General features: G+C 37.1%; 2 protein-coding genes across 2 annotated transcripts; one reads left to right on the forward strand and one right to left on the reverse strand.

The window, feature by feature from the left end:
* Positions 1 to 5,404: 5,404 nt before the first annotated feature.
* Positions 5,405 to 48,514, forward strand: LOC110563788 (arylacetamide deacetylase-like 2). The gene is made up of 5 exons (XM_021660985.1): positions 5,405 to 5,542; positions 34,607 to 34,829; positions 38,099 to 38,168; positions 39,761 to 39,932; positions 47,912 to 48,514. Exons 1-5 carry the CDS (start codon positions 5,405 to 5,407, stop codon positions 48,512 to 48,514), a joined length of 1,206 nt encoding a protein of 401 aa, XP_021516660.1.
* Positions 26,394 to 27,181, reverse strand: LOC110563789 (selection and upkeep of intraepithelial T-cells protein 2-like). Its single transcript, XM_021660986.2, has one exon. The coding sequence runs from the start codon at positions 27,165 to 27,167 to the stop codon at positions 26,394 to 26,396; it is 774 nt and encodes a 257-aa protein (XP_021516661.1). The 5' UTR covers positions 27,168 to 27,181.
* Positions 48,515 to 54,198: the final 5,684 nt, after the last annotated feature.

Genomic DNA, 54,198 nt, shown 5'->3' on the forward strand with positions numbered 1-54,198 from the left:
CTCCTATCCTTTCCCCATCATACTAACTCTCCTTCTTTCATATGATTCCCTGTACTCTGCCGAAGGTTTGGTCATGAGTCTTTGTATCTGCTTTGAAAACACTGCTAGTTAGAGTCTTTCAGATGCGCTCAGTAAACTCCCATCATACGTCATCTTACTTTTTCATACAGCCCAAGACTACCTGCTAACGGATAGCATGGCCCATAGTAGTCCCTCCCCAGCCCCCCCCCAGCCACCATCCTTAATTAAGATAATGTCTCATAGATATGGTGAGTAAGTATCTACGGATCTCAGGTCAGTGCGATGGAAATATTTCCTCAATTCAGGTTTCAACTTCCCAGAAGTTTCTATTTTGTATCTGCGTGGCAAAAACTAGGTAGCTTACTGGTGTTGTCCTGATAGCAAATAAAATTAAAGATTCTAGGAAAAATGAAAATTACAAACTGACATGAAAATAAAATATTAACAAATTTCTTGTAAACAAAATTCAAGAACAAATAAAAAATTTGCTTTCCATTAATATGCTCCATTGCAGATGTGCAGGCATGGTTCAAAAAATGCACATAAAACTTTGTAAGTTACATAAATGAATTCAATAAGAAAAATCATACAATTGTCCTGATCAGTGTAGAAAAACCTTTTGACAAACAACAGTCTTCACAGTAATAATCAGTTGGGCAGGAACATATCTGAACAAAACAAAGGTATGTGTGTGAAAACTGTTGCTAACGTCAGTTGAGTAGAAATGACAAGCATGAGCAAGTAATTGAAATTATTTGACATCGTCCTCAAAGCCTTTGATAAACAAATAAGCCTCAATAAGCAAATCAAAATATAAATAGCAATGAGAAGTCAGTCATTCTTATTTGCAAGTGACAGGGGTCTCTTCTACATGTGACTGAGCCTAATGCTCTATTAGAAGACCTGAGAACTGATAAGGGCATATAAACAATTTACAGGAGACAAAGTTAAAATGCGGAAGTCGGTATCCCCTCTCTATAAAATGGACAAACAGATTGATTAATAAATTAGGGAAATAGCCCTATAATCAACAACTTGAAAAATTCTAACATGTAAATCATATAAAAGTGAAAGTGAAAGAATTCTACAATGAACGACTAAAACCTTAAAGACAGAAATTGAGGAAGATATTTGAAAATGAGAAAAAGAAAACAATAACCAAAGTATGGATATCAATAATTAATATTAAGAAAATGGTCATTATACAAACCCTAATATAGATTCAATTAAATCTAATAAAAATTTCACACTGAAATAGGTAAATGCACAGTTAAATTTTTTGGGAAGCACAGAAGACCCTGCAGAGCCAAAGTCATTCTAGGGAAAAGAATACTGCTTGATGAATCTGCCTTCTAGATTTTTTATAGTGCAGAGCCATAGGAATGAAATGACCCCAATATAGAATTAAAAAGACACACGGAAGAAGCATTAGAATATAAGACACAAATAGTTCATGTGACTACGTCCACCTGACTGCTGAGACTTGCTGTCTAGCATGGGCGTTGCTCCTGGAGTCCTGTGGAAGTGCTGGGAAAGTCAGAAGGGTCTGGATGGGACAGGAACCTATAAGAAGACTAACAGAGACAACTAACCCAGACCCACGGGGGCTTTCAGAGACTGAGACATCAACTAAGGGGCATGCATGGTCTGGACCTAGGTCCCCTAAACATATGTGGCCTGTTGTAGGCAGTTATTAATATTTACTACTGGTTTATCTTCTAGTAATGCTGCTGTTAATCCTCAGCAGCTGTATAGCCAAATCACCACACAGAGACTGGGTTTTTAGTTAACCTAGAACACAATGCTGGACAATATTTACTCCCTCCTAAACCTCCAAGCCCTCAGTTTCCTAACATTTAGATTTCCCACATTATACTTGCTTTTTGTGAAATCTTAGGTCTGCTTCATGTCCTCCAGGCTCTCTCCTCCAGCTCTCCCCTCACTCTTTCTTCTCTCTCCTCCCACTCCTTTCCTGCCTTCTGGCTTCTCCCCTCTTTCCTGTCCTCTGGCTCCTCCCATTGCACAACATTGTATCTAGTTGCTTTATTTTGTCCTGTTTACACAGAGTTGAGACAGGATGCTTATAGTGAGTATCACAATGCAATATCCAGATTGAAACCAGAGAGTTGGGGGTGAGGAAATCAGCATTTGAATTAACAAGGGTAAGGCATATACATTTTAAAAGAACGTTATACCATCAGTGGCCTATGGGCAGCTTGGAGGGATGGGCTGTTTCTAACATGGATTTTTTTCTTTCTTTCTGTTATCTTTCTTTTCTTTTTCTTTCTTTCTTTCTTTCTTTCTTTCTTTCTTTCTTTCTTTCTTTCCTCCCTCCCTCCCTCCCTCCCTCCCTCCCTCTCTCCGTCTCTTTCTTTCTTTCTTTCTTTCTTTCTTTCTTTCTTTCTTTCTTTCTTTCTTTCTTTCTTTCTTTCTTTCTTTCTTTCTTTCTTTCTTTTGCTTGTCCTTAGATCACTTCCCACTGGCAGGGATGCCTTGCCTGTCCTCAGTGGATGAGGAAATGCTAAGTCCTGATGTGACTTGATGTGCTGGGGAGGGTTGATGCTGAGGGAGGGGCTCCCTTTTCTGGGAGGAAAGGGAGAAGAAAAGGGGCAAGGAGCGGGAAACCTGAGAGGAGAGGATAGTAGGGTCACCCTTGGGATATAAAGTAAATAAACTGAAATAAAAATAAATATACATTAGAGAAAAGACAGTGATAGAGGTTGGAGATCTGAGCCCCACCCTCTATTTTACTTGGTATTGGAAGGAAATGTCTGCCTTCTGATAGTCTTGTGTCCACTTCACATTGTTTATCAAAAAGATGGCAAGGGAAACAGCTTGCAAATGCCTGGCATTAACCAGAGATTTGCATTAGCAGTTCTGATGCCCTCTCAACTTCCACTGAAAAAATCAGAGCCCCTCAGCTTTGCCTTGGCCTTAAAATGCTCAAATTCACATGACTATCACTCTGGTATTGCTAGTAGCAGTGAAAGCCAGGAACATATAGGAAGTAAAAAACAACTGTCAGAAATGCCACTGGCTAGGTGAACTTTCTATGCTATACTGGGCCTCACAGTTTTCTATGGATATAGAGCTAAGGCCTCATGCTGTCCGGAATATTCCCTATTTCCCTCTCCAATCTTTCTTCTCCTTCCCTATTCCTCTCCTCTCTTGTCTCCTTCTCCATCTCCTCTCTTTCTCCGTCCTGCTCCTTCTACTCCTTCTCCATCTGTCTCAGCCTGTTCCTATTATATTTTGGGAAAATGTTTTACCCCATAGTAAGACTAACCTGGAGCATGCTATGCTGTCAAGGTTCATGATTCTTCCCAGTGAACCCCCTCTTTCTGGGACTTCAACTGTGCCCTACTCCCTACCTGGTGAAGTTTTTTCTTCCATTCTGATTGGAAAAAACCTCCCTCCTTAAAGGCTGCTTTGTGATAATCTCTACTTCAAGAGGCAAGTGAGAGATTCTCACATGGACTCCATTTTCCCCCTCTTGTCTTTCATGTCTAAGGAGAAAAAGTTCCTTGGTTTAAGAGATCACATTATTGGTTAGACTAACTAACCTACTCACTTTGTCTGAAAGTCCCTTGTCTGAAAATTTCATTCCATCTACAGAATTTCCCGAGTACTAAGATTATTCTTTGACTGACCATGTCAGATAACATCTAAATCCCAATCTTGAGGGTCACCTCATAATTCTACTTGCTACAAGGTTTGCACTTTGTTTTGTGAGCAGTTGTGCATCTGTTGTGGACTCCTCTGTATTTATACTGCTTGTAGGCCACTGAGATAGTAGAGTGTGGGCTTGTTTCTGCTGTCAGCCTGGACCTAACTCATCCTTAATCTCTTCCAGCCCAGCTCCTGCTCACTTGGTCTCGCTCTTGTGAGAGCCAACCAGACTTACATTAGATCAATGAGCAAAAGTGTCTCTTGGGTTTTGTTACCTTCTACATTTATTTTTCCTCTCTGATCCTGCTGAGGTAAATTTTATTTGTATTCCCTTCATGCCTGCATGTTTATGTTTTTCACTAAAACCATAACACAAATTAATAGTATGGTTTTTTGACATTCTTTTCTATTAAATAGTATGATTTCAGAAGCTGGTGATTTGAATGCCTTTTTTATATTTTCTTTCTTACTTATTACAATTCTGATTAGGAAACCTTGAGCGTAAACAGAGTTTATTTGACTGGATGGGAGGGAGGATAAAGTGCACTGAATTACACGTGAGTTCTATGCAGTTCAGAGGAGAGAGAGAGGAAAAAACATGGAAAAATAACCTTTTAATATTTAATATTAAAATATTTAATATTTTAAACAGTGGTAGAAGTTTTCTGGTTGCACATGTGGGGTTTTTCCATTCAGCTTGTTCATAGCCCCCTTAACCTTCTTCCATCCGTGATCCATGTAGTTTCAGTTCCCCACATTTGAGACTGACTTTTTAATCCTAGTATTCTGGTGTTCAGAGCAATATCAAAGCAGAGTTAACATTACAACATGAAACAAATAAGAGTGCCAGGAACACCTTTGGTCTACAAATTAGTGAAGAAGGTGGGAAAGCCTCCATCAGCAGAATGTATTTTATGGAAGAACTGACAGAAGGCAGCTAAGAGAGAAGAAAATTTTCGTTACAAAAAAAGCACACAAATGTCAAGTTATACTGAATTTAAAAATCTTTAGTTAATCTGAATATATGGAATAACAGGATGTAACAAGTATTTGTTTAATCAATATGGAGTTTTTCATGATTATACAAAAAAAGTATATGAATCTGCAAAATTTTTGTTTAACATATGGTGAGGTGCATACAAATTTAATCATTGAATAATTTAGTTCATAATTTGGAAAAAATAGGAATTTCATTCCTATTTCATTCCTATTTTTCTCTAAAATTCACTGACAGAGAGGACTGGAATTTTCTAAATGACCTGTTCTGTGGATGTTAGTTATCCTCAAGGTTAATTAAATATTACCTCACATTTTTATTGCTTTTAAACTATTGTCACTACTCTTTACACAATAGCAATAGAACAAAGGTATGTTTTGCTTTTGTGTGTGTGTGTGTGTGTGTGTGTGTGCGCACACTCTAATTAGAATTCTAGATGTGTCTGCTCTTTCAATGTTATGTGATGAGTGGGAAACTCCCTGCCCTCACACAGCTTTTGCTATTGCTGTACATTTTATTACCCATTTTGCTGTATCCATAATGCAATGCAGTTGCATAATTAGTTTCAACTTTGGCTTCATCTTAGAACTGAATGCCAAGTCCCTGTTGCTAACCAGTGTTTTACGGGTTACAGTTCATCTACCTTTGTTTACTGCTCCATAGTCTATATATGGGATGCTGTTTAATATCACAACACAGGTTTGCAGAAGATTCATCATGGAGTACAAAACTCTCTGCTTCGGAATCTCTTGCATTTTATTTGCTCACTGGCTTTATTCACCTATTCCAGAAAATGTGGAAGAACCCTGGAAAGTGAGATTCGCAGATGCTCTTATAAAAATGACTTCACTTGTGGTAATATATATATTTTTTTTTCCTGGGGAACTGGGGTATTATTTTGTAAGTATATTTGAAAATTCTTCCATTACAAAATGATTGAAAGAGATTTTAGCCTTCTTTCTTTGTTTTGTTGTTGTTTGGTTGGTTGGTTGGTTTTTTTGTTTGTTTGTTCCTTCTTTTTTTTCTTTCTTTTTTTTTTTTTTTCATTTTTCAAGACTGAGTTTCTCTGTGTAAACCTGTGTCCTGGAACTTGCTCTATAGACTAGGCTGTACTCATACTCAGAGTTCTGCCTCTCAGGTGTTTGAATCAAAGGCGTATGTCAACACCACCAGTCTTTCTTTATAATAATCATGATATATTTTTTAATCACTAACATTTAACTGTTTTTCTACTATCAGGGGGACATACAGTGTTTGCTATAATACTAAATGCAGTTACCTTATATCAAGACCATAATAAAAGAAATAGTATTATCTGAAAGAAATACTTGGGAATCACTAGGAACCTTGGGTATATTTGATGCTTTCAGCAATATCTAGGCTCATATAATCTTTGAAAACCCATAAGTTTATGTCCGTTAAGTACAAAATTTTGATGTATTTAATCATTTGTTGTTCTAGTGATTTGGTTAAGTGGATATTAGCCATATAACATAGGATAAACATACTAAAATCTATAGTCCTAAAGAAACTAAACAACAAGGAGGACCCTAGGGAAGTTGCTCAATCCTTATTCAGAAGGACAAACAGGATAGACATAGGAAGTAGGAGAAGACAAATAACAGGAAAGGAGCTTAACCACAGAGGACCTCTGAAAGACTCTACCCACCAGGGTATCAAAGAAGATACTTTCTTTCTCTACAAACTTATAGTTCACTCTACCTAGAGTTACTGAACCAGTAACTTTCAGTAGAGAAACTTCTACATCTTCTTTGAGTCCCTCATGATTATCCGGACTTCAAAGAGACTGATGCTTATCTCCTCGTCAATATGAATATATTTTGAAGACAGACAGTGAACTTTTATTTCTTGGATTTCAAAGTTAATAATGATACATGTAAATGTATATTGATTTTACTTATAAATGCAAATTTATGAACAATCTATGAGATATTTAATTATTCAACATAGTGACTAATGAACTTCCACCTGCACTTCAATTGATACATAATTTGTTTTTATTCTAACTGAAGTATATCAGCTCAGACCATTTCCAGAAGAAGTAAAATTTGGAAATACATTCTGTGAAATAAAACTTCAAATATTTAGTGTGAAATATTTATTACTCAGTGTTACTAAACTGCACACAGTAGAAATTAGGCAAAAGCACATCAGCTTAAATCCAGTTAGATCTTAATATTTAATGTCCCTTATTTCTCTTTTTTGCAGGATTAAAATGAATAAATACATTGTAGCATTGGCATTAGGAGAATAGGGAAGTATATATTACCAAACATCATTCAGTAATGTCTAGATAAGATCAGGTGTCAGGGTAGTATGGACACAGACTCAACAATGTCTAGAATCTCAACTACTGGAGTAATATGGAGACAGCCAATACTAATACCATGATTGGAGTGAAGAAAAACATGGAAGTTAATTATATGATGACATATTTATTTGATTAAGAGTATCTTTAGTACTAATTGTATGACAGAAAATTATATTTAAGGATTAAGCTATAATTTATTGTGCTAGTCCTATACCTACAGAATATTATAGCATATACTATACTATATTATATTGCCTTATTTTGATTTTGATAAAATATCTAAATTCTATAATTTTATTTTGAAAAGTCACTGTTATTTCTATTATACATTTGAATATAAGGAGTCAATTTATGAAATTAATTCATAATTTGAGATCAGTTTAGTTTTAACTTGTTTTGTATTTTTTTTTTCCAAATAATTTTTTTTTTTTATTTCAATTACTTAAGTTTCTACAATAGAATACCTCAACCCCACAAACTGGTATCAGAAATATAGAGCAAAATTAGGATTTGGCATTAGCATACACGGGTCTACCAACTTTGACACTATGTGCGAGTCAAAACTAACTGCTTTTATTTACTTCTGTTAATTTCTTTTTTTTTATTTATTTTATTTTTTTTATCAGTTACATTTTATTAACTCTGTATCCCAGCCGTGTCCCGATCCCTCATTCCCTCCCAGTCCCTCCCTCCCTCCCTTCCTCATCTCCACCGTGCCCCTTTCCAAGTCCACTGATGGGGGGGACCTCCTCCCCATTCATCTGATCTTGTTTTATCAGGTATCTTCAGGACTGGCTGCAAAACCCTCCTCTGTGGCCTAACAGGACTGCTCCTCCCTTCGGGGGTGGGGAGACCAAAGAGCCAGTCATTGAGTTCCTGTTAGAAATAGTCCTTGTTCCCCTCACTTTGGGAAATCAATTGGTTACTGAGCTACCACAGGCTACATCTGAGTGGAGGTTCTAGGTTATATCCATACATGGTCCTTGGTTGAATGTCAGTCTCAGAAAAGACCCTGTGCCCAGATGGGATATACTCACTTATATAGACCTATAAGATATGATAAACATAATGAAATCTATATACCTAAAAAAGATAATCAATTGAGCAGACATGGGGCAAGATGATCAATCCTCGTTTAGAAAGACAGATGGGATGTGCATTGAACGTATGACAGGAGTCTACTGAGCGCATCTGAAAGACTCTAACTAGCAGTGTTTTCAAAGCAAAGACTCATGACCAAACCTTTGGCAGAGTACAGGGAATCATAAGAAAGAAGGGGAGTTAGTCTGATGGGGAAAGGATAGGAGCTCCACAAGGACCAACCATATTTTTATTGAAAATTCATACATTATATTCTGCTCATGATTAACCTCTCCCATATCATCACAGACAATCCACACCTTCCTATCCATCCAACTCCACTACTTCTGTCTATATTTCACTAGAGAACAAACAAGAAAAACAAAACAAAATACCAGACAAACAGAAAAGAAGAGTACACAACTATAAAAAACACAAAATTGGAAGGCAAAAATTACAAGGAAAAGACCACTAAGATATTCTAAATGCCTTAAAAAGCAATATTAGTCAAAAACTATAAGGTACTATAGGGTTCATTTGGTGCTGGCCATTTACTGCTGGACATGGGGCCTAATCTCATGTGGTTTATAGACCCAGTGAGAAACCACTGAAGAACACTAATTTGCATTAAAAGTTGTGATTGGTTGGAGATAGCTTCTTGGTTAGTTATAGGATCTTAGTCTGCAGTCCCCATTTCCCTCTCAGCACTGGGACCCCATCTAGCTTGAACATGTGAAGGCCAGACCATGCCGCCACAGTCTTTCTGAATTTCTATATGTGTCAGTCTTGCTACATATGGAAAACTATGTTTCCATGGTGCCATCACTTTCCTCTGGCTCTTACAATCTTTGCACCTCCTCTTCTACATAGCATGAAGTGAGGGAGCTGATGAGGACATCCCATTCAGAAGTGAATATGGTAATTTTCTCACTTTCTACATATTGTCCAGTTGAGAGTCTCTATTTTTTTTTACATCTACTACAGGAGGAAGCTTCTCTGATGATGAAAGACACTAGTCTATTTATATAACAGAATTGTATTAGCACTCATTTAGTGTCCTTTAGCAGGACAAAGGTATTTGCTTTCCCCTAGGCTCATGACCTAGCCTCAGGTTTTTAGCCACCTGAGCAGAATTAAGCCTTGGTTCCATCTCAAAGAGTAGACCTTACATTCAGTCAGAGAATGGTTGGTTACTCCCACAATATTTGTACAACTGTTGCACAAGAGTATAATGCAGGCAGGTCACCATTGTAAATCACGGGGTTCATAGCTGTGTTGGCCTTTACCCCTATCACTTGGTAGTGTTCAGAGCACCTTACAGTACCATGGACCATAGTCAGTAGAGGAGAAGGCTCCAGTTAGGCAGCAGCTCAACTTTGCCATGTAGAATGAAATGTGTAGATGTTGTCTTCTTACCGTCACTTTGCAGTGTGCAATTGTTATTCTTGACAACAGCTTGAGTTTTTGGGCTGTTTTCTTGGGGCCCATTTGGCCACTGATCAATTAAATGTAACTTCTGAATTTTCACTTAGTGGTGAATAACATCTAGTTTAGGCATCATTTACTTTGTTATGTGGTAACACCATCTATAATTTTTCATGTATGTGTAAATTTTAAGAGGCTTCTACAATGGTAGCTTTTCACACACACACACACACACACATATATATATATATACATATATAAATAATTGTATATATGTATACAATAAATGTATAAATATATTTATCTGCTGGTGGACATCTAGATTGTTTTCCAATTTCTGGCTATTATAAAGAGAGAAGTAATGAAACTGATTAAGCAAGTGTCTCTGTAGTAAAGGGTAGAGTCCTTCAGGTATATGCCCAGGAATGGTATAGCCAAGTCTTAAGGCAGGTAATTTCCAACTTCCTGGGAAACTGCTACACTGAGCTCCATAGTGACTACTCATATATGCACTCCCATGATCAATGCATAAATGTTCTTCATTCCTCACATTTTCACCAGCATGAGCTGTCATTTGTTTTATTGAGCTCAAAATATGAAACTAAAATGGCTAAAAAGAAACATTTAGAGAAATGTTCCTTTGTTTAGTCATCAAGGAAATGAAAAACAAAACTAAGTTGAGAGTTCATCTTTCACCGGCAGGAAATAATTTTGTTTTCCATTTCATATTTTGAGAATTCGTTTTAGTTCTATACCTCATTTTCAGTTGGTTGTTTTCTTGATGTCTAGAATTTTTAGTTCTTTATATGTCAAAAGGCAGATGTCCACAGGTATGTGGATTTATGTCTGGGTCTTCAATTTAATTCCATTGATCTCCATTTCTTCTTTTGTGCCAATACCATTCTCTTTTCCTGTGGTGGAATTTAAGATTAAGGGTGGTGATACTTCCAGTAGTTCGTTTATTATTTAGGATTGTTATCAGCTATCATGACTATTTTGTGTTTTCATGTGAAGCTGAAAATTATCATTCCACTATGAAGATCTGTGTTGGAAAATGATGATGTTTTTTTTCCCTCAAACTCGTTGCATTTGTATATAGAAAGGCTACTGAGTTTTGTGAATAATTTTTTAAATAATTTATTTATTTACTTATTATTTATACAGTATTCTGACTGTATGTGTGCCTGCATGCTAGAACATGGCACTAGCTCTCATTATGGTTTGAGCCACCCTGTGGTTGCTGGGAATTGAACTTAGGACCCTTAGAAAGTACAGTCAGTGCTCCTAACCTCTAAGCCATCTCCCTAGCTCCTGTGAATCAATTGTTTATCCTGTTATGTTGCTGAAACCATTTGTTCACTGTAGAAACTCCCTGTTTGAGTTTTTAGGATAATTTATGCCTATAATACCATTCACAAATAAAGATACTTAGATTTATTTCTTTCCTTCTTGTATCGACTTGATCTCCTTCAGTTGTCTTATTCCTCTAGCTTATACTTCAAGTATAATTGTGGATGATTTTTTATGTGTTTTTCTTCTTAGTTTGGAAATATTTTATTGAGAATTTTTGTATTATATTCATAACAGAAATAGGTCTGTAATTTTCTTTCTTGGTTAAAACATTCTCAATTTTGCAGTCATGATCTTGTAAAGGTTATGTTACTTCTGTTTCTATTTTGTCAAATAATTTGAGGAGTATTGGACTTAATTATTCTTTGAAGGTCTGGTAAAATTCTGTGCTGATTCCATCTAACTCTGAGAGATTTTTTTTTTATGGGGATGAAGGGGAGAATTTTAATTACCTCTCTTCTATTTGAGTAAGAGTTATGGGTCTGTTTAAATTGCTTACCTGATCTTGGTCATATATATTAAAAATAATTCAATTATTTTAGATATTTATTTTTGTGGAGTACAGATTTTTAAAGTATATTTTTGTGAGTCTATGAATTTTCTCAGTTTCTGTTGTGATGTATGTGTTTTCATCTATAATGTTTGGGTGATTTTTGATAATTTTATATGTGGTTATAATACGTTCTGGTTACACTTTTTCTTCCACCTTTTTAAATCTTGCTTCTATCTTTACCAACTCTGTGGACCTGGACTAAGGCAGATATTTTTGCTCTCCTTGTTGTACTTTATTGTAATCTTTCTGTCGCAGCCTCATCCCTGTTTCAGAATACTTGCAGATGGCATTTTTTTTCCTACTCTACCTCTGTTTCTTGGGGACTCCAATAAAACTTGATGCAGAATCAGCTTTCTTCTTTCTTGTGGACCCTCTAAGCCATTCATTCTAGCCCATTTTTATTCCTTTGAGTCAGTCCCTGATACTTAGAAACACTTTCTTCCCAGGACTCTCAGTGACTACAACTGGCAGGGACCGAGGTAGATGATTTAGTATGTACTTCCTGTCCTTCAGTATGATCTTTAAATTCTTATCCTGAGCCAGGTAACATCATTCTTATAGATACACCTTCTCTCATCTCAAAGACAATCACTAGAGACCTCTACACTTAGTGCAGACTCAGGGTCTTCCATCCTTTTCATCTTTATCACTTCAGATGTCTTTACATTGATATGATCCACTTGCAGAATCCCTTCCACCTACCAAAATTCCTGGCCAGCTGGTATGGATAAGATCCCCTTGGCAGGGAGAAAACAGGGAAGAGGACAGGAGCCTACCATAGAGGGTCTCTGAAAGGTTCAACCCAATAGAGTATTTAAGCAGAGGCTGAGACTCATAGCCAAACTTTGGGCAGAGTGCAGGGAATCTTATGAAAGAAGAGGGAGATAGAAAGACCTGGAAGAGGACAGGAGCTCCACAAGGAGAACAACAGAACCAAGAAATCTGGGCCCAGGGATCTTTCTTGAGACTGATACTCCAACCAAGGACATTCATGGAGATAACCTAAAACCCCTGAACAGATGTAGCTCATGGAATCTCAGTATCCAAGTGGGTATCCTAGTAAGGGGAACAGGGACTGTCTCTGACACAAACTCAGTGGATGGCTCTTTGATCACCTCCTCCAGATGGGGGAACAGCCTTACCAGACCACAGAGGAAGAGAATGAAGACAATCCTGATGAGACCTGATAGGCTACGGACAGATGGAGGGGGAGGAGGACCTCCCCTCTCAGTGGACTCATAGAGGGGCATTGGAGGAGATAAGGAAGGGAGGATCAGATTGGGTGAGAATGAGGGAGAGGGCTACAGCTGGGATACAAAGTAACTGAACTGTAATTAATATAAAAATAAAAAATAAACAAAACAAAACAAAAAATCCTCTTGGCTTCTTTATAAAGCCTCTCTCAGCCTATTCTCCTAGCCCACCTTTATTCCTCTTTTAACTTACCAACATAGAGAAGCATTCTTTACTAGACCTCTTTTGATTGCTTTTGAATCATATCACCCTAGCAAGATCCATCCTGGCCTCAGGAGAAGAGGATGCATTCAGTCCTGATTATATTTGAAGTGCAGAAAGCAATGATTCATTTTTTTTATTATTTTTTTCCTTTTTCTGAGTAGAAGCAGGGAGAAGGGGAGAGATGGTGAGAAAGAAAAAGAGGAGGGAAGGTTCTGTAGTCGGGATGTAAAATGATTAAAAAATAAACTTAATAAAACAAACAAAAGATTCAGAGGGTACAATAGAAATCAAGAAATATAGAAAAATACAGTCAAACAGATGAAGGGAATATAAACAATAAAGAAAACACAAAATGAGGGAATCCTAGAGATGAAAAGCTTTGGGAATAGAATAGGAACTGAAGAGTTAAGCATCACCAACAGAAAACAAGTGATGTAGGCAAGAATCTCAGGTGTACAATGTACAACTGAAGAAACTTATACATTATTTATAAATGTTAAATCTAAAATGTTGGTGACACAAAACATCCAAGAAATCAGGAATACTATGAAAAGATGAAATAAAAAAAATAATAGGAATAGAAGAAATGAAGAAACCCAGGTCCAAGGATCAGAAAATATTTTCAACAATATCATAGAAGAAAATTTCCCTAGCCTAAAGAAAGTGATTTCTATAAAGTGATTTCTAAAAAGAAGCTTAAAGAACACCAAACAGATTGGACAGGAAAAGTAATTTTTACTGCCAAGTAATAATCAAAACACTAAATGTGCAGAAAAAAGAAAGGATATTAAACCTGCAAGGAAAAAAGGCCAAGTGACATATAAAGGCAGAATTCCTCCTGACTTCTCAACAGAGATTTTAAAAGTCAGAAGGGCCTGGGCAGATGTCTTATAACTCCTAAGAGACCACAGATATTAGCACAGACTACTATACCCAGAAAAACTTTCAACCACCATAGAGAGATAAAACAAAATATTCCGTGACAAAACCAAATTGATTCTATATCTATGCACATATCCAGCTTTACGGAAAATACTAGAAGGAAAAATCCAACCCAAGGAGGTTAACTGCACCCAAGAAAATGCAGGCAATAAATAATTCCACTGCAGCAAGATTAAAAAACAAAAGTGTGTATTTGTGCACATTACTGCTCCCATTACTACTGCAACAACAACCACTATCATTACCAACACAAGAAACAGGAACCAGCAAGCACTGGTCATTAATATCTCTCCACATCAATAAATTTAATTCCCCATTGAAATGACAATCAAAAGAGATAGGGAAGGAGACTTTATACTCATCAAAGAAAAAAATCCACCAAGATAACAGCACAATTATAAACATCTATGCCTCAAATACATGGGCACCAACACATGAATAAACAAACAAACAGGCAAGCAAACATTGTTGAAGCTTAAATCACATATAGAACCCCAAACATTAATAGTGGGAGCTTCAACACTCCTCTCTCACCAATGGACAGGTCATTGAGACAGAAATTAAATAGCGAAATAATGAAACTAACAGATTTCAGGAATCAAATGGACCTAACAGACATCTAGAGAACTTTTCACCAAAATCAAAAGAATATATCATCTCAGCACCAACAAATACAAAACAAACGAAATAGGCCTTGTATCTTATCAGATCACCATGGACCATGGACTAAAGCTAGACTTCAACAACAACAAAAACAACAGAACACCTACAAACTACTGTAAACTGAAAAACTCTCCATTCACTGACCTCTCTGGTCAGAGAGAAAAAAAGCGAAGACCTTAAATACATCATAAAAGTTAAATGAACATAAAGACGGAATATATCCAAACTTACAGGAACCAATGAAATCACTAAGAGGAAAGTTGATAAAACCAAGTGCCTTCATAAAAAGAAGTCTTCTATGAGCAACTTAACAACACACCTAAAAGCTCTGGAGCAAAAAGAAGCAAACACAGGTAAACAAAAATAGTAGACAGCAGGAAAAAAACAAACTCAGGGATAAAATCAATAAATTAGAAACAAAGAGAAAAATACAAAGAAACCAAGGACTAGTTCTTTGAGAAAATCTACAAGATAAACAATCCCTTAACCAAACTAACTAAAAGACACTGAGATTATATCCAAATTAATGAAATCAGAAATGAAAAAGGGGATATTAAAACCAACACCGAAGAAATCTAAAATATCATTAGTTCTTACTTTAAAATCCCATATTTCAGTAAATTGGAAAATCTAAATGAAGTGGAAGATTTTTTTGATCAATACCATTTACCTAAGTTAAATTGAGATTATGTAAAAAACTTAAATATTCTTCTATCCCCTAAAGAAATGGAAGCAGTCATTAAAAGATTCCTAGCCAAATACGTAAATAAGTAAGTAAGTAAATAAATAAATAAATAAACTCTAGGCCAGATGGTTTCCGTCCAGAATTCTGCCAGACTTTCAAAGACCTAACACTAATACTCCTCAAACTATTCCACAAAATAGAAACAGAAGGAACATTGTCAAACTCATTCTATAAGGCCACAATCATCCCAATATTTAAACCACATAGAAAGAGTATTTCAGGCCATGTTACCTTATTAATATAGATGCTAAAATACTCTAAGAACACATCAAAAATTCATCCACCACGATCATCGCAGGTCTTCATGCCAGGGATGCAGGGGTGACTCAATATACAAAAATCCCTCAACGTAATCCACAATGTCAACAAACTAAAATCTCATGAGATTCTGAAAATGCTTTTGACAAAATCCAACACTGCTTTATGTTAAAGGTCCCAGAGAGATCAGAAATACAAGGTATATAACTAAACACAATAAAGGTAATAGTAATTTTATAGCCAACAAAAAATAAATTGAGAGAAACTTAAAGCAATTTCATTAAAATCAAGGTGAAGAAAAGGCTCATCATTCTCTTTGTATCTCTTCAATATAGTATCAAAATCCTACCTAGGGTTGTAAGACAAAGGAGATAAAGGTGAAGAAGAAAGTCTAAGTATCACTATTTACAGATAATATGATAGTTTACGTAGGTGACCACCAAGATTCTACCAGAGAACTCCTGCAGCTGATAAACACCTTCAGCAAAGTGGCTAGATATAAAGTTATCTCCAAAAATTCAGTAGCCTTTCTTTATACAAAGAATAAACTGGCTGAGAAAGAAACTAGGGAAACAACATCCCTCAAAACCGCCAAATACAATATAAAATATCTTAGAGTAACTCTAACAAAGCAAATGAAAGAACTGAATCACAAGAACTTCAAGTTTCTGAAGAAAGAAATTGAAGGAACTTTCAGAAGATGGAAATACCTCCCATGCTCATGGATTGGTAGAATTAACATAGTAAAAATCGCCATCCTTCCAAATGCAATCTACGGATTCAATGAAATTCTCATCAAAATACCAACACAATTCTTTACAATTGAGAGAACAATTCTCAACTTCATATGGAAAAACAAACAAACAGAATAAAACTCTTACGTTAATGGTGAGAGTACAACCTTTTACAACCACTTTGAATGTCAATTTGGAAGTTTCTCAGAAAATTGGAAATACTTTTACCTCAACACTTCTGTGCATATACCAAAATATGCTCCACCATACCACAAGGACACTGTTCACTTATTTTCATAGCAGCTTTTTTGGTAATAGACACAAACTGGAGACAATCTAGATGTCCCTGAACTGAAGAAGGAATAGAGAAAATGTGATACATTTGCATAGCAGTATACTATATAATAGCAGTATACTCAGCTATTAAACAAGGATATCGTAGATTTTGCAGCCAAATGGATGAAATCAGAAAAGATCATACTGAGATAACCCAAACCCAAAATGACATGCATGGCATGTACTAACTTATAAGTGGATATTAGCCATATAGTTACAGGATAATCAGGTTACAATCCACAGACCCAACGAAGCTAAGTTACAAGAAGGGCCTAAGGGAGAATGCTTTACTGCAACTGAGAAAATAATATAAGCATTGGAGGTGGATGGATGGATAAAATTGGGTAGGAGTGGAGATCAGGAGAGGAACAGGTGTGAGGATTAGCAGTAGGAAAAATGGAGGAAAGTGGGCTGGGAGAGAGGATAGAACTAGGAGGTGAGGGACATCTCTGGGACATGGTATGTGGGAGGCCCCAGGAAGCCTATGGTGGTCACCCTGGCAGATACTCCTAGCAGTGGGGGATATGGAATCTGAAGTGGCCACCTCCTATAGCCAGCAGGTCTTCCAGTGGAGGAAGAGGAACGCCAACCCCAGTTTTGGTTATTTTTATTGATTCTCTTTCTCTTTTTGGATCTCAAACAGTTTTATTAATTTCCTTCTACTATTTGCTTGTGTTCTCATAGATGTAGTTTTTTTAAAGAAATTTATTCATTTTTTCTTTAAGTATTTCTATCATATTCATAAAGGCTATTTTAGTGTGTTTTCCTTGTACTTCAGCTAGGTCAGGATGTTTAGAGACTGTGGTAAGATTACAGGACTCTCATGGAGACTTATTGTCCTGGAAATTTTAATTTTATTTTTCTGTTGGCATGTAGGCATCAGGGGCTGGGGAAAGTACAAACCTTTTTTGTAGGGAAACCACCCACAATAAAGACAAAACCAGACAGAAGCACCTTCGCTGAAACCATGTCTGCCTGTCCAAAGCCTTGTTCTCCCGCGGATGGTGCTGCTGTCTGGTTTTGTCTTTATTGTGGGTGGTTTTTTATTTTATTTTAATTTTTATTTTAATTTTTTTGGTTCGTGTTTCTTTTTATTTTATTTATTTATTGTTCTTCTGGAAATGTGGTGGCCGTGTGGCCTAGCAGAAAAACTTTCAGGTCCTGATAGTTTGGGGCACCAGAAGTTCTAGGAAAAATCTTTATCTTTGTTACATATCCTTAGGGTGAGGAATGGAAATGGACAGTTGAAGGGCTTCACAAGAAGAAAGAAAGCATGGTGTTCCACCACGGTGCACTTACTTAGTGCCCTGAGAATGGGGGCAGATAGTGAGGAGGGGGCACAGCAGAAATTCTGCTACATATCCGGGTTGAGATTGGTGGATGAATGGAGGGAGGGTTGAATATCAGTTGTCGGTGTACTTTCTTTTTCCTCAGAGTGGCCTGTGATTTATCAGGGAGTGCCTGCCGAAGTTAGGGCATGGAACAAAGTGAAAGATGTAGCAATCAAAACTACTAAGGAAAATCTATGTGATCCACTGGGGACAGGTGCAGGAGTGAAAGGGGGGAAGGTTAAATTACCGCACATGTTCTGCAACAGAGCTACAGGTGGGACTGGGAGATTTGACTTCGATGTATGGAAGGAGAGGTGAAAATCTGAAGTTAGCCTACCTGCTTCTCTTACAATGGTTGGCTCTGGGTTCCTATAGAGAATGTTGGCCAATGGGAATAAAATTTCCATAACACTGGGGGAATAATTTCACAGCGAGTCTCCTTAATAATCAAGTATTGTCACACGAATATTCCCAAGAGTATGTTTTACATTTTAATCAGCTTTAAATAAACATTAAATAGTGTGTACACATTTCCAGACACAATCACAAAAATCTAAAGTATACACAGTTATTGATTTAATGGAAACCTACTGTAGTAATGAGATGACTCATAACATCAAGTCTGATTGTGAGTTTCATTTTTTCTCAGACCAGGGAGAGCATAACACTTGTCCTGAAGGTAGAGGTCATAATCTTTTCAGAAAAGAAGCCACTGGTTATATAATTTTCTTATCAACTAAGTTTTCAGACTCTCAAGTACCACCAATCACTCATTATTCCAAGCTTTTCGTTATATTATATTATAATAATATAATAATAGTTATGTGACAAGAAACTTTCAGAGTGCTGGGAAATGTTAAAATCAAGATGGGGTCAATAATATAAAATATAATGAATCAGGAAGAATGGACAGGCAGTCCTGATGAGACTTGATAGGCTGGGGTCATATGGAAGGGGAGGAGGTCTTCCCCTTTCTGAGGGCAAGGAGAAGAGTATTGATGTAAGAGGGAGGAAGAATGAGGCCAAGAGGAGATCAGGGAGGAGCCAAATGCCAGGGACCAGCCCAGTCGGGCTCCCGTCAACCGCGGGAGAACAAGGCTTTGGACAGGCAGACACGGTTTCGGTGAAGAATTGACAGACAGAGACACCTTGATGGTTTTGACTCTGCTGCAACTTTACTGACGTCAAGCTAGTATTTTTATAGTGATCTCACAAGGAAGCACCTTAAAATTGGCATGCTTTCCAGAACATTCAGACTTTTACCAAGGATACAAAGTTTATGTTTTAACCTAGGGCAGTGCCCGCAAGAAATCTTTGCCTAGAAACTTTCTGATCAACGTAAACAAGAAACAAAAACCTCAAACTATGGTTTCATTATCACTGACTAGTGAAGAGGAAAGTCAGGAGCTGTAATAGTCCTCTGAGCCAAGTCGAATACCTGCCAAAGTCTAAACACACCTTTGTCAACCATCCTCCCTTATGTCCAGCTAAAGATTTATGATCTTCCCTAGGAACAAGACGCTGAAGGGAGGGGTAAACTCATGCCAGCTGTACTTCTCATGTTATTTTTTCTTAAGAAGGAGCCTGTTATTTTTTTTACTATTTTTAATGCCTATTAATACTAAATCTAATTCATTACTTTTCTTAAACTTATTATTTTTATTATAAAGCCGTTAACAATCTACTAATAACAAATTTCTTTATAAAGTTAGTTGTGCTGTTTCAGGAGTCACAGAGAAAGATCAAAGAATTCACTATTCCAGCCCCAGAGCCACAACTGAAGAAGTGTAGAAATCTCAGAACATGTCTCTTTTCCAAGTGGGATGAGTTTGCCAGGGACCTTCCAGGGGGCTTATTTCCGGAGAAATCATATCCCCCGCCCTGTAGCTTATGCTACTATGGCGACACTGGCGTGGGTGTAGCAGCCAAAATAGGATATAAATTGAATAAATTATAAAAAATAAAATGAAAATTAATTACAAAAATATAATGAATCGATTTATAAAACAACACAAAATAAAAAATAATTATAAATATTACTATGAAATAACAGTCATATTTTGTAAACAGCATTATAGGAACTAGGACTTGGAAAATTATATACATTTAATCTAATACACAACTTTCTGGAAAAAATATATTTATGGTTCTGATAAATGTAAAAATAAATTTAGGTAAAAAATTGTGTTTTAGCAGGAGATGTTATAACGTCTTCAAAGTGAAAGATATAATTAAATTTTCACAGACAATCTCGAAGACAATAACTAGAGGCTTTTTGTTTGTTTTCTTTCATTTAAGCAAAGCAGAGATGTAAAATATTTCAAGATATTAAACCCGGTCATTCAAAACCTAGGTAGGGAGCCATTTACTTGGCAACATATAGCTCGTTCTTCAAGTCATTTTTTTCAGCCTTAGTAAAAAGAAGCATGCAAAGCTCATTGCTTGTCAACCCTGAGGACGGTTTACCTGATGGACTTTATCTGTATACAGAGAAAACAGAGATAGATGATCTGTTAAATAGGGAGCTTTGGGCATGTGAAGGTCAGTGCACCAAGTTGAGAATGCAATTAGAAGTGTGGGTTTTTTCTCTGGAAAAAAAAATCAAGTCTTGTACCTCACTTATCTTTTATTTGAAACATGTGAGAGATGTATGTGGTGATGATTATAATTTTTATGTAGGAGTATGGAAGATATGCTTGAGCACCTCAAGTTTATGTTATGGTAAAAAGATTGGAATGGCTGTTGGTAGAGTAATGACAGCATCCACTACATTGTATAAGATTATTGGCCACAGAGAAAAATTATATTATGTTGTAGAACATAATAATATTTACCTGACAACTTTAATACCAACCATCTCCTGAAAGAGAAGAGTAAAATAAAACCACCTATCTATTCACTCAGCTAAATCTGGATAGCCCCACTTTTTCTACTGTTAAGGTTGGTACTCAACCTGGGCTGTTAAGGATCAGATGTGCAAACCGGCCACTGTCACCCTGGAAGCTTCTTTTCCCTGGATACTAGGAGCCTCTGCTGGCTAAAATCTGCTTTGCAGCCTGTGGGTTGGGCATGTCCTTTGCTCCAGAGACTCCTCAGTCTGTACCTCCCAGAGTGGATCCTTTCCAAGTTTTCTAATCTTAATGTCTCCCACGGTTGTTGGAGAGTAGAAGAAACAAACAGAGCACTGAGATCTGGATCCAGACCGGTTTTGTTTCTTTTACATCCACCCCAGCTCAAAACATTCTGTGAGGGAGGGAGAGGACTGAACGCCGAATGGTCCACTGCGTCTGGCCTCCATAACTTGCCAGAGGCAAGGATATAAGATGACTGGGAGACAGCACTGAAGATTGAACATCCCAGCATCCCCAGTGATCCTCAGCTAACTGGCCTTGTTACAGATTGGAAGACACTGACCAAGGTACCCTTCGCTGTCAGAGATAAGGCTGATCCCCTTCCTCCACTCAGACTTGTATGGCTACTTCATACCCAGAGATTATGAGTGAATGCCTCCAGGTTTCCTGACCTGTGATTGTTAATTCTTGGTCCTAGTAAGTCAGTCTTTGGAGATGGAGCCTAGCTGCAGCTCTCCAAGCTACAGAGAGTGACAAAACAGATTTCTTCTCCACTGTTGATGCACATATAGATAGGATGATTATTGAAGCACCAAATTATCTATTTGGATTTTAGGGGTATTATAGCAGGAATTTTTGTGTGTTGCTGGGGCTTCTGGTCACTTTATAGCAAGTCTCCCTTTTTTATGCCTAAGCCTTGATTTTCTCCTTCTCTTCCTGGAAGAAGGACAGAGCTATGCTTCATTTTCCTGCTTAAACGGTTTCTCTGAGATTTTTACTTATCTGATATTTTTTTTTATTATTTCTGATGATCTTCAAAATGGAATGTCTCCTACTTCTGAAAACTTTTGCCTTCAAGAAACATCACATGGTGTCTGCTTCCAATCTGTCATCTTCCTCAGCAAGCCCATTCAAAACGATTTCAATTTTAGCATGGTGAAGATAGATACTACTAAGTTTACTATTACCACTATGTTTTGAATGTAAATCAGCAGCTTTAAGCACATTGATGGCATCACTTTACAACACTAACTTCTATTCCTGTTCCTCCTTGCTCTAACAAATCTCTGGGATTGTCTATTTAAAATGTATCATCTGAGTAGAACACATTTTTTTTTTCCTTTTGTGATTGCCTTGTTTCATATGGCATAATGGCAATAAGGATGATTTAGGTAGCGAAATATATCATTCCTTTTATCTTAGAAATTATAATCTAATTATATACATGCATCTATTTCACATGTTTAAACTCTATGTGCTGGTGAACATTTGGGTTGTTTTCATACTTTTGTTATTGTAAAGAGTGATAATATGAACAAGTTTTGGAAAGATTCTTACTTGATTTAATTCATTTGGCTATATATCCAGAATTGTGACTACTACTGATCCATACAGTAGTTTTAGTTTCAATTTTTCATTTTTCACTTGCATTTTTTGTGTATATGCACGTGTGTGTGTGGATGTACATAAGCCATGGTGCATGTGTGGAGGTCAAAGGGCATATTTAGGGAGTTAGTTTTCTTCTTCCACCTTATGGGGTCTTATGGGGTCTGGAGATCAAATTCCCATGGCCAAGAAGAGTGTTATCTACTGACCTCACACATACAATGCTTCATTGAATGATAAGCTTCTATCCTGCTGTTATTAATATACTCTTCAGGACTATAGATGTGACTTTTCAAGTCTCAGGACTGATCTTAGGATCATACATGTATCAGGCAAGTGATCTTGCTTCTAAGCCCAGTCCTTTGTTTGAGAATTTTACATTCATATCATGTGTGTATCAAGTTTTAATTCATGCATATTCTTGATTTCATCGCTGGTTTAAAAATAATGACTATTCTAAGGAGTGTGAAGTGATATATTGCTGTGATTTTTATTTATTCTATTATAGTTAATTATGTTATGCTAATTTCCTATGCTTGTTGTCATTTGTACTTCTTCCTTAGTGAATGTTTAATTCAACTCATTGGTTTGTTAGTTATTAATGTTATTATTATAAGTGTTGAGTTGTAGAAGCTTCACAAGTATTCTGCATATTGATTTTATTAGAGGTATAATTTCATGGATATAACATTTTACCTCTTTGAGAATTACACACACACACACACACACATATACGCATATGTATATGTATATGATATGTGTAAGTGTATGCACATGTATGTTATATATGTACATATGTGTGTGTGTGTGTGTGTGTAGTTTGATCACATATGGCCTCCATTCTCCTTCAGCTCCCTCTAGAACCTCCTGCCTGTATGTCTCTAAGTCTCCCTTCCAATTTTCTGACTTCTTCTCTTTTTTTAATGACTCACTTGGTCCAATCCCTGCTGGCCTATATGCATAAGCCATTCACTGGAACATTGGAAACACACCAGTGTCCACAAACTCAAAGAAAAATCTCCCTTCCTTCAGACAGCAGGTGTCAATAACACCTTAGCTAAGCATGAGAATTCCTAAGGCCTTCCCTGATTGGTGCAGGAGGTTTGTCTGGATTGATGTCATGCTGCAGTGAGCTGGCCTGTGAAATAGCATGCTGTGTCGGAGGAGGAGGACCTTAAGATGCTTTTAATACATCTGTGAGCCAAGCTACCAACATTATTCTTCCTTGGAAACACCCTTACAGGAAAGGAATGATGTTTTATTAACTCTGAGCAGCTAATACAAGTGTGTTGACTCACAAATTTAGTCATCATATTATTATGCAATCATCTGAAAAACCAGAATGTTTGCCAAAATAAACTTGTCCTGAACTTTCTGGTAATTCTGGTCCAGGTTTAAAGATACAGCTTGGTGCATGATAGAACTTGAACAAGCCTCCACACCCCATTTCTTTCATTCTTGGTCCCCATCAGGCAGGTTTGTTAACATAGGCAATAATCCTATTATTAACGAAGTGATAATGTTAACATATGTTTTGACTGAATATCAAGTAACTTTCTATAAGCCTGTTATAAAATATTGCAGCCACAAAGACTACTTCAAAAATTATTCTATGCTTGCATTTGGGCCCTGATTCCCTAAAATTGTTTTATGCTTATCTTAGTACCACACGATGAAGGAACACTGCAGGAAATTTTAATGGCATGTTAATAATAGGTACCTGACCTGATGAATTTCGACATCTGCTTAGGAGTAGTGCTTTTGCAAAACAAGTTAGAACTGACATTGCAGTGTTTGAGATAAGAATCAACTTCACCTTGTGAGAACAGTTGTATCACCTGAGAGGGTTCCCAGTCTGCCATCATTCAGTATTTATGAAAATATTTCATCTCTACACTGTGAAGAGGCTGGAATGCTATGGGGCTGCTTTGTGTTAGCTTTTTATCTTATATTTGTACACCACTTTGGAGAACATTGAGGAAACCTGGAAAGTAAAGACCAACATTGAAAAAAACCTGTAATTTATAGTGTAAAAGTTGTTTATACTTAATGATAATAATAATAAATTTTCAATGATTAAGAATGCACACCTCGACTATTTTGATAATGTTTTTGATATAATTTTGAAAGAAACATTACTTTTATATACTTTTTGATTTTATTTACTTAATCACTTTATAGACTGATTTCAGCTTCCTCCCTCCTCTCCTCCCAGACCTCCCCTCACATCTCCTAAACCCTATTTCCCCTCTCTTTCTTCTCATAGAAGGGGAGAATCGTAATGGATACCACCCCACCCCTGGCACCTCACATCACAGCAGGACGTGGCACATCTTCTGCCATTGACATCTTACAAAGCAGCCCAGCTAGTGCAAAGGGATACAAAAGCAGGCAACATAGACAGAGCTAACCCCTACTCCCATAATTAGGGGACACAGATGACGACCATGCTACACATCTCCTACGTATGTATACGGGGTCTAGATCCAGCCCATGCAAGCTTTTTGGTTGGTAATTCATTCTCTGTGAGGCCCCATTGGCCCACATGGCTGTATACAGGCAGACACGGTGCTGGAGAGGTATCCCACTTGATTTCTAAGAAAAATCATGCTCCATATTTATCTTATAGTATAAAGACATGAATTATTGATGACAATACTTGTTTGATATTACATCTGGACTTTTCTTATTGCCATAGCTTCTGATGTCTGTCTCCAATTTAAAATTGCTGGAATGCTGAGGTTATCTTACAGTATGCAGAATGGATATAATGGATATAACTGTTTTCTTGTAGTGAGAAACTGGCACATTTGATGATGTAATATATACGTTTTCACTGCGTATACATATATCTCCACTCATTCTCCACTGTCTGCTAACTACATCAGTTTATAGGAGAGGGAAAAGATGTTCAGAAGAGTGAACACAGAGAGAATGACAGCTTTAATTTGAGTCCCCAAACTGCCTTGATTCAACTGTGTTATTTTATGTGCAAATGGGAACCTTCTAGAAATGCCCTTTGACAGCTTTAATAGTAGGAGGCTGAAAAATCTAAAGCAGCAGAATTAGGAGATGATCAGCAGTTACAGCTGATACAGATGTAAGAGAAAGAGGCAGAGTTCTATGATGTGGCCTTTTCTAACTTCTGAGCAGAGTCTTTATGTCTTTTCCCACTTTCTCCACAGTTCTCTCTTTTTCAAATGTTCCTTTGTGAAGAAAGGACACATGAGCAAGCCCATGCCAATTCTCCTTATATTGTTTCATGTGCACTTAATGCTTATGGTGACAGATATCTATGTTTTCATCAAAATCACAGTATTAATCAGATGATCCCACTCTAAAATGATGCTGTTTCTTTCTCTGCTTCAAATGTTCCTAATCATCACTTATGGATAATGAACATACATGCTTTGTATACTTGACATTTGAATTATTATATTGTACTTCTAAAATGATAATAGGCAAAATAAAAGTGTAATTTTATCTCAGCAAATGTAGAAATCTTTTGTAATTTTAGCACTGAATTCTTTAATTCAGGTTGCAAAGACAATATAAACTTCATTTTCAACATATGAAAGTGAAAACCAAATTTCCTTATAATATAGCCTAGACAAATATGTCCATTATTGTCTAATCATAAGTTGTTTTAAAAGAGTTTTCTAAAATATCCACACATAACCTTGAGAAAATTTCTGGACTCTCCGTTGTACCAATTAACATAAAGGGATGCTAATTTTAAATATTTGCCTGCATTGTTCTGTGTATTAAAAGATAATTTTCTGTGGTCTCTACTTCAGTTTCTGTGTCCAAGTTCCTACTTTCTGGTTCTCTTGATGATGAACTATAATGTAGCAGTATGATACAAATAGACTCTTCCCCCAGCCCAACTTGTTAATGAACATGATGTTTCATCATACTGATAGAAACACAAACTAAAATAGTCAAGGACATAGAGTAAGAAAATAAATACATCAAAGAAAATAAGAGACAACACACTAAGTGATGAATAAGGGCAAGAAAAAGTAAGGCCTTAGGAACCAAGTCAAGTAAAAATCACATAATAAGTATGTGTGGCAATGGCTGCTACTGAAGAACAAACACACATTTTACCTGATAGGACAATACTTATGCTTTCTTCTTGGTAAGTTAGAAGGTTTTGAAGGTAGCAAGTGACATTCCTATGGGAACTGGCTTCAATAAGAAGGGCCATTTTCATGTTGAACAATTTGTTTTCATCCCGCGAATGGGACTTTGATGTATCTGGGATGACCTCTCCTTTGCTGTCTCTCCACTCCATATGAGGCTGTGGGAACCAAACTCCTGAATGACACTCCAACATCACACCTTTGAGATTAGGAGGATGCATAAGAATCCGTATGTCTGAGCCTGTGGCTGTGACCTTGACCTCTGTGATGTGCTCTTCATAGAACTCGCCATCTTTGAAGAAGCAGTGGTAAGACCCGTCATCATCGGCTGTCACTTTAAAGATCCTGAGGGTCACTTTCCCCTTTCCAATGTCGTTTTTCAGAAGTTCTGTCTGCTCCACATACTTGGAGACAGTTTCTCCATGCAGGTCTTTACCATTCCTGTACAGGCACATGGGCTCTGTATAGCAATTCCGGAACGAGCGAATCTCCATGTGCTGTGCTTGCTGTGGTGGGATCAACTGACAGCTGAGCTCAAGGTTTTCACCCAGTGGAGCCAGGACTGTTCTCTGTAAGCTAGTCACGGTGAATTGTTCTGAAGTGACTGCTACCATCTGAAGGAGGCAAAAGACAGCACAGTGCGTAACAAGAAGTATTTCTATAGCTCCCATTACTCCTACGATGACCATTGAGAATTCTACTTTTGGAATGAAGTAGAAAAAGACAGTGTATGAAATTGACTCATGATTTTAATTCAGTCTAGTGTCAAAGTGCCGTAGTGCTTGTAACAAATTTTAATTTTAGTTTAAATTTGCATAAAGTAAAACCCAGCCATTAAGAAAAAAAAAAAACAAAAAAACAAAACACGTTTCTCACACTCTTAATAGAGTTCTACATGTATCCAAAATGCCCCTTAAGGAGCCACTCCTTTAAGGTTTAGAGTCCATTTCACTCTTCAGGTGTGGTAGAGCATAAACATGAGTCCACATTCATGGCTTGTCCCTAACAAAAAGCTCCTTTCCTGACAAGAAGTTGTTGGAGAAAAAAACAAAACAAACAAACAAAAAAACTTGTAAAGCTAGCAAAACAAAGACGTAGAAACTGTCCCCCAAAAGACGGTTCCCTTTCAGATTTCAAATCATGGACTAGCAGAATGAGGACGAAGCTAGTCACAAGTTTTGTGTGTTTCTCTTCTGAGGGATGGATTTCTCATCTACAAAGGTCATTATATGTTCTAGGTTCTACAAATCTAAAGCAAAACTGTGTCTCAGGGTTTCTATTGTTGTGAAACAACACCATAAGCATGCTCACTCTTCTAAAGGAAGGCATTTATTTAATGCTGACTTACATTTCAGAGGTTTAGTCCATTATCATCATGGCAGAAATTATGGCTGTATACAGGCAGACACGGTGCTGGAGAGGTAGCTGAATTTTATATCCGGACTGTCCTACAACAGGAAGACAATGCCACACTGGCCCTGGCTTAAGCATATGAGAAATCAAACCTGCCCCCGCCCCGACAACTTCTTTCAACAAGAGCACACCCACTCCTACAAGGCCACACCTCCTAACAGTGTCACTACTTACGAGCTTATTAGAACCATTTATTTTCAAACCATTACATTCCACCACTGGCCCCCATAGACTTGTAGAACCATCATAATGCAGAAATGCACTAAGTCCAAATTTACAAACCCCCATAGTCTACAACAGTCTCAACAATGTCTAAAATTCCAATGTCTCCTCTGAGATTCCTGGCAGTCTCATCACTATAATCCCCTAAAAAATCAAAAAACAGATCATGTACTTCAACATAAAATGACACAGATTTTATATAAGCATTCCAAAATGGAAGAAATACTGGACCAAAGCAAGACTGAAAATAACCTGGGCCTATCCATGTTTGATGTCAAAGTGCTCTTCAGATTTCCACTTTCTATCAGTTTTGTTTACTGAAACACACTTCTCTCTTGGACTGCTTTCACTCCAAAATAGCAGCTTTCATCAGCACATGTACCACAGCTTTGGTATCTTCAATATTTTGGAGTATCTGAGGTAATCCAGGCTACATCTTCACAACTTCACACAATGGCTTGTCTAGACCTCCATGTAGGGACACCACTGACACTTGCCTGGCATGAGTGGCTTTCATTATACACAGAGGGAGATTCCGTATTACATTTCTTTTATCTTTGACTCTAAAGCCAGAACCACATGGCCAAAGTTGCCATATTGTACTGTTTGCTTCAGCTGAAACATGGCCCTCTTATTCACTTGTTTTACATTTTATTTTTTTTTATTAAGTTTCATTTTTTATATTAATCACAGGTTATTTACTTTACATCCCAGCCATAGCTCCCTCCCTCATTCCCTCCCAAACCCACCCACCTTCTCTCATCTCCTCCCTTCCCCTTTCCAAGTACACTGATAGGGGAGGACCTCCTCCACTTTCAGCTGACCCTAGCTTATCAGGTATCTTCAGGACTGGCTGCAATGTCCTCCTCTGTGGCCTAGCAAGGATGCTCCTCCCTTGGGTGGTGGGAGGAGGTCTAAGAGCCTACCACTGAATTCGTGTCAGAAACAGTTCCTGTTCCCCTTACTAGGGTACCCACTTGGATACTGAGCTACCATTGGCTACATCCAAGCAAGGATTCTAGGTTATATCCATACATGGTCCTTGGTTGGAAATAAAGTCTCATAAAAGACCCCTGTGCCCAGATATATTAGGTCCTTGTGGATCCCCAGTCCTCTCCAAGTCATACTAACTCCGCCTTCCTTCATAAGATTCCCTGTACTCTGCAGAAGGTTTGGTTATGAGTCTCAGCATCTGCTATGATACACTGCTAGGTAGAGTCTTTCAGAGGCTCTCAGTGGTAGACTCCTGTCCTGTTTCTTGTTTTCTTCTATACCCAATATCCATCCCGTTTGCCTTTCTAAATGAGGATTAATTGGTCCTCTTTCTTTTTTTTTTTTTTAGGTGTACAGATTTTAGTATGTTTATCCTATCTTATATGTCTATAAGTGAGTATATACCATGTGTGTCTTTCTGCTTCTGGGATACCTCACTCAGAATGATCTTTTATAGATCCCACCATTTGCCTGCAAATTTCATGATTTCCTTGTTTTTAATTGCTGTTTAGTATTCCATTGTGTAAAAGTACCACAATTTCTGTATCCATTCCTCCATTGATGGACATCTGGGTTGTTTCTAGTTTCTGGATATTATGAATAAAGCTGCTATAAACATGGTTGAACAAATGTCCTTGTTGTGTACTTGAATATCTTTTGGTTATATGCCTAGAAGTGGTATAGCTGGATCTTGAGGTAGCACAATTGCTAATTGTCTGAGAAAGTGACAGATTGATATCCAAAGTGGTTGTACAAGTTTATATTCCCACCAGCAATGGAGGAGGGTTACCTTTTCTCCACAACTTCTCCAGCAAAAAAAAAAAAAAAAAAAAAAAATTCAAGTCTCTGAAGAAAGAAATTGAAGAAGATATCAGAAGATGGAACGATCTCTCATGCTCATGGATTGGTAGGATTAACATAATGAAAATAGCCATTCGGCCAAAAGCAATCTACAGAATCAGTGCAATTCCCATCAAAATACCAACACAATTCTTTACAGAACTTGAAAGAAAAATTATCAACTTCATATGGGGAAACAAACAAACAAACAAAAAAAAACAACACAGAATTTTCAAAACGATCCTGTACAACAACAGATCATCTGGAGGTATCTCCATCCCTGATCTCAAGCTATATTACAGAGCAATAGTAATAAAAACTGCATGGTATTGGCATAGAAGCAGAAAGGTGAATCAATGGAACCCAAGAGAAGACCCAGAAATAAACCCACACACCTACGAACACTTGATTTTGGACAAAGAAGCCAAAACCATTCAATGGAAAAAGATAGCATCTTCAACAAATTGTGCTGGTCCAACTGGATGTCTCCATGCAGAAAAAGGAAAATAGATCCATATTTATCATCCTGCACACAACTAAAGTCCAAGTAGCTTTCTATTTTCTTTTTTTTTTCTCATGTGACCAGCCATTTTATTTTAGTTAATCCCATCATCTACGTAATCTGCACTTAGCTTTTATTTGCAATTTGCTTAGGATTGCCAATAATGTTTTTATGTTTACATTTTTTTCTTTATTAATTACACTTTATTCCCTTTGTATCCCCCGTGTGGTTCTCCTCCCTCCTCCCATCCCAATCCTTCCCTTCCTCCACACTCTGCATGCATGCCCCTCCCCAAGTCCACTGATAGGAGAGGACTTCTTTTCCTTCCTTCTGATCCTACTCAATTAGGTCTCATCAGGAGTTGCTGCATTGTTTTCTTCTGTGACCTGGTAATGCTGCTTCCCCTTCAGGGGGAGGTAATTAAAGAGCAGGCCAATCAGTTCATGTCAGAGACAGTCCCTGTTCCTATTACAATGGAACCCACTTGGATGCTGAACTGCCATGGGCTACATCTGTGCAGGGGTCTTAGGTTATCTCCATGCATAGTCCTTGGTTGGAATAGCAGTCTCAGGAAAAACCCCTGTGAAAAGATTTTTTGGTTCTGTTGCTCTCCTTGTGGAGTTCCTGTCCTCTCCAGATCTTACTGTTTCCTACTTCTTTCATAAGATTCCCTTCAGTCTGTCCAAAGGATGCCCATAAGTCTCAGCATCTGCATTGATAGTCTGCAAGGCAGAGCTTTTCAGAGTTCCTCTGTGTCAGGCTCCTGACTTGTTCCCTCTTTTCTCCTTCTTCTAATGTCCAGCCTCTTTGCCCTTCTGGATAGGAATTGAACATTTTAGCAAGAGTCCTCCCTCTTGATTAGTTTCTTTAGGTGTACAGATTTTAGTAGGTTTATCCTATATTATATGTCTATATGAGTGAGTATATACTGTGTGCATGTTTCTGCTTCTGGGATAGCTCACTCAGGATGATCTTTTCTAGATCCTACCATTTACCTGCAAATTTCATGATTTTCTTGTTTTTTTTTTTTATAAATTTTTCTATTTTCAGTGGTTCCCTTCACTGCTTCAGCTTGACTGTCCTGGAACTGTGTAGCAGGCTTGCTTTGAACTCATAGATCTGGCAGCTTCCACCTTCTTAGTGCTGTGATTAATGTGGACACCACCATGCCTGACCCTAAGCTTTTCTTTAATTCTGTGTTTTTTTTTTTTTTTTTTTTCAGAACTTGGAGGCTTAGATGAGTTGAATTTTGCTGTGAATTTTGCTACTCCCTTTATTCCATTTAGCATCAGGCTTTTCTTTAATCTGTTTACACAACCTGGTGCCCTTTTCTGACCCAACTGTATACATTTTGTATTTTTTCTTGCTCAGTTTTACAGCTGAAAATGGAGAACATAAAATATTATTATAGTAAATAACATTATACAACATTAAAAATGAAACTAGAAACAATGAAGACAACATAGAGGATAAACAGTTGTTTTGCAAGCATGAAGACCTGTGTTCATACCTCCAGAACTCACCAACAAGCAGCATGCTTCTCCTATAGTAACTTGGAAGGTGAAGACAGGAGAAACACTGAGGGCTCATGGTTAGAAAGACTAGCATATACAGTTGGAGCATTTGCACTTATCTTTAACAAGGTTAAAAGATAAGGACCAACACCACAGTTTATACCTGAATTCCACAGGAACACATGGCTGACATATTTACACACTCAAGGATGAACGTGCACACACAGACACACATACAAACACACATGCACAAGCACACACAGTTTTATAACATTAAAGTTGAATGGTCAACAAAATATAAATAAAAATATTTGAACATACATAAAATGTCATTTTCAGATAATTTTTATCATTGCATACTTAAGATTTTTAAACAAATACTTATTTATTTGCATTTAATGCTTTTCCTATTTGAAGTTAGTTTTTCAGGCATTGCATACAGTCATTTCTCACCATATTTACCCCTACTTCAACTCCTTCCAGATTCACCCATACTGCAGTACACAAATTTGGATCCTTCTTCTTTGCCCCCTTTATCTAATTCAGTCTGCACTTCTCATGTAGTCAGTGTGTGACCATGCACTTGATGAACCAACAGACTCATTCTTAATGAAACCAGACTCTCCCTTTCACACTAGGTATGAGCTGTCAACAGATCCTTGGCTAGGAATTTTTGTGACCATGCTAGATCTTTTTCCATGCTAGATATTGGTCTGGTTTAGATTGCACAGTTCTTGTGCATGCTGTCACAATCACTGAGTTCAAACGTGCAGCTGTCAGGTTGTGTCTGCAGGACAGAGTTTCCTTATATTCATCCAATATCTCTGGCCTATGTAGCCTCTCAGTCTCCTTCTCTGAAGTGATCTTTGTGCTTTGGCAGGAGAGAAGGCAGTAGAGATATTTTATTTACAGTTGAGTATTCAGTAGTCTCTTATTTCACACCTTGGTCCGTTTTGCACGTGCGTGTTAGTCACAATCTAGTTCAAACAGAAGCTTCTCTGGTGAGGATTGAGAGATGCATTAATCTATGGCTATAACAATAAGTCAATAGGAGATAGTTTAATACTGTGTACATTTAATAGAGTGGCAGTAGAAGGTTCTCCTTTTACGGCCTATGACCTCCTAGTTAAAGATGTGTGAGTAGTGCCAGGTATGAGTTTTGTCTTGTAGAATGGGACTTAAATCCAATTCATTGTTTTCTCCCAAAATGATCTCTATTGCAATAGTGGGAGAGTCTTGATGGTCCAGTAGTTATTGTAGTTCTTTACAGTTGGGTAAAATTGGTGATTACTTTTCTCCTCTGGTAGTATGCAGAGCAACTTTGCACCTTACAAAAGCAAATATGGATTAAATTTCTAGGTAAATAATAGATTAATATCTCCAAGTATTTATTTATTTATTGTCTAACAGTTTTATGCATTTACCTGACTAATCCCTTTTTCTCCTTTCCTGGGCCCACTAGAATCCATTTTCTCAGTAATTAGTTTTTCATGTCTTCATTCATTTTTGTGATCCAGTGATTTTAATGAGTTTCTTTTTTTTTTTTTTCAATGCAGTTTATTCAGGAACCTTGAACAATCATCTGACTCTGGGGAAAGCCAGCCCACAGCTTAAATAGCCTCTGGGTAGCCAACCCCAGCGTGCCATGTGGGCAATGCAGATAGGTCCACATACATGGAAGCAAGCCAGATCTTTGGCCTTAGCCAAATGTGGAATTGTTCGTGACAGAGAGCACTCACCATCGGGAAGGTGGAAGGCGGAAACCAGTTCCATCTTTAAGGCATAGCATTCCGCAGCTCTCTACAGTTCCCCCTTTTTGTTTTAGACGCATCAGGCAAGAGTAGAGGTCTGATCTCTGATATTAGAAATAAATTGGGACTTTGTACTGATGTTCATTTAGGTGTCATCCACCCAAAGAGCATCAGACCCGTCCAATACCTTTTGCTCAGAGGTGGGACCTGGGGCATCAACCCGCATGCAATCAGACATGCTCTTCTCTGGGCCCAAAGCGGCTGACCCTCAGTGCAGTGCTTAGCCTCGCATCCTGTAGCCAACCATGCTTGGGGAGACTGTCCTGCTTCAATGGCTGTAAAGGCCTGAATGGTCATGGCTGCATTACTCTGTTGTGAGACTCTAATCTTGCATATTTACCACAGGCAAACCAAGGAGACCAACACCAGAAGGCCTGCTAACGCTCCCATGCCCGCCCATTCCTTCAGATGATTCATGGCTGCAGCAATCCATGATGATAATCCTGTGGCTAGTCCTGCGTCCACTCTGGTTTTTTTCTAGAGCATTGGAAGTAGATTATTTACTACAGCAAGCAGTAGCACATTAACAGCTATGAAAATGACTTCTTTTTCCTCATCAACCAATAATTACTAATATTTTATTAAGAAGAGTTGGTTTTCATGGCCTATTCCTTATTCAGGATGAATTGTTGATAGAATCAGTTTAGTTTATGTCTACTGCAGATGTCAACATTGAGATTTTCATGCTCTCAAAATAATGTTAAGGATATAAAAATCTAGAATATTATGACATTGTTTTGTGTTATCATTTCATATTTTACATTTGTTGTTACCAAAATAAAAATGTATGTTTAAAATCTGTTTTGTTTTTGTAGGCCACATTATTTGAAAAAATAGGTATTATGAAATTTGAAGACATGTATGTAGCTATAACATTAGCTTATCTGACAAAACCAGTTTCAGATGAAAACATTACAGTGATTGACACAAACTTTAGTGACATTCCTGTTCGTCTGTACTTGCCAAAAAAGAAGTCTGAAATACGAAGACCAGCTATAATTTTCATGCATGGTGGTTCCTTTGTCATGGGAAGTTGCAGTAAGTGTATTTTTATGTTTGTTATTCATATGACAGAGTATTTGTCAGTACAGTGGTGACTTGGGTAATATATTCATCTTAACAAAGATACATTGGAATGTACGGGTCATAGCTCACAGTTAATTTTCATATATAAATCGGTTAGTAAAGCAATCAAGCAGAAACAAGATGGTTATGTTAAAAAATGTTGTTCAAATAAACAAATTGATATTCTAAACTTGACCATGCAAACCATAAACTTAGAAATAGATTAAAATAACCTAATGACATAAATTAAATGAACATTGAGGTAAACCAGGTATTCTAATTGTTAGATCTGAAATAATGTAATTGCTGCCACACTACAGCCAACATTTGGTCAAGTTGTAGATTGTGATACATCTACACACACACATCTACATAATATTAAGGCTTAGGATACAGAGCATTACTTTGTATTAACATTATAAAAATGAAAGGAAGCTGAGAAAACAGTTCCTTCCTGAAATGTAGAAGCTGAGACAGACAGACAAGCAGACAGACAGAAACACACAAACTTTTAAACTTCTGATGACTTATGGATTTACTACACAGAAAAGTTTTGGGATATTCCACTATGTACTAACAGATGTAACAAACAAGTGATAGAACTCTTTTCCTCAATGAACTTGAAGCTTGGTTATAATGTCCAGTATTTTGCCTTCATAAACTGTGAACATTCCATGATAAGCAAAACTTCTATTTGTAAAGCTGGGCAGCCAGCGGAGTAAGCATTTTTTCAGATAGGTATTTCAGATACTTCAGCACAGTGAGCACCTTTTCATATAGGTATTATCATCACGCTTTTGTATTGAAGAAGCAGAGTAAGAGGTGTTTTCAAAGTCCCACCATGGGGGGGGGCACAACAGGCCTGTGAGAAGAAACCAGGGGATTAAGGCTCCTGCTCCTGCTAAGCCGTCCACCCATGCTCCCAGTGTTGCTGGAAAATTTCCTCTCGAAAGCTCTAGTTCTGTCTTGCTCCAGTGACTGCTGAATTTCCACCCTGAATCCAACCTTACCTTCTCCCTCCAGGACATAATTCTGTATGGTTGGAATCTCCCAGTCCACCTCTCTCCTTATCCATCTATACTGTCTGAAACTTATTGGCTCCTTACTGATACTTTCTTCAAGACTCTCCACTTATACCCTGGGAAAAGGCATGTCTATCTTTTGGTCAAGATGAATCTGTGCTTTCCTAGGGATTATGTTTTCTACCAAATCATCATCTGATTTGTGTTTCTTCTACCTGCAGTTGTAGCCTTTTTTATTAATTCCTATGTACTGTCTTTTCCTCCTTGACCCCTGTTGGCTGCAGTTGCTCTTTCTAATTATTTTCTTAACATGCTTTATTTCCCGAGACATATTTCCTTGTACAGTAAGGTCATCTCTTTCTCTCCTGTTTCTATTTGAAACTGTGTAATCTGAAAGGGAGCAGGGACCTTTTGTTACACTGTTAGCTTTTATGAAACAAATTTCTTTGCCCTTCCCTTTTCCCCAAAATCCTATCCCTTCATTTGCAACTGCAATTTTAAAACAAACGAAAAGCTAAAACCATGCTGAAACAAGCTGTTGCGTATACTTTATTAATATTAATATTCCCCACTTTTTAGGATTTTCTTTTTTAGTTGTTGGTTATTGTTTTTCTCTACTTTATTCTTGTTTCCACTCTAGTCCCCACGCCCATTATGTTGATACAGGTTCTGTTTCCCTCCCTAACATTATTTCTGAACTTAAGTTCAATAAATGCATCTGCAGACTGGGCTGCATACTTGATCATTAGTGTATCATGTGAATTTCTTAAAGAGTAAACGGGAAAATAAAGCTCTCAAGAATACAAGAAAGGCAAATGTATGCCAGGAGAGACCACCATGCTTTTCTTCACAGTCTTTTAGCTCCTACACTTTATGACATGTTTTGGCCACAAATTAGGAGCAGCTTCTTGTTCCTATCCACACTATGTAGATTATTATTTGGACTGCTTCCTAGTCTTCATCCCTGGTGGATCACCAGCATTTCATCATTTCTTTTACTTTCTTTTTTAACCTTCCATGATTAAGAATTTGGCTGCATTGATTGTTAACAAATGTCTCAGAAATAGTATCCATTTGTTTACCAATCTTTTATCTAACACTGAGCTGAAGATGCTTACATTGCCCCATTGTTATCTTGTCCACTTTCTGCCTCTGCTTTCCTTAAGTCCATATTTCAAACAAATTTAGCTACATAAGTTTCCACGAGCTCTGTGAATTCTCAAAAAAGTGTACATTTTACTGAAACAATATTTCATTTTTCTCTTGTTCATTTTCTGATAATTATTATTTTATGTTAAACAACATGGATGCCAATTTATGCTTTGCATATGAATTACTATTTATTGCTATTTAAATATAATATTTGATATTACTTTCTCTTAAATTTTTAGGAAAGTATTCTCTGTTTTTACATCCTTGAAGGTTATTACTGTCTATTAATCTTCAATTAACTTTTGTATGGAATTACACGTGTAAGAACACACTTTTATTTGATTTTAATGAAAATTAATTTTGTCAGGTCACAGAGGAGGACTCTGCAGCCAGTCCTGAAGATACCAGATAAAACAGGGTCAGATGAAAGGGGAGGAGGTCCTCCCCAATCAGTGGACTTGGAAAAGGGCAGGGAAGAGATGAGGGAGGGAGGGTCGGATTGGGAGGGAATGAGGGAGCGGGATACAGCTGGGATACAGAGTTAACAAAATGTAACTAATAATAAAAAGAAAACTAATTTTGTCACTTACATACAGAAAGGTAACTTCTGTATAAAAAAAGGTTTACTTGTTAATTTATTAATTATCCATCGCCATATGTAAAAACATAAGCCTCTAGGGGAAAAAAAAAAAACTAGTCTGTTTTAATAGCACTAAATAGTACACTTTGACTAAAGTAAGTTGATGCACTTCCTGAAAAGTTCTTTAAATATGGTAAATATTTGAATTTGTAAAAAGTTTAGTGCTGGCTACAATGTTATTTTCAACTTATTTCCACACTTTCTAATAATTTTGCCAAGCGTTTTATCGAGTATGGTGGTAATGAGTTGTAGCCAGTCTTTTTCCTGAGCTCAATAGACTGTTGCTCTACGTGACAATAAAATGATTACTGAGATTCCATCAATCAATTAATCAAAATTTACATTTCTATCAGATTCATTATTGTTTCTGCATTTCCATTGTTTGCTGTTTCCAGTGTATTCTTTTATATTTATTCCTTTTATTTCAGAGTCATCCACCCATGATGACCTGAACAGACGGACATCAAACAAGCTTGATGCTGTTGTTGTGGGAATAGAGTAAGAGAATGATAGTACTTCTTAACACAGCTCTTGCACTCAATATAACTTGGCTTTTTCAGAGCTTGTCTTCTAGCCAACAATAAGCTATATCCTATGGATTTATGTTTACAGTAATTTTGTTATAGTTTTAATGTCAATGTGTCCACAAAGATATCAGTATTTACTTTTATTTCTGCTAGTTTAGATACAAGTGTGAGGCCAAAAGAATAAGCACATTTGTTATCACAGTTATGATAATCTCTAGAACTATGAACTCAAGATTTTCAAGCACCTAATTTTATCTGCAAGTAACATACCTTGAAAGTATTCTCATTATATGCTTGAGACAATAAATTTTAATTTGCCTATTTATAAATACTGTGTGGGGATAGAAATGTTCTTAGGTGTAATTCTACTAGGTGAAAATACTAGAATAATTTGTATATTTCAAGACATTATCTAAACTATAAGTCTTGATAGTTACAACATGACTTTTGCAAACCTTTACAATAATATACCAAAACTATGAGCAAGTACTTATTTACTTTAGGACCTCAGGTGTGTCCTCTGTAGTATTGAAATTCCCAGCAGCAGAATAAAATAATTTCTGTCTTTCTTGCCAATTCCATAGTGCAGATACAGACTTAGAAAACTGTACATCTCATACAAGATCACTACAAGGAATTTTATGGTTAAATGTATATTTGGGTCCAGCAGGGAGGGTATCTGTTCTGTCCTGCTGTTGAAAATGGAACAAGACAAAATCCTTAAACTTTGAGAAATAGCTAACTTGACACAATAATTAAGGCAGTGCCTTTACTGGTATAATTTTGATTAAGTTTAACACAGTATAATTTTAGTTAAGCTTTTAAAATAGTGAAATATGTTCTATATTGTTTAAGAATTCCACAGGTTTACTTTAAAGTATTTGTTGTTCTTTACCTTGAAGATTATTAATTTTTGTATTATTGTGCTCAGATTATGTGAATTTTAAATATTTAGGCATAGGTTAAAATACAAACCCTTACAAGGATTAACTGGTAAATATTGTTTAATATAATCATGTGAATAATTCACTAATTCTAACGGATATTAGGGCGATAGAAGTAAAAAGTGAGACAGCTCAACTGAGGTGTGGTTTTTATCACAGAACCTGGACACATGCACAGCAAAAGATGAACAAATGCAACAGTAATTATAGTTTTATGAATATACTTAAAATATTAGTAAGATTCACTGGTGGTTTGCTTTAAAATATTCATATTTAATATTATTCAAGTATATTCATATTTGCTCTCATATTTTCTGCATGTAATATTTCTGGGTAATCTAATCAATGATGCTCAGTTGCTCTTGAGGCACCAAGTGCACTGAGGGCTACGAAGCATACAGACTTCATAATGTGAACACACCTTCTGTCCCACTCTTTCCTCCTCACCACCGATACCTGAAACCCTGAACCAGATACTATTTCTCACTTTAAGATAGAAGCCACCTTTGGTGAGAGTTATGATTGCTGGGAGTTATGATTGAAAATATGCCTATTAGTATCAGTGTGAGATATTTTTAACTGGGCCTTTGTTACTTTTTTGCTTGATTTACCTCTAAAGCTACAGACTTGCGCCTCAGTATCCATTCCCAGCTGCCCTTGAAGATTGTGTTTCTGTGGTCAAGTTCTTTCTCCAGGAAAAGGTTCTTGCCAAATATGAAGTGGATCCAGGTCGCATCTGTATTTCAGGAGACAGTTCTGGGGGTGCCTTGGCAGCTACAGTGACTCAACTGGTACGTTGTATGTGCTATATATACTTTTTTCTTTATTAATTACACTTTACTCACTTTGTATCCCCCATGTGGTTCCCTCCCTCTTCCCATCCCAATCCCTCCCTTTCTCCACCCTCTTCCTGCATGCCCCTCCCCAAGTCAACTGATAGGGGAGGTCTTCTTTTCCTTCCTTCTGATCCTAGTCAGTTAGGTCTCATCTGGAGTGGCTGCATTGTCTTCTTCTGGGGCCTGGTAATGCTGCTTCCCCCTCAGGGAGAGGAAATTAAAGAGCAGGCCAATCAGTTCATGTCAAAGACAGTCCCTGTTCCTATTACAATGGAACCCACTTGGATACTGAACTGCCATGGGCCACATCTGTGCAGAGGTCTTAGGTTATCTACATGCATAGTCCTTGGTTGGAACCTAAAGAAACTAATCAAGAGGGAGGACTTTTGCTAAAATGCTCAATTCCTATCCAGAAAGGCATAGAGGCTGGGCATCAGAAGAAGGAGAAAAGAGGGAACAAGTCAGGAGCCTGACACAGAGGACCTCTGAAAATCTCTGTCCTGCAGACTATCAGTGTAGATATTGAGACTTATGGGCAACCTTTGGGCAGAGTGCAGGGAATCTTAGGAAAGATGCGGGAAATAGTAAGATCTGGAGAGGACAAAACTCCATAAGGAGAGCAACAGATCCAAAAAAAATCTTTTCACAGGGGTCTTTCCTGAGACTGCTATTCCAACCAAGGGTTATATATACTTTTTAAATCCTAATGCAAAAGAAGCTGTGTTTTAAGTATGTTTGCAATACTTCTATAACGTTGTCTGTGAAATTTAAAATAAACAGGTGAGATTATTCATTTTGAATGATATTATTTTAGATATGGATTTAACTGTCTAGCACTAAGTAAGGCTTTTACAGTCCTATTATTTTAGGAGGTTTGAGGCATATGCAGGTTTTGGGCGTTGTACCCAGGGCTGTGTGATTGGCAGGCAAAGATGCTACTCCTGCACTATGCAACTTTCTCCTTCAAACTTACTGTTTCAGCACGGGATTTTGATAAGATTCCCTGAACTGCTCTGTAGTTTGTTCAGGCTTTGAACTTGTGAGCCTTCTGCTGCAACAACTCAGGAAGAAGGTATTAGAAAATTATAATGCTGACCTCGACTTACCCTGCCAGTGTTAAGTAAAAGCTCACCAATTCCTCTCAACTACACTATCCATTTTGAGAAAGGATTCCTTCTGTTCACAACTTAATTGAAATTACGTAGAGATTCTATTTAAAAAATTAATATTTTTATCATTATAGTTGAAAAGTGTATTAATTACTTTTCTTCCTTCTAACTAAACATCTGACAGGAAGTAACTAATAGGAAGAGGTTGATTATGATGGCTCCTGGAACATTCAGAGCCTCATGGCAGGAGAAGAAAGACAGGCAGGTGGAGTTGTGGCAGCAGAGTGGGGTGCAAGGCTGCCTGCTCTTTTCCCCCAAGTCTAGAAGTCTCAATTCGATGATGGCTGGCACTCAACTTCATTTTTGATTATTGCTGTTTTCTTCTTTTAGGGGGCTCTAAGTCTAGGCCAGTTGATGTAGATGAGTAACCATGATCATGTGGTAAATGTGTAGATTGTCAAAGACAGCACTGGGCAACTTATCGTGCTTTTATAGAACAATTCCTACTGTGATTAAGTCACCTCAGATTAAAGTTTTTGTTGAATATAGCTAAACAATTACCATCAAATAGGTAATATTTTGAAAAGCAACACATGTTCAGTCCAACACATGTTTAGTGATCCCCAAAATTCCATTGTAGAACAAAATCACATTTTCTATCTTCTTTTTTTTTTTTAACCATACAGATTGGCTTCCTTTTACAAAGCAGAAGTAGTCTCAAAGTTTGTATGTATTTAATTTTAGAAAATACTTCCATGTTTTTTTTTAAATCTTACCATTCAACTAATATGTTTACTTCTTCAAGCCTGATTTATTTTGAGAGAATTATCACTTTAATTATGCAACTATTGGGGAGAGGGGCAAGGGAAGAGAAGAGGGAGGGCAGGGTTGGGAGGGGCTGAGGGAGGAGGCTACAACTGGGATTCAAAGTGCATAAGTTGTAATAAATAAAATATTTAAATGCTGGGAAAAATAAAATCCCAATAAAATGCCATCTTCTATAACCCAAAAAATACTTGAAAATTTTTGTTGAATGATTTGAATGTTTTGTTTGGTGGTGTCATCAGTGCACAAAAAGGCTCTAAAGCAGGTCGTTCTCTAATAGATGTTATAGAAAACAAAAGATGTGTGCTTTGTGGTTTAAATAAACATAAAATAAAATTGTTTTCTCTATTAATTACAAAGAGTTTCTTGGGAATCCCACTTTTTCATATTCATTCTTACTGTATAAACATAGCACTTTTCACCAATGGAAAACAATGATTTTTAAGAAAGGAAAACACTATTCAACATTTTTCATAGACATTAGAATTATATATATATACATATATATATAATTTTAAATATTGTCCATTTTAATTGCCAACATGATTGAAACACACATGACAGGTCTTCTGTTCATCTGCATGATCCACTATCTATTAGACTTTCAGTGTACACTCAGAGACAACAGAGAAATGACTAAGACTACATCAGCTGAGCTTGTACGTAAGCATGAGGTCCCTCTAGAAGCAGGACTTGCAATAAAACCTTGGCTGCCCTTGTTTTATAGTAAATAAAAAGTGGTGAGCTATATTTGTTTATTATTTGCCCTACAATTATCATGGTGGTATTATCTAACACATTATCACAAATAATAAGACACAGATACCTGTTAGATTTTATAGTTGCCTTATTTACCTTGGACTGGGCAGATATTCCTACCTATGCTGTCTAATCACCTCATCATCCCACTCCCAGCCTCCACCCAATATCATCCTCCTTAACCACCCTATCTCCTATCCATAATCATATAAATACTTATTTTTACTCTTCATCTTGGCCTTATTTTTTTTTTTTTTGCCATTATTGTAGTCCTTTCTATAGCCCCATGTGTTTTGTTTTGTTTTTTTCTTTCCAGGCTAAAACATAGTGGTGTCCTCTTTCTTGCTCTCTTCCCATCTGTCTCTGTCCCATGATTCTCCACAAAAGCCTAGGAACCCTAGCCATACCTACTCCATTTTGCCATTTTCAGGTATAGACTGTTTAATCAGCCAGTTCAGCCAGTCAGGTACATTTTAAGCAGGTTTACTCAAACAAGGTTGAGTGTATCTGGCAAGCAGCAACCAGATCTTTAGGGCCAGTAATTACCATTAGATCAGCCTCCAACACTCTTGCTTCACTGAATATTCCCTAATGTAGCATAAAAAAGAATGACAGTCTCTGAAGAAATAGAAGAAGATAACAGAAGATGGAAAGATCTCCCATGCTCATGGCTTGGTAGAATTAACATAGTAAAAAGGGTCCTTCTCAGATGCTGAAAAAGCATTTGACAAAATCCAGCATCCATTCATATTTAAAGTCTTGGAGAGATCAGAGATACAAGGCACATACCTAAACATAGTAAAAGCAATATACAGCAAGCCTATCGCCAATATTAAACTAAATGGAGAGAAACATAAATCAGTCCCACTGAAATCAGGGACAAGGCAAGGTTGCCCACTCTCTAAATTTCTCATTAACATAGTTCTTGAAGTCCTTGTTAGAGCAATAAGACAATTAAAGGAGATCAAAAGGATACAAATAAAGGGAACATCACTGTGAACCCCTATGTTAACAATGTTCTAAGAAGTCATTTAGAAAGATGGAAGTATGATGTATAGTTTAATTAAATAAAAACAGGGTAGATATTTACATATGGTGATGGCTCAGAAAGAGTCAAAAGGTACAGTTTTGAATAAAGTTACCTTGTATTTAACTGAATAGGCTATTAAGTATAATATATATGTTATATATATTAAAATATAGCTATATAATATTTATAATATATATTGTATTTTATATTTAGTGTTTTAATATATATGTAGAACATATGTAAATATATGGAATATATGTCATATAGAGAGAGTTTTGCTGAATGGTGATGGCTTACTTCTTTAATCATAGCACTCAAATGAGGAGGCAAGCAATCTTTGATTTTGAGATCAGCCTGGTCTACAGAGTGAGATCTAGAACAGCTAGAGCTACACAGAGAAACCCTATCTTAAAAAGCCAAAGATAGATAGATAGATAGATAGATAGATAGATAGATAGATATGTGTGTATAGAGAAACCCTGTCTCAGAACACCTACTAAAAATATATAAATGTATTATGTATTAATATAAATATATAATCATATTATATATAATACACTTATACATACTACATACTACAGACATGACTGTTAATAAATTAACATATAACTGTTAATTTATAAAATAGTTATACTTTATAATTAAATATATATCAGCATAACCACATTTGTCATGTATACTTAATATCATAAAGTATTAATTATATATTTGATAATATAATGATCAATTATATTAATCTTAATAATTAATTTGTTTTAACACAATATAATTTTATGATTATAATATCATATAATTGTATACATATATTATATTATTATAAATATGAATGTAATGTTTAAATTATGCATAATAAAATGCATACTTTTGTGAGACAGCATTTCTCTTTGTAGGTACATGCTGTATACACACACATACAGTGTTAGACATAAAGTGAGGAATAATCATTTTTCCAGTGGTAGTGTGGTAAATTGCTCTTTGAGTTTAGGAATTAAGCCTTTTCATTAGGTATTAAGGTATACAAACATAAGTTTGTATGATTATGGTACAAATTAAATACATACTAAGATACATGGTCTAGTTGTTTCCAGAATACTAATCTTTTGATTGTACCATTAACTTTGACATTTAGTCCTTTAGCTGAGTGAGAAAAAATAAACTTGGTTCATGATTTGAACTAAAATAGGTAAGAGCACTTTGTGCTAAATTAGCAAAAAGCATGATGGAAGGCTGAAGGATATTAGATTCAAAATATTTGTAACAATATGAAGTTATTGAGGGCTGGAAAGTTGTGTCAACTAATAAAGGTTCTGGACACACACACACTAAATAAATACATAATAAATAAAGCTAGTAAAAGTTTTGAAAAAAATAAAGTTGGAAAAGAGACACATGGTGGAAATGACAGGGGATTAGGAGCTTTACTGGAGGGCTGATCAAAGAAACCACTACATAGAGTTACCTTGGGGACCATAAACTATTCTCTGTTGAGCTGAGATGCTGAGGTCCACACTGATGCTACTGCCATCATGCCGTCCTACTCCACTGTTTCACCAGCCACACAAACAGCCATCAGCAAACGTTATTTTTAGTGGTACATGAACGGCCCTTTATTGGAGTGGCTACTGAAATTCTGTTAGAATGATGACAAGAGAAGTCTAGAGCTAGGTCAACCAATTTAACTGACCACATTTATTATGCACATTTTTTCCAAGGTCACTTTTCTAGCTGAGGAGACGGGAGTCATCCTTACAGCTGTACAGTTTTTCCATCCAAGGTTCTGGCATCAGGGTATTTGGACAAAAGGTCTCAAAGGTTGTAAGGGTGGCACCCTTCTCACAAAGGTGTGGTGTCACAGAAGGCTGTCAGATGTGAAAAGAGTGTGAAAAGCAAAGATGTGGCCCCCAAGTCTCCTTTCTGTGCTCCGAGGATACTTTGGGCCAGGTTAGATGCTGTGATGCCAAGGTTAATACTGATATTGCTGTTCCTCGGGTTTTCGGTGTCCTAGATAAATGAAGACACTGTCAATTCTTCAGTAACTGTCCCCGTCAGTGAAACAGGACTTTTAACTGGTCACCAGCCTCTACAGGGAATTTGGCATAGAACATTCTGAAAGTGCTTTAGTGAACTGAGATCCACTATTTTCGATTTCAAAATAAAATATAATATAGATATTCATAAGTTCTTGTGATGTTTTTATTCAAAAAGCTTTTGGTAATAAAGTTAAAAAATCTTACTTAGTCATAAAGACAAATATTTCTGCCATGAAGTTTGACTAGATTTATGACAGTGTCATTAGAGAAAAGGGAGGCTGAGTGACTCAGGATAGCAGAGGAGTAGGGAAATTGAAAGCATAGACATTCATGCTATTTCTCTTTATGCTTTTTGGGTTTTATTGCAGCTGCTTTTGATTTAATGATTATAATTTTCAACTACTACTGAGAACGATTGTTCCTTTTTTTATCTCCTTTAAATGTCACAGTTTTATTTCATGGCTTTGGGGATACACATATTTTTGTGAGTATGCACGTGTGTGTGTGTGTGTGTTTGTGTGTGTGTGTGTGTGTGTGTGTGTGTGTGAAGCATGTACATGTTCATGTGTGTGCTCATGAATGTAGAAGCCAAAGTTGATGCTACCTCTATCTTTCTCAACATTACTTTTGAGTCAGGGTCTCTCACAGAGCCTGGAGAACCCTGAGTCAGCTAGACAGGCCATCCAGTCAACTTCAAGGACCCTTGTGTGTCCACATTACCTACCCAGTGCTGGGGTAACAGGAATATGCTGCTGTGCGGAGCTTTCTTTGTTCTGGCCATCAGTACCCAGGTCATCACACTGTTTCCTAAATAGTCCATCACTCAGTCTCTGATTTCACTAATTTTTCATTTTCTTCTGTAATTCAGTATGAATTTTAAAAGGTCAAACAGAGACATAACTTGTTATTCCTGAAGTATAAGCATGTGTGCCATCTCACTAGAGGCCAGCATTTCGGCTACATGAAGAAGCTGTCACATGACTCTACCTCTGTTTCACACCATTCTTACCACTGCTTTTCTACTAATCTGAGAGCCTGCCATTTATTTATAAAATTTCCATTCCAAAGCCACTGTGGAAAATAAGAACCTTGGAGGGAGTCTCTTGGGATTTTTTTTTTCTTGAACTTGTAGAACCTCCTTTCTGTTGTTCTGAAATATGGAGTTGATCAGGTGGGTAGCCTTATGATGAGCTAATAATATTTCATAGATTTTTTTTTTCATTTCATGTAAGTTCTTTGCCTTTGTGAGGGTGTGACCTTAAGCAGCTACAGGTGCTGATGCAGAACTGTTGTAGATGCTTGAGCTGTATAGTGTCCATGCTTTCAGGGAAGTGGTTCACTGCTGTGGATTGTACAAGAAAAAAAGAATGTAGCTACAGGCATAGGAGTCCTCTTATTTCTGATAAGAAACAGAGACTGCAATGCAACATTCCACAGCTTTTTATGATTTGCTGATTTTCATAAATGATTCTCTCTATCATCTCTCATTTTTATTACACCACACTAGTTAGATAAACTTTAAGTGTTTTCTCTAGCATGAAAAGGTCCATTAGACTTTAGTTTACATGTGAATATTGGCAGTTGTATTTCATTATATTTGTAAATTTTGCTTATTTATTACTCAGGTTGACAATTCTTTTAGGAAAACTAGAAATACTAAGGCATGTTTATTATTAGAGTTCTTGGGAGACTGACACAGGAGGACCCTATGTTACATAACAACCCTAAGACTTGCAACAAACTTTATTACAAAAAAACAAAAGCTAAATTTCTTAAATAAGTAAATAAATTTGCAAAAGTCCAACTTCAGAAACAAAAAGCTTATCTTCCTCACTAAGATGTTGCTGATCACCCTCCTGTTTGGCTGTCATATGTGAGTAAAGGTGTGAATACCAGAATGTGTATTGTGATTAAACTCTTGTCATCCTCACTAACATTACATTGATCATATTCCTGTTTGTCACATGTGAATAAATCGGTGGGCAAGAGAGTGTGTGTTGTTTCTGTAGATGACAGTGGAATGATACTCTCATTTCTCTAAACTAATGGCTAAATGTTGAGAGAAAAGTTACTAGATAGTGTTTTTTATGAATAGATTCATTTCCCCCTGGCTACTACAATGAAATTACAAATTTTATTGTTTTAAAGCAATTGACTCATTAGTATTCATTATATTTCTAGCTACAAAATGATCCAAAATTCAAAGGTAGAATTAAGGCACAAGCTTTGATATACCCTGGCCTACAGTCAATTGATACTTCTCTGCCATCTCATCGAGAGTACGCACATGGTCCGATTATGTTCCAGGAGGTCACACTTAAGTTGTTATGCTTATATGTGACTGAAGACAAAGCTCTCACCCAGGCTGCACTGAGAAATGAGCACATGCCAGAAGAGTCAAGACATCTGTTCAAGTTTGTTAACTGGAGTGACTTCCTTCCTGAGAAATATAAGAAGAATCATGTTTACACTGAACCAGTTCTTGGAAAACTGAATGCTTCCTATCCAGCACTTGTGGATAGCAGGCTGTCCCCTTTGATAGCCAGTGACTCCCAGTTACAGAGTTTGCCACTGACCTACATCCTCACTTGTGAACATGATCCCTTAAGAGACGATGGTCTCATTTACATCTCACGCCTTAGAAATGTTGGAGTTCAAGTTACTCATGACCACATAGAGGAAGGAGTCCATGGGGCCCTGTCATTCACTACGGCTCCAGTGTTTTTACATTTAGGATTAAAAGTAAGAGATAAATATATTACTTGGTTAGAGGAAAATCTGTAAATAAATAGTGCAGGTATCTAGGTAGTCAGTAAAGCAATCTGATAAATTTATTTTGAATTATTGTATGATTTATTGGCACAAAATAAACTGACTTGTGTATAAAGCTGCACAGAATTTAAATAAAGATTATTGAATGCTTGAGAATGTTATTTCACCTTCTTAGTGTTAGAAATATTGCTAAAATGGGGGTGCTCACTTCATTATCCTATTAATTACCATTTGTTATGAAAGATGTACTCTGAGTATTCAAAAATGGCAGAACAATTTTAAAATATGAGTGTTATATTAAGTATTTTGTGTGCCTGGCCCTTTAAATGACCTATACCCTTCAGTTGGCTCTTGGACTTCTAGGAATAAGAGAGGGTATAAAAAGATTTAATTAGAGAAGTTTGAGAACCAAAACTCAGAAGAAAAACATCAAACATAAAGAAAAGGGGAAACAGATATGTTCATTCTCAGTGACTGAACCAGAGAGAAGGAATTCCCTCCATGTAGAAGGTGAGAAAGGTACAGTGTCAATGAGCAGTAAAGTTAAACACTGGAAAAGCAGAAGGATGGTCAGATGAGACAGCATTTTTCAGGAGACAAGGTAAAATCCACAGCACCTTTGGAAAACAGGTATCCCTTGGTCAAAAGAAATCACCAACAAGATTTCCAATACTTATACAGCATGTGCCTGCTAATAAGGATAATCCAAATGGTTATGATGAAATATGATTGAGTTCTGTAGAAATGAAGGATGTAAAGAGTTTTAAGGAGGCAAGAATGTCTTATAGAATGCACTCATTCGTTGTAGAACAAACTCTAAATATTTGAGCTACTCAAGAAAAGAATTATTCCCCAAGACTGGAAGAAATTTGATACAGCTGCCATGGTTGTCATGGAGGAGAAAAAAATCCAGGAATTTGGAACATCGGTTTAAATGGAAAGCAACTTAAAGCAATTACACTGAAATCAGGTATAAGATAGACTGCTCACTCTCTCTGTATCTCTTCAATATAGTACTTAAGTCTTAGCCAGAACAGTAGGACAACAAAAGGAGATCAAGGGGATACAAATTGGTAAGGAAGAAGCCAAAATATCACTATTTGCGGATGATATACTAATATACATAAGAGACCAAAACAATCTACCAGAGAATCATTACAGCTGATAAACACCTTCAGCAAAGTGACTAGATACAAAGTTCACTCAAAAAAAAAAATCGTTAACCCTCTTGTATACAAAACACAAACGGGCTGAGAAGAAATCATGGAAGCAATATCTTTCACAATAGCCCAAATAATATAAGGTATCTTGGTGTAACTCTAATCAAGCAAGTCAAAGCATGCTAGGACAATACCATCAAGTCTCTGAAGAAATAAATTGAAGAAGATATCAGAATACAGAAAGCCTATGAACATGGGTCAGTGAGATTAATATAGTACAAATGTCTATCTTACTAAAAGCAATCTATAGATATAGTACAATTCCCACCAAAAAAACAACAAAATACTTTATTGACTTTGAAAGAACTGTTCTCAACTTCATATGGAAAAACAAAACCAGAATAGCTAAAACAATTCTAAACTATGAAAGATCTAGAGATATCTCCACCCCTGATTTCAAGTAATTCTACAGAGAAAGAGTAGTGAAAACTGCATGGTACATCACAAAAATAGCCTAGCTGAGCAAAATGAAATTGAATTAATGTCCCAGAAGTAAAACTAGACACCTACTGACACTTGGTTTTCAACAAAGAAGCCAAAATCATACAAGGGAAAAAAGAAAGCATCCTCAACAAATGGTGCTGCTCTAACTGGTTGTCTACGTGTAGAAAAATTCAAATAAATCCTTATTTATCACCCTGTACAAAACAAAAGTCCAAGTGGATCGAAGACCTCAACATAAAACCAGATACGCTGGTAGGCTTAGATTTTTCACCAAACCTAACATTATTTAGGGTTCTTCAATGCTTCTACACCCCTTCCACCCACTGAACAAAAACCACTGTCTCACTGTCCATGGGATCCTCTATATCTTATCTCCTCAGAGTCCACCCACAGATATTTTCATCTGGCCAAAGTCATGGCCCTTGTACAAGACAGTTTGCAACAAGACATCATATGCCCTTCACAAGACTGCTTCAAGCAAAACATCACATGACACAACTGAGTCTTCAAAGCAACAACAACAAATCAAAAAAAAAAAAAAGAAAAAAAACTAGAAACTTCCACTTCATACACTAAATCTATTCAAAAAGAAAGTGGGAAATAGCCTTGAACTCATTGCCATAGGAGAGAACTTCCTGCACAGAACACCAAAAGCCCAGACTCTAAGAGCAAAAACTAAAAAATGGGACTTTTGAAATTGAAAAGCTTTTGTAATGCAAAGGACACTGTCAATAGAATAAAAGGAGAGTCTGCAGATTGGGAAAAGATGTTTATCAAACCTACATCTGAAAAAGGGCTAATATCTACAATATATAAAGAATTCAAGAAATGAAACACCAACAAATAAAATAATTTAGTTAAAATGGGGTACAGAAATAAACAGAGAATTTTCATAAGAGCGATATCAAATAGCCAAGAAGGACTTAAAGAAATGCTCACCATCCTTAGTCATCAGGCAAATGCAAATCAAAACTACTTTGAGTTCCATCTTACACCAACGAGAATGGCTAAGATGAAAAACTCAAGTGACAACACATGCTGGGGAGGATGTGGAGAAAGAGGAACCCTCCTCCATTGCTGGTGGGAATGTAAACTTGTACAACCACTGGAGAAATCAGTCTGGTGCTTTGGAAATAACTCTACCTCAAGATCCAGTTATATTACTCCTGGGTACATAACTAAATATGCTCTACGATACAACAAGGACATTTGATCAACTATGTTCACAGTAATAGCAGAATCTGGAAACAACCTAGATGTCCCTAAACTGAAGAACAGATAAAGAAATTGTGATTCATTTACACAATGGAATATTACTCAGCTATTAAAAACAAAGAAATAATAAAATTTGAGAGCAAATGGATGGAACTATAAAAGATCACCCTGAGTGAGGCAATCCAGACCCAGAAAAACACACATGGTATGTATTCACTTATAAGTGGATTTTAGCCATATAGTACAGGACAATCATATTACAACTAACAAACCCAAAAAAGATATGTAACAAGGAGGAACCAAGGAAGGATGCTTAACTCCCACTCTGAAGTAGAAATATAATAGACTGTGGAAATTGTTAAAGAGAAGGAACAGGTAAAGAAAGGGAGCATGGAGAGAAATGAGGGTGGATATCAGAATTATTTAACTTCCTTATGAATATAGATTTTAGTATTTTTATCCTATATTATATGGCTAATATCCACTTATAAGTGAGCATATACCATGCGTGTCTTTCTGCTTCTGGTTACATCACTCAGGAAGTTTGTTTTTAGTTCCATGATTTCATTGTTTTTAATTGCTAAGTAGGTTTCCATTGCGTAAATATATCTCAATTTCTACATCCATTCCTCAGTTGAGGGACATCTAGGTTGTTTTCAGATTCTGACTATTACGAATAAAGCTGCTATGAACATAGTTGAGCAAATGTCCTTCTTGAACAGTTTAGGATCTTTTGGTTATATATTCAGGAGTGAGATAGCTGGAGCCTACCACAGAGGGCTTATGAAAGACTCTACCCAGAAGGGTATCGAAGCCGATGCTGAGACTCATACCCAGACTTTGGGCAGAAGGGGAGATAGAAATACCTGGAGAGAACAGGAGCTCCAAAAGAATATCAACAGAACCAAAGAAAAAATATTGGCATCTAGGGTAGCCTGCAGAGATTGATGAATCAATCCAGCACCATGCATGGAAAGGAGCTAGATCCCCTGCTCAGATGTAGCCCATAGACAGCTCAGTTTCCATGTAGGTTCCCTAGTAAAAGGAGCAGAACCTGAATTTCAAATGCAGATGACATTGAGTGAGTCAGAGGGGAAGTTTTGTGTGGAAAAAAGTTCACTGGAGGCTTGCACCCTTTGGGGGCTTTAGATGCGTATCTGGAACTCACAAGGCTACTGCAAACTACATCAACCTAATTTATACATGCATGGACTGGACCTAGGTTCCTATACATTTGTAGCTGATGGGCAGCTTGGTCTTCATGAGGTTCTCCTAGCCATTAGAGTGGGGGCTGTCTCGATATGGACTCTGATGCCTGCTTTTGGATCATTTTCCTCTAGATGGGCTGCCTTGTCAGGCTTCAGGGGAAGAGGATTCACTTAGTCATTTTTTTAATTTAATTTAATTTTATTATTTACACTTTATTCACTTTGTATCCCCCTATAAGCTCCTCCCTCTTCCCCTCCCAATCCCACCCTTCCTCCTCCTTCTTCACGCATGCCCCTCCCCAAGTCCACTGATAGGGGAGGTCCTCCTCTCCTTCCTTCTGATCTTAGTCTATCAGATCTCATCAGGAGTGGCTGCATTGTTTTCTCTGTGGCCTGGTAAGGCTGCTCCCCACTCAGGGGGAGGTGATAAAAGAGCAGGCCAATCAGATTATGTCAGAGGCAGTCCCTTTTCCCATTACTATGTAATCCACTTGGACACTAAACTGCCATGGGCTACATCTGTGCAGGGGTTCTAGGTTATCTCCATGCCTGGTACTTGGTTGGAGTATAAATCTCTGGGAAGACCCCTGTGTTCAAATTTTCTGTTCTGTTGCTCTCCTTGTGGGGTTCCTGTCCTCTCCAGATCTTACTATTTCCCACTTCTTACATAGATGTGTGCACAAGTGTGTGTGTAGTGTGTTTGTGTGTGTGAACATATGGATATGCTCATCCTTGCATTTGAATATGGAAGCAGGTAGTAAACATCTTGAATTTTTCTCTGTGCTTTTCCCTAGTTATTGAGATAGAGCCTCTTACTGAGACTATGTGTTGGCATTTACATTTCAGTGATTGGCCACAAAGCCATAGGCATGTGCCTGTCTCTGTCTTCTCAGGGACATGGTTACAAACATTCCACTCTACCTGGAGCTTTCTGTGGTTACTAGGAAGCTAAAGCCAGATCCTCATGATTCTGCTAGAGCACTTTAACCTATTTCATGAATTTACCATCAGGAACTTTTGTTAGTTTGTGGAGCTTTGAACAAGCATCTATTGATCTCAGATAAGATAACTGCAGTAGATTAAAGACATGCTTCCTTCCATGCCTAATTTTTTAAACCAATGAGTTTAATTTTGGTTACTGAACCATGGGCAAGAGGTGGGATGCAATGCCACCTAAGTCTCTATCCCCAGTAATTGTTTACTGTTTACATATACCAGGTGAGTGGAGGGACTTCAAGCATGCCTCAGAGCCTTTATGTACTGTCAATGTGCCAACCATGAACTCTGTGAACCTTTCTGGCCCTCTACAAGGGAATGGTGATGGACTCCATATTGTAAGGTTCTCACATGGGTTGTCAACAGCTGTCTATCAGTGGTGGCAAAGGGCATGGACACAGCCTGAAGAACTAGTTTCACAATATTTGAACAGTTGACATACACAGCAAATGAGATGGTATGTCACCCACATCTGCCTATTAACAATACTCAAACACAGGAAAAATAAGGAATGGCATAGGAACACTGAATTGATTTGGATGCAAGAGGATAAAAGACTCATCTAAATATGTTATGCTTATAAATTCAAATCTCGGTTTCCCTAACATTTTAT

Source organism: Meriones unguiculatus, chromosome 2 (assembly GCF_030254825.1).
Source record: "Meriones unguiculatus strain TT.TT164.6M chromosome 2, Bangor_MerUng_6.1, whole genome shotgun sequence".
Classification (NCBI taxonomy): Eukaryota; Metazoa; Chordata; class Mammalia; order Rodentia; family Muridae; genus Meriones; species Meriones unguiculatus.

What these genes read in the sequence shown, in the direction of transcription:
- LOC110563788 (XM_021660985.1), top strand. Translation starts at nt 5,405, where the DNA reads ATGGAGTACAAAACTCTCTGCTTCGGAATCTCTTGCATTTTATTTGCT. An exon ending in CTTTGTCATGGGAAGTTGCA is followed by an intron (nt 34,830 to 38,098) that starts GTAAGTGTATTT and finishes CTTTTATTTCAG; the next exon opens with AGTCATCCACCCATGATGAC. An exon ending in GCTGTTGTTGTGGGAATAGA is followed by an intron (nt 38,169 to 39,760) that starts GTAAGAGAATGA and finishes TTACCTCTAAAG; the next exon opens with CTACAGACTTGCGCCTCAGT.
- LOC110563789 (XM_021660986.2), bottom strand. Translation starts at nt 27,167, where the DNA reads ATGGGAGCTATAGAAATACTTCTTGTTACGCACTGTGCTGTCTTTTGC.